Below are 72,089 nucleotides of genomic sequence, written 5' to 3' on the forward strand. Positions count from 1 at the left end.
TTTCCAGAAGGCACAGATTACAGAATAAAAGAACCTTGTTTTGGGGGTGCCTGGGTGGCTCAGTGGGTTAAAGCCTCTGCCTTTGGCTCAGGTCATGATCCCAGGGTCCTGGGATCGAGCCCTGCATCGGGCTCTCTGCTCCGCAGGGAGCCTGCTTCCTCCTCTCTCTCTGCCTGCCTCTCTGCCTAGTTTCTCTCTGTCAAATAAATAAAATATTTAAAAAAAATAAAAAAAATAAAAGAACCTTGTTTTTTTATAAAGCTTGTCCATCTAAACTGGTTTTAAATTTATTGTACCTAGTCTGGTTTTTGAGCTCTTCTGGTGGCATTTTCCTGCCAAGATCAATTATAGAAGATACTTAACAAGGAAAGAAAGAACTCATTAAGACCCTAACCTGATAGGGAACAGTATGATGTAGTGACAAAATTTGAATTCTGCTGTACATTCACACTGCCTTGATTATCATGGAAATGATTCAGGAGATGAGAGAATATTTCAGCTAGGAGACAAGTGTCAAAGACACATTTGTTGCCTAGTCACTTCTCTCCTTTAGTTATGTATAGTTCCTCTTTTCTATGCCAAACAATATTACCTATGTTAATATCAATAGCTAAAGCCAGATTTTTAACCTCCTGCCTGAAACCCAGCCAGTAACTAGCATCATTAGTTTCTCTTTTCCAGCTAACATTTGAAGGCTCCATGTTTAGTTTAATTTGTCCAGTGAGTAAGTGGCTAGGTGCCATTTTGAAATATAGCCTTCTTTTTCTGCCAATGCTATGAAATTACCTCAGAGAAACTAAGCACTGCCAGGGTCAAGGACATCTCTATGTCACTTCACTGCCAGAGCACCAGACTCTGAGTTCTTTTTGTCTTTGATTGCAGAAAAGGAATACCTGATCTCATCAACTATGCATCAATGGAATAAAGGGGAGTGGTACAAATTGGTAGGCTTCCTTCTCAAGTAGGAGCCTATCATTATTGAGTTCTGTGATATTCTTGCTGAAACAAGCGTTAAGAGTAGTGTTGTGGTTTTTTTTTTTTCCATGCAATATGTGCCCTCCATAATACCCACCACCAGGCTCACTCAACCTCCCATCCCCTTCCCCTCCAAAACCCTCAGTTTGTTTCTCAGAGTCCACAGTCTCTCATAGTTCTTCTCCCCCTCCAAGGTCTTCTCTTATCAGTGACCAGAGCTTAAGAAATTAGAGTCAACCTGTGATAGACAAAATTAAAGATATTTGGTACCTAGAAGTTAGAGTACATGTAGGGGAAAAGAGACAAAGCTGTCATGAAAGGGAGAGGATAGATTTCAGGTAAGACTGGTCAACAATAAGTCAATAGGAAGTTGCTGAAGTATTTTATGGAAAGAATGACATGCTCAATTTTGCTTTAAAAATCATTTAAAAAAAAACAATGTGGAGGACAGTCTGGACTCTTCCAAGAGAGAATAAAGAAAACAAAGAGAAGTTGATAGATGGCTGCAATAGTCTAGATGAAGTATGATGGTAGTAGTCTAGACTAAGGTGGAAACTGGGAATGGAGAGGTTTATGAAATACTTAAGAGGTAGAATCAAGAAAATTTGGTGACTGATTGAATGTAGAGATAAGAAAGGAAGTAAAGGTCAAAATCTTTCCCAAACTTCAAATTGGGAAACTATATGGAAAGTGAGATTTTTTTTTGATGGCTCAAAAGATGATGAGTTTACTTTTAGACACTTGAACTTTTATAGTAAGAGATGTCTAATAATAATTTGATTTACGAATGTAGAACTCAGTAGGTACGGGATTGGATCTAGATAGGCAAAAGATGCTGACATAGAAAGCTTGGGAGAGTAAATTGAAGCCTTAAGAATAGGATGTATAAGAGTGTCTGAATGGCTCAGTCAGTTAAGCATCCGATTCTTGATTTCAGCCCAGGTCTTGATCTCAGGGTCATGAGTTCAGGTCCCACATTGTGGAGCCTACTTAAAAGAAAAAAAAAAAAAAAAGGTATATGGGGAGTGGGGAAGCTTGTAGGATAGAGTCCCTGCACTTATACGGCAGATTGAACCAAGACCTATGTCCTGATATTAAGTCTATTTAGACAAGTAGAGCCTCATAGAGAAAACCAGAGAACAGCCAGGAAAACAAAGTAGAGTGTGTGAGTTCACAGAGGGGAGCATTTCCTAGAAGAAAATGTAGTAAATAGAGCATATAAATGGGGTTCATTCAGAAAAGGACCAAAAGTGTCTTTTTTTTTTAGAATGGCTATTATTTTTTTAATCATTTTTAAAATTTATTTTCAGCATAACAGTATTCATTGTTTTTGTACCACACCCAGTGCTCCATGCAATCCGTGCCTTCTCTAATACCCACCACCTGGTTCCCCCAACCATCAAAAGTGTCCTTTTGATTAAGAATGTATTAGTATGTTTGGTGATGGTGATGAGAGTAGTTCTAATAGAGTGGTGTTATTAAATCCAAATTGTATTGAGTTGAAGGAGGAGTATGAAATAAGGATATAGAAGCAGCCAGTTTGTGCAATGCCTTTGAGAAGATTAATGTGATGGTGAGAAGCAGCAGAATTATAAGCTGGAAAGAGATGGGTGGTTGAAAGTTTTGAGGTGGCGGGAGCTGTATGGATGTGGGTGTGGGTGGATTTTTCAAATGAGAAAGACCTGAGCAGGTTCAGAGTGTGGTGGAACGTGTCTACAAAGGGTGAAATACTGATATTAACAAGGGAGAGGATGTCAAATCAGCACAGTGAGGACCCTGAGAAGGCAGGAGGAATTACCCTTGTGAAGAATAAGGTACGCATCACCATTTTAACAGGAAGCAAGAAGAAAAGTTTCAGAGCATGGGTTTGTATATTCAGTGAGAAATACTAGAAAAACTTCTAGTAGCTTCAAGAGTTTCAAATCTCTTTTTGTTGTAGACAAAATAACATCTGTTAAGTGTTGTGAGGTAAGATGACAAAATTCCAAAACTTGAGAAGAATCAGTGAAGTTTGAAACTGCTATTATGAAGAGAGGGCTGAACATGGGAATCTAGAAGTGTTAGGCAGAGCTGCATTTTCTGACTGTGGTGTTGAACCCTTTCTGCTAAAACATTGTATCTCCCCAGGTTGTTTCTTGCAGAGACATGATGGAAGCTGCACCCTCCAAATTAAGAGTGAGTAGTATGTTTGTTAGTAAAGCAGAATGTTCTGGTTCTCTTTCTGAACAACTGCACAACTATTTTTCCAGCCTTAATCTCTTTCTCTGATTACTCCCTCACTCTTTATTTGAATTAGCCTGTGACTTTCTTTTCTGGCAGGTATGTTAATCATAACAGGAACACATTCATAGGAGTGAGCAAGTTCTGCTATAACAAAATGTCCCAAGATCAGCACACACCATCATCATAAGTTTCCTGGATTGGCTGCTGGTAGATCTGAACCTCCCTATACTCATCACTTCTTCCCCATTATAGCCTTCTTAACAGGCTCACACATGCTTTTGGCTGCTGGACAGTGATGCTGATGAACTGAGAAGGCACAGTCTTAGTAGCTTCATCTGATCTTGGCCATTTATTTTGCAGTTGAATACATGATAAGGCAGCACTTTAATAACCCCACATGTGATGCTATGAAGTCACAAGTCACCTGACACTGGTGGAATTTGGAAAGAGGCTAGAAGATCACCTGTGGGAAAATAAAGAGAATATTTCTGAGTTAGATGGAAATAAACTGAACTAGTTACTTCTCAAGTCTTTTACTAGAGTCGATGGTTATGGTCTCAGGGAAGTGAAGCTACTTAAAATAAATACACATGAGGGAACTGAGGTATTCATAAATGTTAATGTTCTCAGAAGCAATAAGGTGAAGAGACAAGAGTATGGATAAAGAATGGGTAGGTTCATATCTCAGCTCATTCATTTGCTAGCTGAATTACCCTAAACAACTTATCTCACATTTCTGACACTGTTTTCTATTTTGTAAAAGGAAGAGGACATTTGTTTTGATTTTCACTCTGAGGCTGTGTTGGCCAATATAGTCACCACTAACCATGTACAGTTATTGAAATTTAAGTTATTTGAAATTAAATAACATTAAAAATCAATTCTTTAGTTGTGTGAGCCACATTTGAAGTGCTCGCTAGTCACGAACATGCTGGGAGCTATCCTATTGGACTATACAGATGTAGAACACTTCCATCAACACAAAAAGTTTTATTTGAGAGCACTCTTTAAGAGATTAGAGACAATCTCCTAAAACAGATCCAAAAAATCCTCATCGTATATTAGGCATTCATATATGATAAATAACATTTGGTAATTATAAGTAATCTTTAAGACTATTTTCAAAATGTGCACAAAGTGTGTTACAAATATTATTTACATAATTTTTACTCCCACTGGGAATGAGAATGAGAATATTCATTCCATAGATGAGGAAATGAGACTTAAAAAGGTTAAAACATTTCCCAAGGTTACAAATTTTATAAAGCTAATATGTTTAGGAATGTCTTCAAAATCACAGAGGAAAATATTCAAAAAAGGGTTTCAAATACTTATTTGCTTGAGCACTAACCTGCATGTTCTATGCCTAGCAGTGTGCTTTTATCTGCACTGAGGACAGTGGAAATTCCCAGGTGTGGTGAAAGGGAAGACAAACAATCTTGAGGATTTCATGCTGGGAAGAGAAGAACAAAGTAGGGAAAGCCCTTGTGTGTAAAGAAAGCAAGAGCTAGAGTAGATAGCTTGTAAGTCCTATCACCTTGGACTCTTGGATTCTGAAAGGCCTCATAATACATGATCTATTCATCATAGACAATTGGGAATTATTATTATTTGTTGCAAGAATTAAAACGATTTTCTTTTGTTGTCTTTGCCAATCATTACCTGACTCTTTGAGGAAACCCATGTTCTGATGGACACATAGAGAGGAGCAATTTGCTCTTGGAAAATAAATCCGTTGGGAAATGGGTCCAAGTAGTGAAGGGTAGGAGTTTATCAATAGGGCAAATTGTGCTTTTAAGAAGTGTTGTCTTTGTCTGCCCAAATCCTATGCATCAGACCTTTATACATTGTTTTCTAAAAGAAATATTAAGAAATGTAAAAAAAAAAAAAAAGAAAAGAAAAGAAATATTAAGAAATGTAAGTAATAAGCACAACAGCTTCATGTTAAATACTTCCCTGATTTAAAACAACAACAACAGAGAGAGGAGTCAAGATGGTGGAGAAGTAGCAGGCTGAGACTACTTCAGGTAGCGGGAGATCAGTTAAATAGCTTATCTAAAGATTGCAAACACCTACAAATCCAATGGGAGATCGAAGAGAAGAAGAACAACAACTCTAGAAACAGAAAATCAACCACTTTCTGAAAGGTAGGACTGGTGGAGAAGTGAATCCAAAGCAACGGGAAGATAGACTGCGGGGGGAGGGGCCGGCTCCCAGCAAGCGGCGGAGCAGCAGAGCACAAAATCAGGACTTTTAAAAGTCTGTTCCTCTGAGGGACATTGCTCCAGAGGCTTAACTGGGTGAAGCCCAGGAGGGGTCAGCATGGCCTCAGGTCTCGCAGGGTCACAGAAGGATCGGGGGTGTCTGAGTGTCGCAGAGCTTACAGATATTAGAAAGGGGAAGCCGGCTACAGAGACAGAGCCGAGGAGTGAGCTCTAAGCTTGGGGTTACCTTGAACCGGTTGCAGGCTCGGTCAGCTCTGAGCGTGGCCGGAGGCCAGGGTGACGGGAGTCATTGGGCGCAGTTCTCTGAGGGCGCACTGAGGAGTGGGGCCCCGGGCTCTCGGCTCCTCTGGGCCAGAGACCAGGAGGCTGCCATCTTCATTCCCACCCTCTGGAACTCTACGGAAAACGCTCAGGGAACAAAAGCTCCCGAAAGCAAACCCAGCAAACCCAAGCAGAGGGACAAACAGCTACTGGACCACGAGGGGAGAAATCAAGAGATAAGTGACACCATAAGATGAAACAACATTAGAATAATTGGGATTCCAGAAGAAGAGGAAACAGAGAGGGGAGCAGAAGGTATATTGGAGAGAATTATTGGAGAGAATTTCCCCAATATGGCAAAGGGAACAAGCATCAAAATCCAGGAGGTTCAGAAAACCCCCCTCAAAATCAATAAGAATAGGTCCACACCCCGTCACCTAATAGTAAAATTTACAAGTCTTAGTGACAAAGAAAAGATCCTGAAAGCAGCCCGGGAAAAGAAGTCTGTAACATACAATGATAAAAATATTAGATGGGCAGCAGACTTATCCACAGAGACCTGGCAGGCCAGAAAGAGCTGGCATGATATATTCAGAGTACTAAACGAGAAAAACATGCAGCCAAGAATACTAAATCAAGCTAGGCTATCATTGAAAATAGGAGGGGGGATTAAAAGCTTCCAGGACAAACAAAAACTGAAAGAATTTGCAAATACCAAATCAGCTCTACAGGAAATATTGAAAGGGGTCCTCTAAGCAAAGAGAGACCCTAAAAGTAGTAGATCAGAAAGAAACAGAGACAATATACAATAACAGTCACCTTACAGGCAATACAATGGCACTAAATTCATATCTGTCAATACTTACCCTGAATGTTAATGGGCTAAATGCCCCAATCAAAAGACACAGGGTATCAGAATGATTAAAAAAACAAAACCCATCTATATGTTGCCTACAAGAAACTCATCTTAAACCCGAAGACAACTCCAGCTTTAAAGTGAAGGGGTGGAAAAGAAGTTACCATGCTAATGGACATCAGAAGAAAGCAGGAGTGGCAATCCTTATATCAGATCAATTAGATTTTAAGCCAAAGACTATAATAAGAGATGAGGAAGGACACTATATCATACTCAAAGGAACTGTCCAACAAGAAGATCTAACAATTTTAAATATCTCTGCCCCTAATGTGGGAGCAGCCAACTATATAAACCAATTAATAACAAAATCAAAGAAACACATCGACAATAATACAATAATCGTAGGGGACTTTAACACTCCCCTCACTGAAATGGACAGATCATCCAAGCAAAAGATCAACAAGGAAATAAAGGCCTTAAATGACACCCTGGACCGGATGGACATCACAGATCTATTCAGAACATTTCATCCCAAAGCAGCAGAATACACATTCTTCTCTAGTGCACATGGAACATTCTCCAGAATAGATCACATTCTTGGTCCTAAATCAGGTCTCAACCATTATTAAAAGATTGGAATCATTCCCTGCATATTTTCAGACCACAATGCTCTGAAGATAGAACTCAATCACAAGAGGAAATTTGGAAAGAACCCAAATACATGGAGGCTAAACAGCATCCTTCTAAAGAATGAATGGGTCAACCAGGAAATTAAAGAAGAGTTGAAAAAATTCATGGAAACAAATGATAATGAAAACACAACGGTTCAAAAGCTGTGGGACACAACAAAGGCAGTCCTGAGAGGAAAATATATAACGGTACAAGCCTTTCTCAAGAAACAAGAAAGGTCTCAGGTACACAACCTAACCCTACACCTAAAAGAGCTGGAGAAAGAACAAGAAAGAAAGCCTAAACCCAGCAGGAGAAGAGAAATCATAAAGATCAGAGCAGAAATCAATGAAATAGAAACCAAAAAAACAATAGAACAAATCAACGAAACTAGGAGCTGGTTCTTTGAAAGAATTAATAAGATTGATAAACCCCTGGCCAGACTTATCAAAAAGAAAAGAGAAAGGACCCAAATAAATAAAATCATGAATGAAAGAGGAGAGATCACAACGAACACCAAAGAAATACAGACAATTATAAGAACATACTATGAGCAACTCTACGCCAACAAATTTGACAATCTGGAAGAAATGGATGCATTCCTAGAGACATATAAACTACCACAACTGAACCAGGAAGAAATAGAAAGCCTGAACAGACCCATAACCAGTAAGGAGATTGAAACAGTCATCGAAAATCTCCAAACAAACAAAAGCCCAGGGCCAGATGGCTTCCCGGGGGAATTCTACCAAACATTTAAAGAAGAACTAATTCCTATTCTCCTGAAACTGTTCCAAAAAATAGAAATGGAAGGAAAACTTCCAAACTCATTTTATGAGGCCAGCATCACCTTGATCCCAAAACCAGACAAGGATCCCATCAAAAAAGAGAACTACAGACCAATATCCTTGATGAACACAGATGCAAAAATTCTCGCCAAAATACTAGCCAATAGGATTCAACAGTACATTAAAAGGATTATTCACCACGACCAAGTGGGATTTATTCCAGGGCTGCAAGTTTGGTTCAACATCCGCAAATCAATCAATGTGATACAACACATTAATAAAAGAAAGAACAAGAACCATATGATACTCTCCATAGATGCTGAAAAAGCATTTGACAAAGTACAGCATCCCTTCCTGATCAAAACTCTTCAAAGTGTAGGGATAGAGGGCACATACCTCAATATTATCAAAGCCATCTATGAAAAACCCACTGCAAATATCATTCTCAATGGAGAAAAACTGAAAGCTTTTCCGCTAAGGTCAGGAACACGGCAGGGATGTCCGTTATCACCACTGCTATTCAACATAGTACTAGAAGTCCTAGCCTCAGCAATCAGACAACAAAAGGAAATTAAAGGCATCCAAATTGGCAAAGAAGAAGTCAAACTATCACTCTTTGCAGATGATATGATACTATATGTGGAAAACCCAAAAGACTCCACTCCAAAACTGCTAGAACTTGTACAGGAATTCAGTAAAGTGTCAGGATATAAAATCAATGCACAGAAATCAGTTGCATTTCTCTACACCAACAACAAGACAGAAGAAAGAGAAATTAAGGAGTCCATCCCATTTACAATTGCACCCAAAACTATAAGATACCTAGGAATAAATCTAACCAAAGAGACTAAGAATCTATACACAGAAAACTATAAAGTACTCATGAAAGAAATTGAGGAAGACACAAAGAAATGGAAAAATGTTCCATGCTCCTGGATTGGAAGAATAAATATTGTGAAAATGTCTATGCTACCTAAAGCAATCTACACATTTAATGCGATTCCTATCAAAGTACCACCCATTTTTTTCAAAGAAATGGAACAAATAATCCTAAAATTTATATGGAACCAGAAAAGACCTCGAATAGCCAAAGCAATATTGAAAAAGAAAGCCAAAGTTGGTGGCATCACAATTCCGGACTTCAAGCTCTATTACAAAGCTGTCATCATCAAGACAGCATGGTACTGGCACAAAAACAGACACATAGATCAGTGGAACAGAATAGAGAGCCCAGAAATAGACCCTCAACTCTATGGTCAACTCATCTTCGACAAAGCAGGAAAGAATGTCCAATGGAAAAAAGACAGCCTCTTCAATAAATGGTGTTGCGGAAATTGGACAGCCACATGCAGAAAAATGAAATTGGATCATTTCCTTACACCACACATGAAAATAGACTCAAAATGGATGAAGGACCTCAATGTGAGAAAGGAATCCATCTAAATCCTTGAGGAGAACACAGGCAGCAACCTCTTCGACCTCAGCCACAGCAACATCTTCCTAGGAACATCACCAAAGGCAAGGGAAGCAAGGGCAAAAATGAACTATTGGGATTTCATCAAGATCAAAAGCTTTTGCACAGCAAAGGAAACAGTTAACAAAACCAAAAGACAACTGACAGAATGGGAGAAGATATTTGCAAATGACATATCGGATAAAGGGCTAGTGTCCAAAATCTATAAAGAACTTAGCAAACTCAACACCCAAAGAACAAATAATCCAATCAAGAAATGGGCAGAGGACATGAACAGACATTTCTGCAAAGGAGACACCCAGATGGCCAACAGACACATGAAAAAGTGCTCCATATCACTCGGCATCAGGGAAATACAAATCAAAACCACAATGAGATAGCACCTCACACCAGTCAGAATGGCTAAAATTAACAAGTCAGGAAATGACAGATGCTGGTGAGGATGCGGAGAAAGGGGAACCCTCCTATACTGTTGGTGGGAATGCAAGCTGGTGCAACCACTCTGGAAAACAGCATGGAGGTTCCTCAAGATGTTGAAAATAGAACTACCCTATGGCCCAGCAATTGCACTGCTGGGTATTTACCCTAAAGATACAAACGTAGTGATCCGAAGGGGCACGTGCACCCGAATGTTTATAGCAGCAATGTCTACAATAGCCAAACCATGGAAAGAACGTAGATGTCCATCAACAGACGAATGGATAAAGAAGATGTGGTATATATACACAATGGAATACTATGCAGCCATCAAAAGAAATGAAATCTTGCCATTTGTGACGACATGGATGGAACTAGAGGGTATCATGCTTAGCGAAATCAGTCACTCGGAGAAAGACAACTATCATATGATCTCCCTGATATGAGGGAGAGGAGATGCAACATGGTGGGTTAAGGGGGTAGGAGAAGAGTAAATGAAGCAAGATGGGATTGGGAGGGAGACAAACCATAAGTGACTCTTAATCTCACAAAACAAACTGAGGGTTGATGGGGGGAAGGGGGTTGGGAGAGGGGGGATGGGGTTATGGACATTGGGGATGGTATGTGCTATGGTGAGTGCTGTGAAGTGTGTAAACCTGGTGATTCACAGACCTGTACTCCTGGGGATAAAAATATATTATATGTTTAAAAAAAATAAAATTAAAAAAATTAAAAAAATTAAAAATTAAAAATAAAACAACAACAACAACAAACAGCAATATGGGGCACCTGGGTGGCTCAGTCACTTAAATGTCTGACTCTTGATTTCAGCTCAGGTTATGATCTCAGGGTCTTGAGATGGAGCCCCCCACCCCAGGCTCTGTGCTAAGGAGTGAGTCTGCTTCCCTTCTCCCTTTCTTTCTGCACCTCTCCTTCCTTGTTCTCTCTTTCTCTCTCAAATAAATAAATCTTTGAAAAAAAAAAACAGAATTGACAACTGTAAAGCAAATAATAATAATGCTAGAATTATAATAATTGTTAGATAAAAATACTATCAGTAAATTAATACAGCATCTTAGCAGTGGTTATATTAAGACAAGTTAGATTTTGTGACAATAACAAATACACTAGTAAATCTCATAATTTAAGCCAAAAAGAAGTTGTTTCTCATTCACATCATAGTGCAACTGAGTAAGTGTATCTATTCTTGGAGGCTCTTCTTGGAGTTCCTGATGATGATTCAGGAACCCAACATCTGGAACTTGGTGTTCTCCAAGGGCTGAAGAGTCATGCAGCGTAGTTCCCAAGGTTGGAAGTAATTTACATTACTTCTGTCCACTTTCCATTTCCAGAAACTTAGTCACATGGTCCACAACTCAACTATAAGTGATACTGGCATATGTAGCTTTGTTATGGACCCAAGTGTGAAGAACACATAACCCTGTCTCTGAATCAGAGGTCATTAAGTAAGTTCAGCTTAAATGCATCAGCAAGCTATGTGTTTCTTTTAAAAAAACAAACAGGTTCTTTGGTTTTAAATAGTAACTCATTTTTTCTTTTTTCCCAAACTCTCTTTCTACTTAAATGCTGCCTGCCCTGCCCTCATCGGATAGACTTGATTCCTATGTCATTGAGAATATTAGCCCCACCAGACAATTTTGCATTCTCCTTTTCAGCTTTTCTTTATCCTTTCAGAGGGCAGCTGTCCTCTTAAATGGAGCCAAATCTTCTATAGGAAGCACTGAGTTCCTTTGTTTCTTTCAGACTTCAATCTGTTAATTATTGCCTCTGTTTCCTGAGTTTTTATTCCCATGTATTTTTGTTTCTTTAGTTTATAAACTCATTCAGATCTTTTTCATCCTAAAACCCTTACTTGACAATCAGATTGCACCCTGTATATAAGTACAGTTCAGTCTCTGCATTTATCCTTCATTACAGTCTTAGAAGAAAAATACATACTCACTTCCAACTTATTTCTAAATATTAGTCTTTTATAATGCTTAACGATATTTGATGATATATTGTTATGTGGGAACATTTATTTTCCATATCTCGCATTCAATTTCAAATTCTACAAGGACTTGATTACATATTTTTTATGCACCTTGATTCTCATTACTAAGCCCAGAGCTGATACATGGTACCCGATTCATAAATATTTGGTGATTGAAAACAAATAAGTAAATATCTGATGACTCACTGTAACTGATGCAGATCAAAAGGATCAATTACATTATCATTAAGGAATGTAATGGATACCACATCTTTATCCATTCATCTCTCAACAGACATCTGGGTTTTTTCCATATTTTGGCTATTGTGGACATTGCTGGTATAACCGTTGGGCCTCAGGTACCCCTTCAGATCATTGTTTATATCTTTTGGATAAATGCCTAGTGGTGAAATTGCTGGGTCATAGGGTATCTCTGTTTTTAACTTTTTGAGAAACCTCCATATGGTTTTACAGAAGACATGGTGTATATATACAATGGAATATTACTCAGCCACCAAAAAAAAAAAAAATGAGATCTTACTAGTTGCAATGATGTGGCTAGAACTAGAGGGCACATTGCTAAGCAAAATAAGTCCGTCAGAGAAAGACAATAATCATATGATTTCACTCATATGCGGAATTTAAGAAATAAGAGAGAGGATCATAAGGGAGGAAAAAGAAAATAAGACAAAATCAGAGAGGGAGATAAACCATAAGAGACTCTTAACTATAGGAAACAAACTGAGGGTGGCTGGAGGGGAGGTGGGTGGGGGGATGGGGTACTAGGTGATGGGCATTAAGGAGGGCAATTGATGTAATTAGCACTGGGTGTTATATGCAACTCATGAATCATTAAATTCTACCTCTCAAACTAAAATAATAAATAAATAAATAAGTGTGATGGGTACATTTCTGACTTTACTTTCATGGCTTATTCTATTGCATTTCATACCAATGGATGACTCATGTTCTTTAGATAATCTAATCCCCTGATGTCATTGATCTATTAAATTCTTAGTGGTTTTCCTACTTTTGTGATGGGTCCCTTTCAGTTTATGTAATTGTCTCCTTCATATTACACTTTGCACCCCCCAAGTGGAGGTGCTTTCTGAAGTTTTGTCCTTGGGCTACCAATCCTCTCAGTATTCATATTCCTAGAAGAGTAACTTATCCACTTTAGAAACTTCTACTCCCACCCATCATCTGCTGGTACCTTCCAAAATATATAGTAATCCTAGACTTCTTCCTTGAGTTACAAAATTTGGGGTCAGCTCAGTATCATTGTCAAAGTGTCTACTGGCATCTCAAACTTGACTGGTCCTAATCTATTTCATTATTCCTCAAGACACTCTGTATGTCAGGGTCATTGTCCATACAATGATCCAACTAAAAATGAAGGAGCCTTATTCCTTTCCCTTTATTGCTCTCTCTTTCATCAACCACTAAATAAGTCCTACCTTTATACATCTAAATATTTCTTGCACCTGTCCTCTCCTATCCAACATTACTAGTTTTATTACTTGTTTCTCCATCCTGGATTATGAAAATCTATGAACCTCCTTGCCAGTTAAATCCGCTCACCACAATACTGACAAACTGACTTTTTTAGAAGCAATCATATGACCATTTCATACTTTCATTTAAACTCCTTTGAAGACTCCCCCTAGTACACAAGGTAAGGTCAAACACTATGAGATGTCTTGGATTTTCCAAAATTTGACTCCTTCTCCCTCTGTGTCTCTAATTTCATTTTGCTCTGCACACACCCTATTCTTTCTTGCTTCATTTCTCATACTTCATTGAAGGAAAGTTAAGCAAACCATAGCTAACCCTTCCTCATCCTTGCACTACATCAGGCTTCGCCTCCTCCAGACAGTATCTATATCTCTGTTCAATTTGAGTTAAGCTCCTCCATGCCTATCTAGTGCTCATGCCCATCTAGATATTTGTGATTTTGAATGGTATAAAGCAAAATCCCTTGGAAAAACATGTTTAACATGTCAGGTGAGTAAGAAGTAACCTTTTTTAATTTCTTAAGGAAACTCCACACTGTTTTCCAATCTGACTGCACCAATTTGCATTCCCACCAACAGTGTAAAAAGGCTCCCCTTTCTCCACATCCTCTCCAGCGCTTGTTTCTTGTCTTGTTAATTTTTGGCTATTCTAACTGGTGTAAGGTGGAATCTCAATGTGGTTTTGATTTGAATCTCCCTGGTGGCTAATGATGATGAACATTTTTTCATGTTTCTTCTTTGGAGAAGTGTCTGTTCATGTCTTCTGCCCATTTTTTGATGTGATTATCTGTTTTTTGACTGCTGAGTTTGAGGAGTTCTTTATACATCTTGGATATCAGCCCTTTGTCTGTAGTGTCATTTGTGAATATCTTCTTCTGTTCCATGTGTTGCCTCTTTGTTTTGTTGACTGTTTCCTTTGCTGTGAAGAAGGTTTTGATCTTGATTAAGTCCCAAAAGTTCATTTTTGCTTTACCCCAAAGATACAGATGTAGTGAAAAGAAGGGCCATATGAACCTAGTGTTCATAGTAGCAATGTTCACAATTGCCAAACTGTGTAAAGAGCCAAGATATGCCCTTCAACAGATGAATGGATAAAGAAGATATAGCCCATATATGCAATGGAATATTACACCTCCATCAGAAAGGATGAATACCCAACTTTTGTATCAACATGGATGGGACTGGAGGAGATTATGCTGAGTAAAATAAGTCAAGCAGAAAAAGTCAATTATCATATGGTTTCACTTATTCATGGAGCATAAGGAATAACATGGGGGACATTAGGAGAAGGAAAGGAAAAGTGAATTGGGGGAAATTGGAGGGGGAGATGAACCATGAGAGACTGGACTCTGAGAAATAAACTGAGGAGAGGGATGGGGAGATGGGTAAGCCTGGTGGTGGATATTAAGGAGGGCACATATTGCATGGAGCACTGGGTGTGGTGCATAAACAATGAATCTTGGAACACTGAAAATTATATATATATATATAATTTACATATATATATATATATTCAAATATATATATATTTGAAGTAACCTTTTGCAGTGTTGAGTGACTTAGATTCAGGGGTTAATTGTTATCCCCAGCATAACCTAGCTAATTCTGAAAAAACCTGTGTTTAACATATTCCAAATGAAGAATGAGGCACGGAAAAGTTAGGTCCACACTCTGTTCATAAAGACAAAGCACAGATCTGCCATCATCTCTAGCCCTAACATTCACTGGAGCTATTTTACTAGGAAATGTTCAAAGAGAGCCAATTTGACTTTAGAAAGAAATGAAGAAAATTATGGAAAACTGCTTTCTCTAAGTACAGCAAACATTTGTAGAATAAATGAGTTTGCAGTTTATAATCTATTTTCCACTCTAGCAAAGCCGGTACTGTTCCATCTGAGCTGAGAAACTACTGGAGCTTGAATTATCCATGAAGGCGCTGCCTATTTGTCATGCAGCCTGGCCCACTGAGGGCGAGTTTACACATTGAAATGCAATGAGGTCAAATTGGAGACCCAGCAAACATTGCTGCACATTGGCAACTGGAAATTCATGTGCCTTTCCAAGTTCAGAAGCTATCTCAATATGCCTTGGGAGATAGGATCAAGGAAATGGGCCTTGCAGGGCTTACTAGATATTCACAGAATCACTGTACCCAATATCTCACCCAGTCTGCCCAGACATAGCCAAGGGAAGGAAAGGGAGGACAGTGACTCTCAGTTTGTGGAATGTTACTTTCAGATGAAAAGACTATCAAGTGCCTCTTGGAAAGGGATAAATATACCACATCACATCAACAGTCCTTTGACACATGAGAGGGATCTACTACTGGCTCCATTCCATTGTGAACATTTTTGATCATTGCCATATTTTATCTCCTAATTAGTGCATATGATTTGTTTTGGAGCCTTCTGGAATCTAAACTCTTTTCTTATACTTAGTGAGTTTCCCACCATATGTGCCTGGTGAAAAGCAGAAACTGCCTCCCACCTTAGAAGCCAAAAGTCCAGATCATACTTTTCTACCTTCTCTTGCATCTCAGGACTTGGCACATATCTCAACTAATCAGATGCATACAACACTCATTCTGAACTGGGAAAAAGGAATACAGAGAAGCAGGATCCTCAGTGATTGCATTCTGGGAGCAGTGGTGGTAGAAATGTCTCTATGCAAGCAGTACCGAAGATGACCACAGAAGGGACTAAACAGGGATGTGGAGCATTTGTGGACAATGGCCACAGTGCCAGGCCAAACTCATAGTGAGCATGCATTTGGCTGGGGTTCTAGTGGCTTAGCCTTCCTTGTTTTGGGCTACCTTCTGCCCTGGTTTTCCAGCCAAAATTGACAATTTTATAAAATTCTAACAGCTTCTTAATAAAGTCCTCTTTTTCTTACATCAGTCCAAAAATGTTTCTGTTATTGTTATTAGAATTCTTTCCTGATTAAGTCCCTCACCGACATGGCAAGATAAGGGACATTCCTAAAGCAATCATTATAAATATTGTTGTCAGTGAAATCTATTCATAAGACAGGCAAAGAGAAATGGTCTCAGCATCAGTGTAACTTATAATGTGCTTGGTTTGATTTGTCACCTTAGATCAGTGATTCTCAACCAGGGGCCATGGTGTCCTCCTGGGGCCATCTGAATAAGTTTCTTATTGTAATCTAGTGAACAGAAGTCAGAAATGCTGCTAAACATCCTATAATGCATAAGGCAACCTCAATAACAATGAATTATCTGGCCCAGAATGTCATTAATGTGCAGGTTCAAAAACCCTGTCTTAGATTATTTGAGTTTCAATGGACTAGAAGGCCAACAAAGTCCATGGCTGAGCAGTTTTATTTTCTGGGACTGTGAACTCCAGAAGAAGCATCTCTGTCCTCTTATTAGGACAATCAGCTTGTTGCTTGTTTACTCCTTTATTTTTTGTGATATGCTTTATTATACTGTTTTTATGTATCCAGAAATGTCATTGCTTTAATTTTCAGAATTTCTTATTCTCGTTGTGGTGGCATAAACAGAAACTTCTGTAACCTCATCAGTAACTCATTTTGGGTGTCCTTGAAATAGTAAACTTTGATCCTCAAACCAAAACCAAAAACCTCTTGGAGATTTTCAAAGTTCTTAGAGGAGATACCCCAACTAATTTTCCTGTTTTAGAAAGTTTTACATTGTTTTGTTTTGTTGTTGTTGTTGTTTTAATTTTTTTGTTTTTGAGAGGCAGAAAGAGAGAGAGAGAGCATGCATGCAAGCGAGAGTGGGGGCAGAGGGAGAGGGTAAGAGAGAATCTTAAGCCGACTCCACACCCAGCACAAAGCCTAATTTGGGGCTTGATCCCATGACTCTGAGATCATCACCTGAACCAAAACTGAGTGATGCTTAACCAACTGAGCTACCCTGGCACCTTAAGACTTTCACATTTAAGTCTTTCTCCATCCAACAAATAATTATTGCCATTTCCATTCCAGGTACCATACTAGATACACACGTTCAAAAACAAACACACAAAAATACCCCCAAAAACTGGTGCTAGCTTTCAAGATTTTTCATGCAAATGTAGCAGACAACAAATAAGTAATTAATGGAAAAATCCATAGATTTAAACTATTAGAGAGACAATAAAGGACAAAAAGCTGGGTTAAATATTAGAATTTAAGGGGAAAGTCAGCTTGGAGAACATGATCATTGAGGCTTCTTGGAAGAGGTGGAATTTTTTTAAATTTTTTATTTATTTTTAATTCAAGTATAATTAATATATAATGTTATATTAGCTTCAGGTATAAGATATAATGATTCACCAACTCTCTGCATTTCTCAGTGCTCATTGCAACTGCTCCTCTTAATCCCCATCATCTATTTCACCCTTCCACCCACCCACCGCCCCTCTGGCAACCACCAGTATGTTCTCTGTATTTTAGAGTCTGTTTTTTTGTTTGTTTGTTTCTTTTTTTTCTTCGCTCATTTGTTTCGTTTCTTAAATTCCACATAGGAGTGAAATCATATGATATTGGTTTTTCTCTAACTGATTCATTTCACTTAACATTATACCCTCTAGATCCATCCATGTTGCTGTAAATTATAAGATTTCATTCTCTTTTTGACTAATATTTCATTGTGTGCTTATATATATATCACATATACCATATATATGTTATATCACATATATGTGATATATATCATGTATACATATATTATATACATATATACACATACCTGTGTATATGTACACATACATACAGGTATGTGTATATATGTATATATATTATCATATCTTCTTTGTCCATTCATCTGTCATTGGACACTTGGCTGATTCCATAATTTGTAAATAATGCCACAATAAACATAGGGGTGCACATATCTTTTTCATATTCTTTAGGTAAATACCCAGTAATGGGATTGCTGGATCATATAGTAGTTCTATTTTCAATTTTTTGAAGAACCCCCATACTGTTTTCCATAGTGGCTGCACCAGTTTGCATTCCACCAACAGTGTACAAGGGTTCTTTTTCTCCACATTGAGGAGGTAGCATTTAAACCAAAGCTAGAGGAAGAGCATATTAAGCAGAGAAAACAGTGTGAATGAAGTCTTAGGACAGGAAAGAACTTAATGACTAAAAAGTTGAAAGGAAGCAAGGGTGAATATAGGGCCCTGGGTGAGGGATAGCAGCAACAGATAATGTGGGAGGTACAGAAAGACACCTATTGGGTCTGTCCCAGGCTATTGATGGTGATGCTCCTGCTTGGGATGCCTAAGGCATTCAACTGGACCCATATTCCACATATCCAGACCCCAAAGATATTCCCCCACCAGGGTCAAAATTAGGACAGGACCACCCCTTGTGGTTCTTAGTATGACTGCAAGACACACTTCAGCAAAGACCCTCTGGGAACTCTGAGAAACAAGACTTATTCATAGGTCCTGGAGAGCATGTAGCAAAGTCACAGGTGGAGAAAGAACTTATATAAGGCTCTGCCTTTATTTGTGTCTGAGGGTGAGGTGTCTATGGTTTTGTGGGCTCATTTTTATTGACAAATTTAAAGCATAGAGCAGGAATTAGGGTGTGGGAAGGGAATAAAAAAGATTAGTTATCTAGGCCACACAGACCTTTCTAGAAGGGGAACTTCAAGGTGAGGGCTGCCTGGTTCCTTATCTGGTTGTTTTGTGAGTGGTTGTGTCATATTTCTGGCAATATATTTATTCAGGATGGATGTCTTGAAATGGGTGCCTCAGCAATCAAAAGCTTAATGTCAGGCACTGACACTACAATCAAAAAGCTAATGTCAGGCACTTGGACTACAAGGTCATATCCTGTAGAGCTCTGTAAGTTGGGAGGAAGAGTTGGTAAATCTGCAAAAGGATTCTTCTGTTCACATACCATAAAGATTCTTGGATTATATTAACATATAATTGCTTTGCACTTGCCCAGAATGATTAAAAAAGGAAGAAGAAGGAAAAATCAATTCAATCATAGGGATTATTTCACTAAGACCAGAAGCCCAGATTGGCAATTTCATTTATGCCTGACTAATAAAAATACATCAATTAATGACATGTTAGTATCATTTACTTAATAAACAAAAATCTTGAAATTCACATGATCTCTGAGTGAAAAGTTCAAAATCCTCCAAACAAGTCCAGCTACATCATTTGCTGCAAGATGAAACAAACACACAGAGTAAATATGACTTCTCCAAAGTCACACAATTTGGAGAACCAAGTTTAAGATCTAGATGTTTGCATACCTACCCCAATACTCTTTCTACCAAACCACTCTGCTTCAACAAAATGCACCTGGAGTCCATGTAGATGTTAGACTAATTAAAAGAGAGAAACTGTTTTCTTTCTTTGATGAATCTCCCTTGAATTCTGAACTCACTCGAACGTATGACATTTTCCCCATTGCCCAGATAGATAGAAATTTACTTCAAAAATTACCCTTTTCTTGTGCCTCATGAATAATCATTGCCATCAGATTAGAGGCCAGATTAACATTTTCTATATATTTGATCCAAATGACTGCCTGGAGGTTTTTGGGTAAATGAACTGTGGAGTAGGTAATCATTAATTTCCATTCTATCACCCATGCATGGAAGCCTGTGCCAGTGTTCAAACTGCTTTTCCTTTAGCTGACAAATAAATTGTTCCCACCTTGATGCCTCTGAACTACATTTATAATGGCTTTAATTAATATCATGTATTTTTCTATACTTGATGAGCACAAGATAAATAAAAGTCCCAAGGAGACCAATATGGGCAGGGAGTATCAGTGGGAGACATCTAAATACCCAGGATCTACTGGTGACAAGCAGGCTGTTGCAAGGGTACCACCTGTGTTGCTCTGGTTGAATTCTAGAAAAAAAGCTGTTTGCCTAGTGTTGGAGAGAAGAGTTTCTGATTGATCTGAGATTTAATTCTAACATTTCTAGTTACTACTCACAAGACAGTAAAACATTTCTTAAATGCTTTAAATTTCCATTTCCTCATTCATAAGGGAAAGATGATAATACTCATAGCTAACATTTTTCAACATTTTCAATAATAATTACTATTATACCAATGACACTTCTCTGTGCAGTTAACAGGAATCAATACAAGTATTATCATCTTGATTATAAAGGTAAAGAAAAATAAAATCCTTGAATAACCTGTAACTGGAAAATAACAAAACAATCCTATTCCAAAACTTTGTTCTCTTACCCGCATAAATCTATGAAGTCCAGCTATTGTGTTCTGTTTTTCTGAAAAATGAGTAAACACTGGCTTCCAGAGAGATAAAGATGGCAAGGTTGTTCCATGACCTCGCTGGGCACATAGCCTCTGCTTCATTCTTCACCCCACTGTCTTTTCATGAGACTCATGCTGCCTCATGAGGAAAGTTTTCTGTTATTTTATTTTTTTTAAGTATTCAAGATTAATGGAGCTTCATATGAATTTACCCAGATATGATATATTCTACAAAGCTTTGAGTAGGCACTGAATTCTGCAGCACTCCTTTAGCCCCTGAATTCTGCAGCGGGCACAGCCCCTGTCACAGCCAATAACGTAGCTATCTCCACTACTCCAGTCCTGCCCTCCCCCTAAACTTCTATTGTGCTTTGCGAGCAATGCTCTTGCAACATTATGCACAATGCTGGCTATTGTGAGTATGCATTCTGAAAAATAAAGACTATGTGATCTGTGAGCAAGGCTTTAGTGTAGAGCCTTATTGCATTCATTGCTTTCTGTTGGCACAAAACAAACCCAAATCAACACAAGGAAGGTAGAACCACCCTCTGAACAGGCAAGACAGGACAGGCAAGGCTCAGAATGTTCTGTCCTAGCCACTGAAAGTATAAAAGATAAGGAATCCTATCAAGCAGCATAAAATAGCCCATTGGCATGCTGGGGATAGTAATTGGCCAGATTGGAGACCTACTGTCATTCATCCAGTTCTCAGATCTCAGTGGTCTCACAGACAAAACCAAGGCTAGCCAATGGGATGCCCTAGAATTAGTGCTTAGCATTTGTTTACTTATGTGCTAAATTTATTCCCAGGTTTGAAACTTCAGAGGCGTTCTTACAGTTCAATGGAAACAGAAAGAAGATTTATACTAGTTCCTCAAATTTTGGCACTATGTTCATAGTTCCGTATTAAATCCCAATCCCCATTTTATTTTTGTGGCTTTTTGTCCTCTTCTTTCTTACACTTTGCATACTTTGTATGTCTTGATCTTATGTCCTGAATAAGCATCTTTGAGATTTAATCTTGCCAACTGGGCATCTCTACTTGAATGTTGCTGTCTGCTCACCCATAACTGAATTTATCAATCCCCACACCAAATCTCCTTCTGGTTTTCTCATCACAAGTAATATGCTTTCTGCATTTTTCAATTACTAAAAACTGAAATGAGGCATTGCCTTCTGCCTTGCCCCTTTCCTCTTACATCCAATTACCAAGTCATGCTGAAACTACCTTTCAACCAAGTCTGAAGTCCACCCATTTCTCTCCTTGTTGCTGCCACCATTTTTTCCCATCACCCAGTTTCCCCATCCCTACCACCCTCCCCTCTGATAACCATCAGTTTGTTTTCTACAGCTAAGAGTCTGTTTCTTGATTTGTCTCTCTCTTTGCCCTTTGCTCCTTTGTTTGGTTTCAAAAGTTCCACGTATGAGTGAAATCTTATCGTATTCGTCTTTCTCTGACTGACTTATTTCACTTTGCATGATACTCTCTAGCTCCATCCATGTCCTTGAACATGTTCAGCCCCTGTTTTGGCCCCTGTTGTGTTATCTTTCACCTACAATTACTAACTAGCTTTCATGTCTTCTTTCTCCCTTTCAACCTTTCTTTACACTGTAGTCAGCATGTCATTTCCAAAGTTTGCACATGATAATGTTTGCTCCTGAGTAAGGCCATCCAGGGGTTTCTAATTGCTCTTAGATCAAGTTGAAACAGCTTATACAGAGTTCTAAACTGTGTGTAAACTAGGCAGTCCTTGTTTCTCCAGCTTTGGTTCTTCCCTCCCCTCGACAGTCCCTCCCTTACTGTCTGCCTTCACCCAGACCCAGAAACATAACAGGATTTTACTATCAGTGAGAGAGAATCTATAAAAATATGCAAATTTTGGTTACTTTCTTTACTTGTTTGAATATATGAAAAGTAACTGCTCTTGAAGGATGTGTTCATTCCTACTCCCCTCCCAGATAGACCAGTACACAGATCATTCTCTCTTCCTAAACATGACTCCTCAGCCACCACATGCAATGCATATCAACTCTTCTTTCGCTCTCAATTCTGTATATTGGCCAAGACTCTTAGATTTATTGTCATAGAAATCCATCTCAAAGCATGATAAAATTAATAGCATCATATCAAAGTTACTGTCTACTCCTTCTCTTGAGGATTTGATTACCACTCATCCCTCTATCACAGTAGTGGACTTATGGAGCTAGATTTCCTATGTATGATGCCACCCACCTTCCTGGGCCATAGTAGGTTGATCCAAGGTGGACATCTAACCCAATGAACCAAGAACTTTCTCTTTATCAAGAAACGAATTAGAACCAAAATGCCTTTACACTTGGCTGAGCCCAAACATAAAATCTCTGGTGTGGTGGGATGGCATCTTCTTTTTTTTTTTTTTTAAGATTTTATTTTATTTATTTTACAGAGAGAGAGAGAGAGATCACAAGTAGGCAGAGAGGCAGGCAGAGAGAGAGAGGGGAAAGCAAGCTCCTCGCCGAGCAAAGAGCCCAATGCGGGGCTCGATCCCAGGACCCTGAGATCATGAACTGAGCCAAAGGCAGTGGCTTAACCCACTGAGCCACCCAGGTGCCCCGGGATGGCATCTTCTGTCTTGTATACCAGGAGCAGAGGAAGACAATCTAGAGAAATGAAAATATAAGGAATTTGACACACTGAAAAAAAATAATAACAGTAACAAGAAACAGAAAGGATTCTCATATCCTTATAGTTCCTTCTTCATCTTTCCTAATAGCTAAAAATATTTTTGTACTTGTGTTCCATTAGATATCCATATGCCTTCTTCATTTTTGTTTCCTAAGTTTACTCAATTTTATTTTGATTACATTATAGTAAGAGTCTATAATAAAATATTGTTTGCTTTTTATGAAACACATATTATGAATATATATTATAAATTTACACAGATAATATATACTTGGATATATAGGTCTGTGTATATACATATATGAGTGTGTGTGTGTGTACACACACAGTTGCAAGTATCACCATACTCTAAAGTATTTGTGTTATCATTTCCATTTTATGAATGAGAAATATGAGACTCATATAAGTGATATAACACATCTAAGATCCCACAGACAAAAAGTAGGGAACCAAGTATGAAATTGAAATATTTTTGATTCTCAAGAGCATGTTTTTACTATTTACTATGTTTCCCACCCTCATTCATTTGAATTCCAATATCAGTCAATTGTTCATTCATTCATTCACTCATTCTTTCATTCATTCATTCAAGAAATACATATTAGTTTTCTTCTCCATGGCAGATGCTATGCAGGCAATTCTCTTGTAATTTTTGTGATGATTTGATGATACCGCTGGAAGACAGTTCTCCATGACATCTTATGTATCTTCATGTCTTGTGTCACCCATTGTTCTAGATTAGAATTTCAAAGGTGTCTGTACAACAAACATTCTTGGAAGATAGAGATAGTGTCTCCTTCCTGTGCAAAGGGAGGATTTCTTTCTGGCCAAGATCATAATGACAATCTCTCCCTCTGAGGAGATTACCGGGTACATTTATTAGCAATCCTTTTTAAAAGAATTGGATTTTCTAAGTTTGGAGTTCCTCAGCTGTGTTGCAGACTCTTTGAGTATATAGCATCTATCTGGGCCACTCCACATCACCCCTATGGGACCTGAGGACAAACAAAACCACTGCGAACTTGAAGCTCAGGTTGCTTCCTATTCCATGAGCAATAAAGTCCATTACCTGTGACCAAGAAGTCTCGTATCTCCCACCAGCATCTACATGTCACCAATTTACTTATTAGTTTGCAAATGGAAAAATCTTAGATCCTTCACAACTCTTGACAAATATAACTGTTAAAATAGTTATAGGATGACAGATATGGGCAATACAACTTGATACACCAGTGTTCATGCAGACCTATAAGTCATAGAGTCAATATTTGGACAAAGATCTACCTGACTTCCAGACCATCAAAGAAGGTAGAAAGGAGCTAAAGGAGAGGAATAGAATTAATAAAACAGACAGACAACCTCAACTTGTCAGTTGTATGCTGTCATGTAATAGGTGTGTGATAAGCACTTTTGGAATGATTAGTATTGTAAAATGTATCAGATACTGGTACAGGGACTCGTAAGTAGCAAGTAGAGAAGACAAATGGTCTTAGAGGTTAAGAGACTTTGAAATCAAACAGCTCTAGGTTCAAAGCTGACACTCTGCATGACATGGAACAATTTATTTAACCTGTTGGAAGAGTAATTTCTTTATCTCTAAGTCAAGAATAATAGATTCTATCTCACAAGAGTGTCATAGCATTAAACAAGGTGACGTATGGAGCATTTAGCGTGAAGCTGCACACAAAGAGTACTCACTAAATGATAGTTCTTAGTGTTACTAATAAGTCCTCACTAAAGTTTGCATGAGTGATTGATCAATATTTCTACATCAATTTTCCAGCACCTTAACTATCAGATCATTTACTACTAGTATTGCCCTAGTAGTTAGCAATGTAATCAGATTTACAAATACAGATCATTACCTGAACCTCTGCGGCTTTAAGGGCTAAATGGAACCCTGATTTTAAGTGGGGTGGATACTAATAGTTCTTTTCTTGTAACAAAAATATCTTCAGGCTGCAATTTTGAGATAGCATTAAGGCTGAGTACTCACTTTGTACATTTCCACAATGGTATGAGAAATTACAAGGCTGGCGTTTTCCTGGTTAACCATTTGTCTCTTTCCCATCTTGCAAGTGGATCTTGCAAGTGGAATGAGTACTGCTGTTGCCAAGCAACAGTGCAGAGGTGGGAGTGATGGAACATGTGTAATGTGGCACTCTGGGAGTGAGGGGTTTAGTTCTAGAACTGGTCCAAGGGCACTGAAAAGGAACACTGAAGAGTGTACGTTTTCTCAACAGCTGGACGGTCATGTCATTAATGCAAATCCTCCAGTAATTAAAAGAGCTGCTTCCAGTGAGCAATCCCATCACCAGCTTTCTGTGAACTGTAGAAAATCCCAAGAACCACAGGGCATACTAGCTCTTGAGAGTCACCATTTGTCATCTTAATATCCTGGCCAAACACAGAGCATAAATACCTCAATCTCCCTCGGTGAATAATCAGAACTTTAGCTAGACTCTGAAAGAAGGGTTGGAAATCTCAATCCCAAACATGCATCCATTCTACGGAATTAACAGGAAGATGGTTCTTTCACTGAAGTAATAAAGGAAAGATCTTGAGAAAGGGAGTGGGGAGTACAAAGGGAGAATGAGAGACAACATGCAATTTGGTAATTGGCAATAATCTGTTTAACGTCATTAAAGACGGGGGAAAAAAGAAGTTTGAGGAATGTCTCTGTTACATTAGCTGAGGCCTCTCTAATTAATTGTACTCAAATATCAATAACATTGGATAATTGTGCTCAAGCTTACACAGTGTACTAAGCAGCATTGTAAAGCAGTAAAGCAGAGGCTCAGGAACCAGGCTGTCTTGGTTTGGATCCCAGCTCTCCCACTTACTGATAGAGTGATTTTGCAAGGTCACTTGACCACTCTGTGCTCCCCCCCTTATATATAAAATGTGAATAATTATAGTATTTATTTCATAGGACTGTTGTCCAGATTAAATGAGTTAATACATATAAACAATCTCGACTCAAGTGGGTATATAGTATTAAATACATGCTAGCCGTTATTCATAGCAGTTTCACACATTTTTATTAAGAAAGCAGCCTCATCAATTTGAGAGGCAAGCCGGGGGTTGTGAGGGGAAGGGAGGGAAAATTGAAATAAGATGGGACCGAGAAGGGAGACAAACCATAAGAGACTCTTAATCTCAAGAAAGAAACTGAGGGCTGCTGGGGGTGGGGGAGGTAGAGAGAAGGTGGCTGGGTGATGGACATGGGGGAGGGTATGTGCTATGGTGAGTACTGTGAATTGTGTAAGACTGATGATTCACAGACCTGTACCCCTGAAACAAATAACACATTATATGTTAATTTAAAAAAAAAGAAGAAAGCAACCTCATTTTATTCTTCTTTTTTTACTTTCATTATCTAAAAACTATATCCAGCCTGTAGCTGGTACTTGGCAAATGTTTGTTGAATCAGCTCTAAAAATTAAATCTCCTCTCTTTACTTCAATACATTTTTAAAGCTGGCTAATGAAAATAAAATTTCAAGTCAGAATAGGAATAATATCAGGAGTTTACAGAATAATTTCACCTGAATTTTCCTTGCTTCACCCCTCCAAATATATTTTTAAGAATGTTCAACTCAAAATTAGAAGTTAATATTGACCTCTATGCTATATTTTCTTCTTCACAGATGAACATCTCTTCCTTCTAGAGGCAACAGCAGTGTCCTGGAGTTTGGTTTGGATTTGTAAAATAATGTGTCCTTGTCTTGTATTGAGTTTTAATAGAAAAATTATCTAACCTCAATGGGAAGTGAGAAAAAACTTTGATAAACTGTGGCCACCCTGTGCCCTAGAAAAAGCCCAGTGCCCCATTTGAGTTCTATCCTGGTGTCTTACCTAGACAAAATATTTTTAATTCTTGATGTACTGGTTTCTTCATCTTTAAAATGTGAGTCATAATCTGACCTGTTCATATTTATCAAATGAGACCATTTAAAACAGAATGTAATATTATGTGAGAGCTTCTTGAGAAAACTTTAATCCTAGAAAATGTCTCATTTTGAAATACACCTTTTAAATGAAGAAAGTTATAGGTTTCCAGATTAGTTAGTGACATAAATACTTTTCCCTTTTTCTTCTGGCATCTCTGAGATTTTCATTTGCCATGTAAGGAGCGATGTTCTTTGAGCAACAAGCACAGCAGAAATAGCTGTTGTTCAGCAATCAAGAAAGCAAACATAGTAAAATAAGATGTATGTTCACAGACCAAGGGAAAATCAGCTCTTAATTATTGGACATTTTAACCATTTTATAACAAGTGAAAGTTGGGGATCCCAAATACATATGTAATTATATCAAGGAAGTCAAAGTGATCCTATAAATATTTTCCATTTTGGGCCAAATGGTATCGAGGTTCTAAGATAAGGCAAATATATACATAATTCTTAGAACCACATCTTCCATATCATGGTAGATTGCAAAAATTTCCTCAATTCTTAACCCACTGCTAAGCTCACTTTCTTTTCCAAGTGGATCTCGTGTCCTCTAACTGACTCAACTAAATTCAGGAATAAGAGATAATAAATGGGGATGCCTGGGTGGCTCAGTGGGTTAAAGCCTCTGCCTTTAGCTCGGGTCATGATCTCAGGGTCCTGGCATTGAGCCCCACATCGGGCTCTCTGCTCAGCAGGGAGCCTGTTTTCCCCTTTCTCTCTGCCTGCCTCTCTGCCTGCTTGTGATTTCTGTATGTCAAATAAATAAAATTTAAAAAAAAGAGATAATAAATGTATATGAGTATCTGGTTTCTTGCAAATAATATATCTATAATACATTCATATACTATTACTATAGGGTGGTATTCGTTTCCTGTAATTGCATAATAAATTACCACAGATTTAATGACTTGAGACAATACCCACTTATGAGCACATAGTTCTGTAGCAGTTTCCCCTGGTATGGCTGGGTTCTCTGCTCAAGGTATTACAAGGATAAAATCAGTGTCTGTCATCCTGAGTTCTCATCTGAAGGCTCTTGAAAACAATCAGCTTTCAAGCTCATTCTTGGCAGAATTAAGTTCTTTCCAGTTGGACTAAGATCCCCATATCCTGGCTGGCTATCCTGTTTTGTAGGCTATCCCCCACGGGGCCTTTTCTATCTCAGCAATGGAGAATATGGGGTGCCTGAATGAATGGCTCAGTGGTTAAGCTCTGCCTTCTGCTCAGGTCATGATCCCAGTGTCCTGGGATTGAGACCCACCCACATCAGGCTCCCAGCTCAGTGGGAAGCCTGATTCTCCCTCTCCCTCTTCCCCTGCTTGTATTCCCTCTCTCACTGTCTCTCCCTCTCTGTCAAATAAGTAAATAAAATCTTTAAAAAATAATGGAGAATGACATTCTTATTAAACCCTTCTCAAGGTTTGAATCTCTCTGACTTCCTCTTCTGTGAACAACCCTACTTTTAAAGGCTCATATGATTAGGGCAGGCCCACCTAGGTAATCTCCACATATTGAGGACAACTGTGCCATAAAATATAACCTAATACCAGGAGTAAAACCTATCCTAATCACAGACCTGGGGATTATGCAGAGCACATTAATACCAGGATCAGGATTCCTGAACAATATCTCAGAATTCTGCCTACCAGAAATGCCTAGTTGAGGTTGTAAGATTGATTCTACAGAAAAATCTTAAGAGAAATAAAATGGAAGAGAAGGAAACCCAAGGAAAGCTTAAAGTTAATTTAACAATACATAATATTAAGTCACTGAATTCTACTCCTGAAACCAATATCGCACTGTATGTTAACTAACTAGAATTAAAAAAAAAAAATACATGACATGAACAGGCATCCCAGGGCAAATTTATTCCTTTTTACTTTTTCTAGAAGGCTAAAGATTTCTAAGAATTTAGTGAAAATGACACAAATTATTTTTTTTTCTGGAGAGCTGGCAATGTCTTAGATTTTAACCCAGAAATACCTGGTTGCATGTATGTATTTGTCAAAATGCATGGAATCATATGGTTAAGATCTGTGTACTTTACTGTGTGACAATTATAATTCAATAAGAGAAAGACACCTAGGGAGAACACACTGGAAGCACACCTTGGAAGGTGTGTAGTAAGTGACAGAATAGCTCTAAATTATAGTAGATAGAGGATGCAAGTCAAAACTGGAACCCAGAGGAAACAAAAAAGAAGATACTCTGCCCCTGTTAGTCACTTGCATGTGTACACACTTCCAAGATCCACTTTCAGGAATCTATAATTTTGACTTCTGATTGAATAGAAGCCATGTGTGTTTTTTTATGGCATTTCCAGTGACTTATTCAATCTCTCTCTCTCTCTCTCTCTTAAATATTTTATTTATTTATTTGAAAGAGAGTGAAAAGGATTACAGAGGCAGAGGGAGAAGTAGACTCACCACTGAGTGAAGAGCCCAATGCGGGCCTTGATCCCAGGACCCTAAGATCATGATCTGAGCTGAAGGCAGGTGCTTAACTGACTGAGCCACCCAGCCACCCCTCAATGTCTCTTGAGATAACTCTTCAAATAGAGTGCCTCTCACATATTGTCTATTGTATATTTCAGATAGTTTCAGAATAGTTCTGGACTTGTGCAGAGGAGACAAGTTGCCTCCTTTGTGATTCCATACATTAGATACCTAATGATAGCACTAAACCTACAGTGACAAGGATGTTAACTGACACCAGCAACATTTCAGTGAGAAATTACTCTGACAAAATTTTACAGTTATACTGCTATTTAATATTGCTCCTGAAATTTTCCTGCCCATAGACATAGCTCAAATGTGGAAATATGGTCATGGTGAGGGGTTAGCACTCACGTGATTATTCTTCCTCCAAGATAGATTTTTAAATGGGTTGAAAATAATAAATATTTCCAGGAGGTAAAGCCTCTGTGACCCCTTGATCAGGTGAGAGAAATTTCCCAATCTTCTCAGGTATTTATAAAAGAAGACCAGTCTCACACAGAGAATCTTGAAACTAGTGAAAATTTAGTAGGAGTAAAGGAAACATAGGGAAAACTTCTGATTACTCTCCTAGTTCCTTAGTAATATGAACCTTCTTTCCCCCTTACTTATTTTGAAAGAAAGCACAGTGTATAGTTCTGGACAAGTGGCAACAAAATAGAGCTTAGGAGAGGGTGGAGAAGGCTTGGAGAAAGTGGGTAACTTTTAGAACAGCTACTGTGGATAAAGGGAAAGAGTCTCCAATTAAAAGGAGTAAGTGGGAGGAAAATCCTTCCAGTTTAAAATGGAAACGATTAATGGAATCCTCCTTTCCCCAGGCTTCACCTGCTTCCAGGTCCCAAAGAGTGTTGATATGACAAATGTAATGGATCCAAGCATTAATATGACAGAAGCCCAGCCTTCCCCATCTTCTGTGCCATTTACGCAGACCCCAAGAGTCTCACATCTTCCCCTGGAATAAGCCCTTTCTGGGCTCCTTCTTACCTTGCATCATGGTCCCATCACTTCTGATTCCCCTACAGTTGGGTCCCTAGTCATTCTGTTAATATTATTTCCTTCAGTTGTTTAATATTACTCTAGAACAACAACAACAATAAAGGCACACATGGTTAGTGACAGTATATGATCAGAGATTTGAAAATGTGTCTGATGGTACAAAACACTGTCAGGCAAAAATCAAAAAAAGTAAAACAAGCAAGCAGAAAATCCCACAAGGGGCTTGTCTTAAGTCCAAGATTAATTCTGTCCCTCTGGTGGGCCATTTATCTTCAAATCAGCTTTGAAGTCTGAAACTGTCAAAAGGCTTAATTTTATCTTTCTCTATTTCTTTTTCCTATTTTTTTTTTCATTTTCCATCATCTTGCCCCTTAAGAAGTTAAGAGGAATAGGGGCGCCTGGGTGGCTCAGTGGGTTAAGCCGCTGCCTTCGGCTCAGGTCATGATCTCAGAGTCCTGGGATCGAGCCCCGCATCGGGCTCTCTGCTCAGCAGGGAGCCTGCTTCCTCCTCTCTCTCTGCCTGCCTCTCTGCCTACTTGTGATCTCTCTGTCAAATAAATAAATAAAATCTTTAAAAAAAAAAAAAAAAAAAAAAAAAAGAAGTTAAGAGGAATAGTGAAAAGACAAGAAGCAGTGATCTATAGGATATCAATCTTTTCTTCAATGCAAGCACCAGAATGGTGAAAAATAAGATGCTCGCTAATGAACTGGATGAAATTAAGATTCTTAAATCAACTATTGAACCAAGAATTTAATTTAGGTCTTTTGACTACCTTAAACCCGGAAATGCAAGAATGCACCACTTTATAGCTGAAAGCAGATGGCATGTGTGTTTTGATGGAGATGGACGGAAATCCTGGCCGCAACTCTACCTGTGGGTATTAAACTGGATAAATCAGTTAAGCTCTCTGAGCTTCAGTTTTCTCATCTCTAAATTAAGAATAATAGCACTTATTTCACAAGGACTTGGGAGCCTTAAATACATATAAAGCTTTTGGGATAGCTGAGTCTTTCCACTATAGGAAGTTGAAATCCCATGAGCTTTAGGGAAAAGACACGGGTATGTTAGTTTAAAGTTTCCCCCAAATGTCTCTAAACATGTAACTGTTGTGGAAAATTGCATTCAGTTATCCCACCAGATCCTCTGAGACATGTGAAGCACATCTCAAAACTACCTCACCAGAGAATGGGAGGACTAGAACATTTATCCATTGGTTCCCACCCACCCATTAGTTGACATTTGCTTCCTGGCATATTCACAGGGTTACACACTCCTGGGTTGTGCCCTCTTGTTCACAGAAGAAAACCATCATCAGAAAAGAGGAAAAAAGGTGGGGGGGGCACTTGAGGTGGTTGCTGAGAGCACGCTGCACACTGTCTTTTTCTTAACTGGAGTATAATTATGATGCAATGTTATTATGTTAATTTCAAGTCTACAACACAGTGATTCAACAGTTTTATGCATTACTCATTGATCACCATAATAAGGGTAGTCACCATCTCTCACCATATAACGATATTACAAAATCATTAACTATATTCCCTGTGCTGCACTGTTTTGTTCATTGTTCTGTCCTTAACTGCTAGAACATTATCTGGAATTTAGAAGGTGCTTGATTACTATCTATTGAGTTAAGTTAATCATACTTAGTTACATATAGAGTTGCAATTTGTCCCCAGGTTTTCTGATTTCCAGCCTAGCATAATACCACCTTGCCAATATAGTAAATGCTATTGATATGCTGCCCCATATGCTCTTAACCCACCTGAGTTTATGCATCAACACAGTTGACATATAAAAGATGATAAAGTCTTCAGTAACAGGGGGTTAGGATTAGGAGAGAGTGAGACCCTGGAATGAGACTAAAGACTTCTAAATATATCCAACAACTGTTCTAGGCCAGAACATTAGCAGAATCCACCAGGTTCTAATGGAACTCAGCAAACTTATGATAGACCAAGCCAAATACCAGAGGCCTCCCATCACTAACATAGAGTCAGCTCCTTGGACATCTCCAAGTCCTTCCTTACATATCTACCTGCTTCAAATCTGAAGAGAGAGGGGGAGGAAACTGCAAGAATAAGACCATCATCTTACCCTTTGTCTAGCCTTTAAATCCATAATCTAACAGTCCATGATGGGGAAGAAAGCTTTAAACTAAACATGACAATAAGTTTTGTTAGATTGGGCTGACTTTTAATACCATTACTAAAAAATGGTCATAAAATTATACAAAATCAAAAATGATCTCAAGATATGTAGAGAATAATTTAATATAACACAGTGAAGTCAGTAGCTGGAAATATATCGTGCCATTTCACATTTACATATAACTATTTGGGACTGACTTATGTCCTTCCAAAATTAGTAGGTTGATTTGGCAATGGGACCTTTAGGAGACAAGCAGATTTCAATGAGGTCATGAGGGTGGGGCCTTCATGAAGGTATCAGTGCTCTCACAAGAAGAGACCCAAAGAGTCTGTTCTCTCTTGATTGCTCTCTCTCCTTGCTATGTGAGGACTCAGATAGAAGGTGGCTGACTCCAAGCCAGGAAGAGAGCTCTCACAGAAATGAGCCATTCTGGCACCTTGATCTTGGACTTCTAACCTCCAGAAATGATAGAAAGCAAATATCTGTTAAGTCACCCAGCCTATGGTATTTTGTAGTGATGGCCCAAGCTAACACAATATCTAAATATAAATTTCAATGCCCTTTATACACACAGCAAGAATCCTGACTAGTAATTTCAAATTCTAGTAGTAGCTCTAACACAAGAACCTTCTTTCAATATGCCTCTTTCCTTCTTAAAAGTGATCTTTAAATACCATCTTCCCTTGGGGCACCTGGGTGGCTCAGTGGGTTAAATCCTCTGCCTTCGGCTCAGGTCATGATCCCAGGGTCCTGGGATGGAGCCCTGCATCAGGCTCTCGGCTCAATGGGGAGACTGATCTCTGACCCCACCCCTTTCTTTCTGCTTGCCTCTCTGCCTACTTGTGATCTCTCTCTCAAATAAATAAATAAAATCTTTAAGTCTCAACCTCATAAATTTATTATTTTGCCTTTACCTTATTATTTTTTAGGTGTCCCTTGGCTTACTCTGTCCTTTTTTTTTTTTTTTCATGGCTTTTTGAATGTAAATTTTGATGTATTTATTTTCATTACTTGGGTTTTTTTGGCATAAGTATTTCAGGATACTCTCCCTGATCTTCTATATCCTTGTTTTTTGTTGTTCACATGAACCATCTTACAGTGATAGTGTGTTAAATTCTACTGTTGGCGGGCTGCAATCTATGTCTCCTTGCATATCCTGTAGTTACTTCTTTATTTTTTTAAAATCAAAGTGTGGTTGACAAACAGAGGCAACCCACGGATTGGGAGAAGATATTTGCAAATGACAGTACAGACAAAAGGTTGATATCCAGGATCTATAAAGAACTCCTCAAACTCAACACACACAAAACAGACAATCATATCCAAAAATGGGCAGAAGATATGAACAGACACTTCTCCAATGAAGACATACAAATGGCTATCAGACACATGAAAAAAATGTTCATCATCACTAGCCATCAGGGAGATTCAAATTAAAACCACATTGAGATACCACCTTACACCAGTTAGAATGGCCAAAATTATCAAGACAGGAAACAACATGTGTTGGAGGGGATGTGGAGAAAGGGGAACCCTCTTCCACTGTTGGTGGGAATGCAAGTTGGTGCAGCCACTTTGGAGAACAGTGTGGAGATTCTTCAAGAAATTAAAAATAGAGCTTCCCTGTGACCCTGCAATTGCACTACTGGGTATTTACCCCAAAGATACAGATGTAGTGAAAAGAAGGGCCATCTGTACCCCAATGTTCATAGAAGCAATAGCCACAGTTGCCAAACTGTGGAAAGAACCAAGATGCCCTTCAACGGACGAATGGATAAGGAAGATGTGGTCCATATACACTGTGGAGTATTATGCCTCCATCAGAAAGGATGAATACCCAACTTTTGTAGCAACATGGACGGGACTGGTAGAGATTATGCTGAGTGAAATAAGTCAAGCAGAGAGAGTCAATTATCATATGGTTTCACTTATTTATGGAGCATAACAAATAACATGGAGGAGAAGGGGAGTTAGAGAGGAGAAGGGAGTTGGGGGAAATTGGAAGGGGAGGTGAACCATGAGAGACTATGGACTCTGAAAAACAATCTAAGGGGTTTGAAGTGGCGGAGGATGGGAGGTTGGGGGAACCAGGTGGTGGGTATTAGAGAGGGCACAGATTGCATGGAGCACTGGGTGTGGTGTAAAAACAAGGAATACTGTTATGCTAAAAATTTAAAAAAAATAAAATAAAAATAAAGAAATACCATCTTCCCACTGAACTAAATTTTTACTCTTCCTCTATGGTATTCTCAGTAGGACCCCAACCCATCTCTACAGGTTTATTCATATTCTCCTCTGCAAATTCTCCAAGCTCCACTTGCCTCCTCCCAATCTGAGCTTCCCAATCTCCGTGTATATGTCTTTGCTAGAGCTGACATTAAAAACTAACACAAACTGGATAGCCAAAACAACAAAAATGTATTATCTCAGATCTGGAAGCCAGAAGTTCATAGTGAAGATGTCAGCAGAATTATTTCCTTCTGATAGCTGTGAGGGAGTCATCTGTCACAGGTCTCTCTACCTGGCCTGCAGATGGCCAACTTCTTCTTGTGTTTCCTCACATCATCTTCCCTACATGTCTCTATGTGCAACTTTCACCTTTTTAATGAGTTCAGTAGTCTTGTTGGGTTAGGGCCCATACTGATGACTTCATTTTAATTTGATTACCTCTGAAAAGACTCCATCTCCACATAAGGTCACATTCTAAGGTACTGGGGTTAGTACCACAAATACAACATATGTATTTGTGGAGGAGGAGGGGGACACAGTTTAAGCCAAAACACTATTTTTACTTGCTTACTCTTCGCTGCTCCCCAATCTTCTTTTCTGTTTTCCTTTCATGACTTTGAAATCATATCAGTTGTTCAGTACAATCTTCCTCATAAAATCTGTTTTCTCCTGATCTCTCCTGCTTCCCAACAAAAATACTCTATTTACCTTCAAATATCCATTATACTTAGCTTTCATTTTTCTCATGACATTTACCTCCTACTTCATATCACATACCATGTGTACTTTTTTTCCTTCTCTTAATAGACAGCAGAGGGTCTATGGATGGTTTAACTCTAACCCGATGCAGTGCCAAATGCAGATCTTACTATTTGGGAATTGATAGGGGAATATTTGTGTACATGGCTATTCATTTGGGCAAAAAACCGTAACAACCAGTCTGGACGGCAATGGTTGTAATTCATTTGTATATGCATCTTTCGTCCTGGGCACAATGCTGGGCACAGAAGCATGCTTTATTAAAGGGAGTGAATGATTTTTTTAAAAAATAGAGTGTGCCATGGAGATGGGAAGGAAACATCTAATGGAAAAGGTCAACAGAGCTAAACCCTTGCTACATAAGGCTTGCCAGCATCTCATTGCCACGTCCCTCCGGACTGTAGATATGGACTGCCAGTCTTGGATTCAATGAGCTTCTTTCAGAAAAGGCATCCACAGGGATCACTTTGACTGACAGAACGTCACAGAAAGTGAGGAGTGTGCTTCTATAACGGGTTCTTTTAAGTTTCACGTTGGCCCATATAGAGTGAATGAATAAAATGACCAGGAAAAATGATTTCATAGCAGGATATCTTGACCTGTCTATAAGAAGCCTGTTGGGAATAACGGCATCAATGAAAAGAACGGTGAAGAGAAATAGACTCCATTAATCATAGTGGTTCTGACAAGACAGAATTCCTGTTTGCTGGGTCAAGTGTAGGTCTTTGCATCAGCATATCACTTTGCACTCCCTTTGTGGCTTCAGATGGGGCTGCAGCTGTTGAGGTGGCGTGGGAGCTGAGATGCAGAGGGGATGAGCAGTGTTGTCATATAGGCTTTATTATTATTATTTTGGTGTGATAGGCCAGCAGACTGGGAGACAGCTGCTATTGAAAAAAGCTTTTATACTGACAGATCCCAAGAGGAGAGGGCATGCCTGGGGAATCACTGAATTTAGTCAGGAGGCAGCAGAGAGTGGGAAACCACATCAGGAGACTTGACTATGGTTTCTGGGGGAAGGAACAGGAAAGGCAGGCTCAACAGGTTTAGGACTGGCCAGTTTGAATCATTTAAGTGGGCTCTGGGGCAGAGGTATTGTTCCTGGTTGTCTGGTATCTGGCCCTGGAGTGATTTGACAGGTGATAGTGAGACCCTGGTAAAGGAGGTGGCTGTAGTTTAGACTAGATTTGTTGGCTTGCATTTGCAAATTGTGCTCAGTGGGTGAGCATTTACTCTCCCTAGGAATTGGCAAGCCCAGAGAAGGGCAGTCCTTCTAGAGTCAGCAAGGTCCTAGATATCAAAGCCTCAGAACACAGAAAATAAAAGAAATGGTTCATAGAAGCAGTCAGACATTGAGCCACCTCCAATCTATCAAATAAAGCATCTAAAATATGAATTCCATTGACCTGCATTGTTTCCTTAATTCCCATAATGACCTTTCTGGACAGGTTTTTATTTTTCCATCTGACAAATGAGAAATACAATGCTAACAGAGCTTTTTCCAAGTTCATACAGTCAAAATAGTAGACAAAGTCTTTTACTTCAAGTGTAAAGATAATTTTGTTTTCTACCTTACATTATTATGGTCACTCGGTTTGCTAACAGTTCTGAGGGGCTTTTCATATCAAACCTGTGTGAAAACATGTGTAACAGAGTCTTGGGAACTGTGACTTAGCCAACAGTTAAATGGCTACCTTAATATCTCTATGCTATTAGGACTGAGGCTTCTAGAACCTGAGTCAGTAGTCCTACATCTGTTTTTGTTTGTTTGTTTGTTTGTTTGTTTGTTTTTAATTCCAGCCTCAAAGACTTTAAACAGGCACCTGGTAATGATCTTAGACATAACTGATACTCCTTTCTTTCCCACCACCCTTTGGCCACTGAATCAACCATTACATTCAGATACCCAGCAGCTTCCATGCTTCACTCCCCTTTGGTTTTACTTCCATCATTAGTCATTACAAAGATTGCTGAGTCCCAGCAATCTGGCAGATGAAGCTGGCTTTCTCCCCACCCTCACCTCTTACAAGGATCAAATATTGACAAGGTGAGGCAAAGGAAACACTTGATGGTCTCTGAATGGCCCTGGATAATCCATAATGGAGTTACACAGATCTGAGTGTATACATTTTCTCTTTATCCACCATTTCCAGAGGGGACACAGAGACTTTCAAACAAACTCTAAGAAATTTTACAATGAATTTCTGTGTTTAGCAGCCCAAGCCATTACCTTTCTAAAATTTTTCAGTATCATTATTTGTAAAATCTAAAAGGTGTCACAGACACAGAAAAGAGGCAAGGTAGGATGACAAATGGAAGGACTTTCGGGTACCACCAGATATAACACTTCACACTGTTATGAAGTTTTAATTTCTTTAAGGGAAGACCACCGTTTCTCAGTTTTGTGCAAGTGTTATACAACCACAGGACACTCAGTTTATTTTTAATATTATTATGTTAAGAGACACCAAAGCCAGGGAGACTACAGTTAGTATTGGTAAATAGCAAAGACTTTAGGGTCAGAGAGTTCGAGGCTCCAGTCCAAACTCTTAATTTTCTAGCCATGTGACCTCAGGCAAGTTTTATCAGTGAGGCGCAGTTGACTCAACTGTCAAATGGGAATCATACTTTCCAGGGCTGATTTGAGAATTAAATGAATGTATGGATGCAAGGAGCTTAATTCAGTGTCTGGAATAAGTCTGGAATAAATCAAGCACTCAATAAAACGTTAGTTCTTGAGGTATATAGGGCTTTCTATTGGAGTCAATAAGAATGATTTTTGTTTCTTGATTTTTTTTAATGTTTTGTTTCATTTTTAAAGAGTCCCAGTGTTATTCAGGATTATCATGAATTTTAAGCCGAAGAATCTTCTTTGGTTCAACCTCATCATGCAATACAAGTATGAACTAGGGTTCATGATCCGAAGTTCCTTTGGTTTCCATTGAGACACTACAGTTAAAACAAAGATGCAGATGTTGGTTTGGTAGAGACAAACTTTTTGATAGGGCAAAAGTCGAAAAGTTGATCAGTCTTTAATTTAATACTTTATAGAGCACAGAAGTACAAATATTTGAAAGGAACAAAACTCTGAAGAGTGTTATAGCTATCTACCACACACTTTACTTGCAGAAATGCTCTTCTATTAAATAAGATGATATTATGATTTGAACATGCTATTTCAGTATGTGGGACATATATTGTAACAACACCATATTTGCCATTTTTTAGAGAAAAATGCTTCATTCATTCACACTGTATGTTGGGTTGGGACTGTTGGGTCTACAAAGATAAAATGTTTTCAGGGAGAAGGATTCTTTGTATTGTCTCTGTAATTGGCAAGACACTGGGAAAAATACCTTCATGGTTGGTCAGTGAAGCTTTTCCATACTAATGTTTTTGAAGTTTGAAACTATGAAAAGTTTTTCTTTGGGCCAATACCTGCATTGGTCTCTTTCTATATTCTCTAGTCAAACTATACAATAAATAAAACTCCAGATTTTCTGCAGTCTATGAAAGTATTTAATGGTGTTGTGTAGGAAGGACATTAAACCCATGTTTCAGTGTGGACTCCTAAGAAGATATTTCTCAGGACACCTGGGTGGCTCAGTCATTAGGTGTCTGCCTTCTTTAGATTGAGTAACTGGGAAAAGGTATGCATGCTTGCTTCCCACTTCCTAATTCTCCTGAGAAAATATTCCTTGGAGCCCAACCTAACTGGAGCATGCAGCAGAAGGAGAATTCTGGGGAAGGTGGTACAGCCCAACCAAGCGGATGAGTCACAAAGCTATATCATAGCTCTTGGTACTTTGCTTCCACTGCACTTATCACAGAATCAAATTCCTCATGCATTTGTTCTAGCCTTCCCCGAGAAAACTCTGTGTTCTCTGAGGGCAAGTACCGCATCTGTATCATGTACCATGCAATCCCCATCACTGGCACAAGGCCTGCACAAAACATCAGTCAACAAATATCGAGGAATGAATGAATGAACAATTAAATTAATGAATATATATCATTATGTGAGTATAGCCAGCAGCCACTTTGTCAAACCAACATGAATCTAACAACCACAGGGGCCTTGGAGGTCATCCATGCGGTGAGGGAAATAATCTCCAGTGTGATGAGTGGAAACACAAATATAAAACTCTATCCATCTTAGTTCTTTTTTTTTTTTTCACCTGCTCTTCCATCCCAGCAAGGTTTTTTCCAGTGTGCAAACCACAAGACTTTTAGAAGCAGAAATGGTTTCAACAGCTTTAATTCTTTCAACCAATATTTACAGAACATCCAGTTCACGTCAGAACTGTGTTAGGGATCTGAGAAACAAAGATGACATAGAACAGAGGCCCTGGCCTTAGGTGGCTCACAGCACAGTGAAGTACCGCAGGCAGGTCAGAAGGTACATAACAGGGCTACAGGAACATGCTGGGCGTCTATTAAGGGCATAGTGAAAGGAAGATGAAGTTATGAATTTTTTTCTGCTGAGGAGTCAGAAAACATGGCTCACAAGTGACATCACAAAAACTGCATCACTCTAATTTAATGGAAAGCCTGGCTGAGGTGCTGCAGGCAGAGAGAATAGACTGTTAAGGGATTTGGGGAGGGATTTCACTATGTCTGGATGCAGAGTGTGTGAAAGCAGGTGGGTGGGGGCTGGTCAAATTAGAGGCAAAGTCAAGTCACAGAAGCTTCTCAGGAGCCCTCCCTATCACGATGACCAGAAGAATCTGATCCTAACGGTCCTTTTATCATGCCTACCTACAGCACTCCCAATCTTTCATGGAATCTCCTTGGACTCCAGGCTAAGTCTTCATTTTTTCCCTATGAATCACCCAAAGATGTCAAGCTCAACCTTCCTCTTAATCTCAGGGGCCCATAAGTCACTATTTACATGCTGCAGGAGCAGTATCCTGAGCACACAGGGCAGGGTCAGAAGGATGTGTTCAATATTAATTAAATAAGTATGGAATCAATAAATAAATATCATCAACTATGCTTTGAAGTCATCACAGTAGCTCCTTCTGCTAAAATGTCTCCTGTCATCCTAAACAGACACCTTAGCTAACCCAAGGGTTTTCAACATCAATTTTAACATTATGGATCAAATGATTCTTTGTTAGGAAGGCTGCCTTTAATATTGTAGGATGTGTATCAGCCACATGCGTAAGATGTGGCTTCTCACTGTGTCACAAGCACCCTACTCCCCGAATTGTGAAAACCAAAAATGTCTCCTGACATTGCTAAATATTCCCTCTGGGACATTGTTGAGAACCACTGACCTAATTCTATATTTTGGCTATCTATTTTATGTATACTGATGGTCTCTTCTTGCAAATGTGATAGGTTTTTATAGAGCCTCTAATATATTTCCACAGTTAAGGATGATATTGATTAAATGTTGTTTTCTAGGCACACTACGAAGGCATTTCTGCTATGAACACCATTTTACAGGGAAGAAACGTAGGGTCATGGAGTTTAAACATTTTCCCTATGGAGTGGTTCAGGAATTTGAATCCAATCCATCTGACTTCAAAGTCAGTCTTTTAGCCACTCGGAAACATTATCTTTCAGGCAAGGAAAAACTTAGCCTCCTAGAAGATAGTTGTGTAAGGGAATAGTAGGTAAGTCAAACAGCACGTTAAGCCTGTTAAAACCTAGTCTTACCAAACTCACTTTCCGAAACAGAATTCCCACGATAGTCAACAATTTGCCTGCTCAGATACCAAATGTTGAGATAAAAGGAGTAGAGGTCAACCCAGAGACTCATATGAGGACATAACTTCTTTGACAGCTAATCCAAGCCAGCTATGCTATTTCCATTCTTTTTAGAGGGTTCTGCATGTCCTTCATCATAACACTTCACACGTTATATTGCCAATGTGTCCTGCCTTAAGTGCCCATTCTATTAGACTGGGAACTTCTTCAGAGAAAAAACAGTTTCATTCATCTCTTTTACAAAGAGTGTTTTCCCATTCATATAGTAAGAACTCAATAAAGATGGATGGATGGATGGATGGATGGACTGACGAATCTGAGATATAGAAAGAATGGTAAACATGCAGGATAGGAGTTATAAGTGACTCCTGGCAGCCTAGGTACAAACGAAGTCCTGTCAAGTTAACCACTTACAGAAAGTGTTTTCTATTATCCAGACAGGAAGCTGCTGGGAGAAAAGTACATGGATTTAATGCAGCAAATAAAGTAAGAAAAAATTGGCCCTGAATCAATAAAAATTGTCCGTCCTCTCTTTTTTAGATTTATAATCCAGGCCGTGGCTGACCCAAACCACCCAACTCAATTCCACCCCCATTTAGGACTATTACCTGCCTTGTTAAATATTCAGGGGCACTGCCCCTCCGGAAAGGAGGCAAGCACTTTAGCACCGCAAATTGATCCACAGCGCCTCTGTGTGAGCAGCCTGTTAAAAGAGATTACAAAACACAGCTCTGAGTTTGACAAGTTTCCCAGACTTGGGGTTTGGCAGCTGGAGACAGTCAGGCAGGCTTCTCTGTCCCCACCACCCACAATGCTGGATGCGGAGCATTGCTTCTCTATTCCCAGGTTGAATTACTGACTTGGAAGATTTCCTGATGCAACCTTCTTTTTGCAACTTTGATTTTGTCTCCGAAGATGATCTTTAGAATCCTATTTTGTCAGAGACTCTGGGGCCCAGAGTTACATTCAGACTCGATGAAGCAGCTAAAAGCTCAACAAGGAGAAATGACTTGCCCAAGATCCCTGGGGAAGGTAGCTGCCAAGCTAGGATTAGCTTGGGAAATGTTGATGGACTGAGTGTACTGGGTGGGCTAAGGAAATAATGGTTTGGAACCCCCAAGGACTCAAAGGAAGCCCCCTAGAGATACTGATCAAGTAGGCTGGAACCAGGTTGGGGAATCTTTTCATTGACCAGGGTAGATATTCAAGATGACTGAAATTATATTCCTCAATTTTTTCATGCATACCTTCAGTGTCCAAGGAATTGAACAAGTTTCTGCTGATAAAGGATGGGAGCAGGCAGACAAGAAGAGAGCAAATGGGCTAGCAGAAAATAGATATAATGTAATATAGTATTATATAGTCAGTAGATCATTTATAATTTTTATGTAATATTATATGATATCTATTGTCTTAGTTGGCTTGGCTTGCCATAACAAAATACCATGGACTGGGTGGCTTAAGCAGCAGAAATTTATTTAGATTAGGGTACCAGTGTGGTTGGAGTCTAATGAGAGCTCTCTTCCCGGCTTGTGGATAGCTACCTTCTCACATTGTCCTCACAGTGGAGAGAGATCTCTGTCATTTCTTATAAGGCCGTTAATCCCATCATGGGGAAACCACTTCATGACCTTATATGCATCTAAGTACCTCCCAAAGGCCCCATCTCCATATGCTATCACACTGGAAGGAAGGGCTTCAATATATGAAGGGAGGCACAATTCAGTCCATACATATAACGAAATATGATTTATGATATGGTATGATACAATATAAAACTACCGGCTAAGAACTGAAAGAGGAAGGAGAAAGCCAGAGAAATGTTCTTGCAGGTAGTAACATCTGAAGTTTTTCAAAGGAAAAACACAGAGCCAGAGACCACAGACTGAGGCAAAAGGCCCCAAGTGAATCAAGGAGTAGCTCGTCAGACAGGGAGAAAGGCAGGAGAGTCCAGCTGCTGAGCTCAGGCTATAGATGCAGACAGACTTCAGGCACATTCAGCTGTGACCATGAACACTTCACTCATACCTTCTAAATCTTGATTTCCAGAATTATAAACTGTGGAGAACAAAAGTAGCTAACTTTCCAAGTACTTGTGCAAGTTGACATGAGGTAATCTTAAAGTGCTTAGCCCTGAATCTGACATGCTTTGATTAATAAATGAGCATTGTAATTATTGAAATACTGAAAATACTCCACAGCACAACCTGTGGGCTTGGCCTTCAGGATGCATCTTGCATCCAAACACCTGGCCATCTCCAACAACCGGCCTTGGCCTATTGTTTAAAAACTACCTATGCTTCCATTTTCTCACATGTAAAATGACTGCATTACCAGTGTCAGCCTCCCAGAGTTGTTGGAAGTACTTAAGAATTAACACATACGTAAAGGACTTCAAAAGATGCCTAGATTCCAGCCCATGGTGAGTGCTAAGTAAGTGTCCTTACTATCATCATCTTTCATCTGGATTGCTGGAATAGCAGGCTCCTCTCTGCTCTCTCTGCTTCCACCCCTTCTCTTTGCATCTCTTCATACAGCAGCCAGAGTAAGGTATTCAATAAATAAATCATGGCAGCCTCCAATGGATTACCATCTCATTTGGCAAAAGCAAAGGATTCACATTGGCCGGACGCCCTTGTCTCTCAGACCTTATTTTCCACCGCCCTGCTCACTCACGCTGCCTCTCCCTCCCTGGCTGGATGTCGCTGTTCCTCTGATATAGCACGATGGTGTGTTTTATTTGTGGTTCTCTCTGCCCAAATGTTCTTACCCAGGTATGTTCACAAACTGTCCATTCAACCCCATGAAGGCCTCTGTTTAAATATCTCATTAACAGGAAGACCTTCCGTAAGGTCTTCCCAATTGACCCAAGTAGCAAATGCCACCCAGTACTTCCTATTCCCCTGAGCCTTCTTTATTTTCTCTATTACCTGACATATTATGAATTTATACTGGTAATTGCTTATTGTCAACTGTCCCAAACAGAATGTCAGCTCCATAAGGGCAGGGATTTGGCGTGTTCACTGGAAGCAAGAAATGTGTTAGACATACGGAAGGAGCTCAGTAAATGCTTTCAGTGGTAAAAGAGTATAAAGTTATGGCCAGGTGTCCTTTCAGATTGAACACTGGCCATAGGGGCAAGGGTGGCCCCTCTGGCTGCGAGGCACACAGACTGCAGTCCTGACTGAAAGACTCAGGGGCCTTGAGTCTCTGATTGCCTGTCTAGTGTCTTTTCCAGGAGCAGCCTGGAAAAATCTGCCTGGATAGTTCTCGGTAGCAGACGGCAAGCAATCTTCATTATTTAGCAATTCTAAGTGTTACCTTAATGACCTGGTAAATCATCCTGAAAATCTGAAGGTCTCTAAAATATGGTGATTCTGAGAAACTGCTGACTCAAGCAGTCTCCACGGGGATGTTGTTAGTGATCAGTTTGGATGGGCTTTTTGCAGGTACTTTGATGTTCTACTTAAGTAAGGGTGCAAGGGAATGAGGTATAGTTCTCCTTCTTTTTTTTTTTCCCCCAGTCTCCTTTTTTTCCCTTCCTTCCTTCCTTCCTTCCTTCCTTTCTTTTTCTTTCTCTTTCTTTTTCTGCCTTCTGTGCAGCAGAGTAACAGTATAATCTGTTCACAGTCAAGGCAGTGCTATAAATCAGTGTGTGGGGGGGGGAAGGGGGGGCTTCTGTGGCATTATTTTAACCAGAAACCTCAGTTAAGTGGGGTCATAAAGCTATTTTGATATTCATGTCAAATATCACTGGGGCCTTTTCTCAAAACAAGTTGGCTTCCCATAGTTTTTCTTCCTTCCTTCCTTCCTTCCTTCCTTCCTTCCTTCCTGGCTACACTTAAGATGAAATTGAAGATGAGCACGTATTTCATAATAAGTGCAGCCATCATCCAAGCTGACCCTGTATGGCACCACTCTTAGATCTAGGCAACAAGACCTCCATTCTGGGCCCAAGGCTTTAGAGGGGCTTTATATTACAAATACATTAGAAAATGCATTTATTGAAGAATAACCCCTGCTTGTTGGCATCCAGTTGTCAGCTCTGGTGCAGCATGATCTCTAATCCTGAACCTCCACCTCTGGGAGTGTTTAAGCCCCCAGAAAATGTGTCTCCATATCCCTTGCCAGAGGTGCTCAAAACAAAAGGTAAAGTGCTTTCAAATACTGTGGAGGTAGGCGGCTGGGTAGTTCAGTCAGTTACACAACTACATCTGGCTCAAGTCATGATCCCAGCCTCCTGGGATCAAGTAACTGCATTGGGATCTCTGCTTATCAGGGAATCTGCTTCTCTCTCTCCCTCTGTTCCTCACCCCTGCTCATGCTCTCCCTCTCAAATAAATAAAATCTTTAAAAATAATACCATGGAGGTTTGCAAGTAGACTGATGTCAACATCAGAGATAGAGGCTGTCAGCTTTGAGCAGCAGGAACAACTTAGGCAACAGAGCAGAGAAATTGATAACTAGTGCAATTTTTCCTTGCAAGTAGTACAAATGCAATAGGTTTGCATGTGGCAAAGTAGTGTGAAGCATCCATTTTCTTGCTTTGGGTTCATATTCCATCTCACAGTTCCAGAGGTAGACATGAGCTGGCGAGTTATTCACATCAGTTCCCCAGGAAAGCTAAGGAACATTTTGCAATATTCAATAATTCTTCTTGCTCTGGAAGTTTCATATGTTTGTATAATGGACATAATGGGCATGCAGCATGTGGCATGATGCTGATTCTTTACATGGGTAACTAGATGGACATTACATACTAGAATCATAAATAGTATTACTGCTAATAAATGAATAAGATTTCTTAGAATTTGCAAACAATCAAATGAAATGTTTTAGATTTATTTAAGTAATCTAAATGCAAGTTTTGATATTTCAATATAATTATAATTTGAGTTTTTTTTAATTTTAAGTTATTTGTTATATTCTAGAAGAAAATGAAAAATAAACAAAAATAATTTTCATCTTTTGATTGCTACATTTATTTTAATTTACATTTTTGATGAACATTTATTAAAATTTTGTAGGCTTTGAATCCAGTTATATTTTACTTTCCAATCCTTTAAATCATTTAAAATGAGTGCAAATTCAGATGGCAACAGAATTCAGAAGGATGAAAATTTAGCTCAGAGAAGAAAAAAGCTAAAAAGAAAAGAAAAAGAAAAATTTTCAAAAAGGGAGCATGCTTAGAACTAGAAATAATAAAAGTGAATACATTTCATGTGATAGGAATCACATAGAATTAGTGACTATGGCATTACAAATTCTTGATGTCAAGATTTAATCATTCATCAAAATTATTAAATTACTTAAAAATTAGTCAAAATTATTAAACAATGAAAAATGAGGAAGGAAATTACTGTCATCAAATCTATAACCTGGACAAGTCAGATAAAATCAATGCAATGTTGTGATCTTTACTACATTAAGACATAATTACTGAAAAAAAGAGAAAGTGTGGGCCTCCATTTTACCACTGCTAGGTTAACCTTCCCCAAATTTCACAACAGGATGGGATGCTGCGGCTTCAGCTTACCTGCTTTCCTGTCTCTAAATACAAGTCCATCAAAACCTTCCATTATCATTATAGGGGAAGGGTAGCACACTGTTAAAGTGACAAATCTGGGGGAGCCACAGATGATTAGGCCAAGTCCCAGATTTTGATGGTCAATTCTCATACTAAGGAGACAGAACTCACTTTGAGCTTCTTCCCTTCCATTTTACTCATTTATTTTTTAGTCACATGTGTGGTGAGCACATGTTATATACAAGGTCTTTGCCAAGTGCTTTTGATGCTTTATTTTATGTCATGTTCAAACAACATTATGGAAGAGTTAATGTTACTTTCTTCATTCACAAATGAGGAAGCAGGGAAGTCCGAACCAGACCCAAAGTAATCCATAAAGCTAAAGTGATGCTGGAATTTGAGCCCAGGTAGTCTGGTTCGAGACCCCACAAATAATCTATGGTGTTCTCCTCTTAAATTAAACTACCTTTAGGGTGAGGGTGGAAAACTGTATCAATCCTCTAACCTTCTGGATTATTCGTCAGCAAAAGGCCATGTTGACTTCTCCCCAAAGATCTTTCACTGTAAAAAACATCAGTGTCTATTCTCTTCTCATACTATGTGAACAACTTGAAGCATGGGCTACATCTTAGTCATCTTTGTATCTGCTGTGTCTACGACAGATGTTTTAAGCTTCTGGTGAATGAAAGAAAACAGTGCAATGAGTGACCTTTATCTTAAGTGAATAGTTGCATTTAAGTATTTCCAGAGCATACAATGTGTCCTTGGGAGACTCACAATCTCCCTCTCACTGTGTTCCTGCCAAGCCACAAGTACAGGCATGAGCCCTCTTGCAAGTATCAAGAGAAGCATCCTGCCTTCTCTTTACCTTTCACTTTGTTTTCTCTCTTGGATCAGGAGGGATTTGTCTTACTGCCAAGATTGGGACAGAAGACCAAAAATGCCTGGCATACCCCCTTTAGGGCTCTCTTTTCACTTAGTATGCAAAATTCTACAGAATAGAGGCCTTATTTTCTCCACCCCTTCATCCATATGAGAAACATGTCTGATTAAAGGACCAAGGATCTGCCTTCTAAAGGCAGATTAGGAGGCTCACTTCTGTGCCCACTTTCAGCTTCGAGGCATGAAGCTAAACAGATCATGACCTCCATGTGGCATGCTGGGCACCTTTCTGGTCTAAAAACCTCACTCTTCCCACATGTGGCCTCTGAGATTTAGGAGGAAGGTGCCCAAGGCCAGAATTGGACAGCAGGTCCAAGACACATTCTCCAATCCATCTTAACCAATAGTAAAGCTGATATTCTCATCCCTATTTAACTCCTATGTATGTGTCTGAATTGAATCTGAAATTCTAAGAGGAAAGGTATTGAGCAAAATCCCTATCTTTAGAATTCTCTTCTAAGCATGAAGATTACTTTTGGTAAACTCTTACAGTTTTAGCTATAAAAGCTGAGGGTTTGAGAGGGGAGAGGGATGGGGGGATGGGTGAGCCTGGTGATGGATATTAAGGAGGGCATGTATTGCATGGAGCACTGGGTGTGGTGCACAAACAATGAATCTTGGAACACTGAAGGAATAAAATTAAATTTAAATAAAATCTGAGTGCAGTAGATCCCCACTCTTACTTATTGAGCCCACTTTTTGGAGAAGCCCTCCTTTATTTCTATAATAAGGTGGCCTCCCACTTTACTCCCATGACCTTTGCCCTTACTACCCTAGACAATACTCACCACAGTGAGTGTCATGCTGGAAATATTACTTGTTTTTGTAGACTTCACAAAACTCACACTCAAAACTCCTCAGAAGTAGGGAATGAAGGGCCTGATTATTTTATTTTTCACTGTATTCCCTGTAGCTAGCTCAATGCCCAGCATTTAGAGAGCACTTAACAAATAAATATAAATAAATATTAATAAGTGAGGGAATTATAAGTTAATTTAATATGTAACTCTGGTGACCCAGGACTTGAACTATCTTGTTAATGTTTAGAAAAATGATTTCAAAACACTTCAAGAATTTAATCTGACATTTTAAAATGTCGCTGTAGTGCACAGGCTGGTGAGAGGCTAGGGGCCAGACAGAGAAGTGGCTCAGTCTTGGGAGTGTGAGGGCTCAGATGCTGGTGCCAACTCTGCCTCCAGCTTGCAGTGAACTCAAAAACACAAGCTCTCTAAATGGCATTTTGCATTTTAATGGCATTCTTGGATTTTCATAAAATTATATGATGCTTGATTAGGGAGAGAAAACACAGAGAACATACTTTGCCTTTCGTTCTATTGAATGAAGAATCCGAAACTTGAAAAGATGAGCTATGCTTTTCAACCACATAAAAACAGCACCAGACCCAGAAAATGGTAGTCCCTGCCTACCAGGTCGGTATGTCTACTTATGTTTTGTTTTGTTTTGTTTTGTTTCTTAAGAAGCAATCCTTTTTTCATTAAACACACATATGCCATGATTCAGTAGGTACTGAAGATTAAATAGAACTCTGGAAGTCTACTGTCTGGTGGAGAAAGGAGATATTTAATCAAATACTATAGACAAAATTGAAAACTGTTATGGTGTGGTATGCTGAAGACCCAGGATTAGGAGGCCATGCACAAAAATCTTCTAAATTCACCAAGGGACAAAGGATGTCAGGTTATTCATTCTGGGGTGATTCATGACCTGTGTTTCTATGTTTGAGTCAGGATGCTGCATGAATATGGAGGCACAGGAGAGCATTTAGGAGGGGTCAGTGTGGAGAAAGGGAGATAATGTGGAAAGAAGCCCTTCTGCCCATTTCCCACCTCACTTTCTTCTAGTTCCTTCACCCGAACACATGCTTTTCCCTCCCCTAAAAGATGTTCCTACCTCCTCTCACTTGATGGTTTCCTTATTCTTCACACTTGACCTTAAATGTAATTTCCACAGGAAACTTGCTCAGCCTGCTCCCAGTCTAAGTAGCACCCCCTTTTATTTCTCTCATATGACAATACATTTTTATCCATGTTCTAAACACAATTTGTAATGTTAGTTTCAATATGGGTTATTTTTAATATCCATCTCTATCATTGCACTATGAGCTCCTTAGGGCTAGGATCATGTCTGTTTGTTCTCTACTGTACACACTGTGCTTTATACAGTATTTGGCACATAATCAATCCTCACTAAGATATTTTGAATGAATGAATATATTATTAAATGAATCGTTTTTATCAATACCATTCCTTAACATGTAATTTGAGTGAATGAATTAATTGTCAGTTGACATTCACTGAATGTCTACTATGTGCTAGACAATGTTCTAAGGATTTTACAAATCGTTACCTCAATTATTTTTCTTAGCTTCATGAGGAGATAGATACTAAGGCAACTCTCATTTTATAGATAAAGAAATTAAAGCATAGGAGAGGTAAGTAACTTGCTCAAGTTTGCTTAGTAGTAGGTAGAAGAGCTGGGATTTAATCAGGTGGTCTAACTGGAGAGTCAGTGCTCTTGGCCTAGATGTCAAGTCTCATTACTAAGTAAGTGAATCTATTAATAAATAAATTATATATAGCAAACTGTGTTCAAGAAGCTGCAGGAGCTTAGTATGACTGAAGTACAGGATAGGTGCTAGGACAGGATGTATGTAATGGAGCAGGGGACTGGAGGCAATGAGACTCAAAGTATGGAGGGCCATGGGTACTAAGGTATGGATTCCCCCTTTTGTTGGCAGATGCACTGAAGAATCTGCAGCAAGATTTCATATTTTAGAGAGATTACTGGTTTTTCTTTTAAAATGACAACTCAACCTCAGATCTGAATCAAGAATGTTAACTTCAACCTTTAAACACTGTACATCCATCCCATTCCCTTATACCAGCTACCTTCTCCAAGCTGAGCCTGTCAGATTATCCATATCAGTTGACTACCTACCTATCTGAGAACAGCCTTCCCACATGCTAATGTTTCTCCATTCTTCTTTGGCTCTTTGGTTTACAACCGATTGAGTGGCACTGCAGTTAAACCACTTCCATAGCTCATGGACCCATACTCTCCTGAAACATCCTAAGTTCTTGGTATTATCTGCCATGAAATTGGCACTTACTTAGTGGACTGTGAAGGCAGGAAGCAAAGTTGATCTACAGATAACAGTACACACAGTGTTAAGGTGGAAGAAGGATGAAGAATGAAGAGACTAGTACTAGCTGTGAGACTACTGCAATCCTCAAAGTTGAGTTTAAAATGCTCTTTACTCTATTGGCATTTATGGGAAAGGAGGGAAAAGATGCAAGATCAGATGCAACAGGAGTTAGGGAATAATTAGAGAAAAGAAAGTTAAAAAAATCAGAAGTCTTTAAAGTTTTGAGTCTGAAAGTCTGAAAAATTGTCATTTAAAGAAAAAGAAAAGGAAAGGGATTAGAAAGGCTGATGAGATTCCTCTGAACATGTTGAGCTGGAGGCACTGAATGATCACCCAGGTGGATGTGTCCAGCTGGAAGCTAGCAGAGAAGCGTATGGAAAAGGAAAGAGCATAGGAATTAACACAGCTGTGAGAGCCACTCTTGTTGATATGGCATTGAAAAATACAGCTTGAGAGGGTGTAGAAACAGGATGAATCCAAGGAAAAGTGACATAAAATAGCCACCACTGTATGAAGTACTTAATCTCATATTAAGTACTACGCAGTCTGTTGGCACAGAGAGTGGAGCCACTGAGATAAATTGTGGCTGGTTTGGATCACGACTGCAACACTTTTTGGCTAGGTGACTTGGGCAAGTTACTTTATTTCTCCCATCTCAGCTTTCTCTTTAAGTAAAATCAAGGTAGTAAGCTCCTTTTCTTCCTGGGGTCGCTGTGAGAAGTTAATGACCAAGCATGAGAAGAACCCAACACAGTGGATAGCCCATTGTGGGTCCCAGAAAAGATGAGCACCCTTCCTCCACCTAAGACACTAGGACTAGTGCTTAAAAAGCACTGCACTTACCTGATGCATTTATTTCCTCTTAAAATCCTTACTACAATAGCATATATAGGATTCATGTGAGTGCCTCCATCATTTGAAGAAATTTAGGTTCACAGGTAAGCAACTTATCTAAACTAATAACAAGCAACCCCCAAATCTCAGCCTCTTGACACAACAAAATTTTATTATTTGTACAAGTAACATCCACCATTGGTTGGCTGGACTACTGAGTAACTGTTTCCTAAGGAAAGACTCAGGGATTCAGGCTCCTTCCAGCATATGATATCCCTATTTTTAAACTTGTCTTATATGGTCATTTTTGTAGGAAGAAGAGAGCAAGGAGGACCATCAATCCAGGAACAGAGCACTAGAACTAAAAAGAGCCCACACACAGTCTATTGGCAGAATCTAATCATATGCCCATCCCTAAACCAGTTTCAGTGAAATATTGGACATGTAGTCAGTCATCTTTGCCCAGGGAAAGAAATGAGCAAGGTTTTGCCTTGTCTCATAACTGGTGAAGGTGAGATGTGAAAGAAGTCCTAAATATGGAGGTTGGAAGAGAAAGAAAGCAAAGGGGAAAATCTGACAAGTGAAAAATGACCTAATATAGTTTTCATGTTCTGAAAGCCAAGGGAAGAGAGAGTCTCTCCTATTATTCAATCCCTACCATGTGCCAGACACTGTGCTGGTTCAATGTTAAGTCATGAAGATGCAGTATCTGGATGAGAACATGAAAGAGTCTACTGGGTTTAGCAATGGTCCCAATAAGGGATTTGTTTCAGGAGATATGTGTAAGGAGTAGGGAAGAAGGAGACAGACTTTTTTGTCAAGTTTTATCATTGCCAGAGGCATGCTGCATAGCCTCTTGGGATTATTGCTGGAAATTTGACTCTGTCTTTGAGGGAGATCTCTGTGAGACACTGAACATTTCTCAAAGACTAGCAATGATTTACCCCCTGGGTAAGAAAACATGACCAAACTCAAAGTAGGCTTTGGGTGGGAGGAGAAGAGAAATTATGAAATGCATACTTCATCCCTTTAAACATTTATGTTTCTTCTCCCATTTGGTGAGCAGCCTTTGAAGGAAAAGAACAAACAACAACAACAAAAACAACAACAACAAAGGAAAACCAAACAAAATGAAAACTCAAGAAACAAAACATAAGCCTGAGAACTAGGGTTGGTGGAATCTTTGATTGGAACTGCTTTGATACAGAATTGAGAGAAGCAACAAAGCCATCATATCTTGCCAGAGCCTCAAAGATCCCTCCCTTGCCCCACACAGGACTCAGGATCTCTAGAACAAACAACAACTGGAAAACCCTCTATCCTGTGGATTTCTCAGGACTTTTACCATGGTCAGTTTCAAGCTTTCAGCCTCTGGTAGCACTGTCAGTTTCTACCTCATTGCCTTTTAACTTCACTCTCCCTTTTAAATTCATGTGAGTTAATGATTCCTTCAGATTGTTTCCCTGACTTCTGACTCAACATGCCTATAGGTTGCTACACACTGATATGCTACACCCACATCAAACTTGGACTCCAAGATACTTTATTTTATATGCAACCTAGTACCCTTCCCCTAATCTATCTCACACAATGGGGAAACTAAGGCAGATGGGGCTCAAGAGACACAAGAAGAGAAGGTTTTAGATGAGTATTCCTGGCTCTGTCCTGGGCTTCAGGGAAGAAATGAAGAGGTCTTAGAGCTTCCAGGTTGTCCAGTCTAGCTTTCTTAAAGGGAAATAAATTAAGTGATTCATTCAAAGAGCACACATAGGTACCAGAAACTTTGCAGACAATGCAACACTGAAGAGCCCAGATCCTGCCTGCAAGAAGCTCACAGTATAATGGGGAGATGGGTGCCTGTGCAAGTAAGTACAGCACCTTTACAAGGCAGGAGGCTACAGTGGGTGATGAGGCAGCCCAGACTCCCACTCCAGCTCAGGGGAGAAAAGTCTTGAGTACAAAAACACCAATGAAAAATGGAATCACCTCTGACATAATCTGAAATCTGTGGGGGAAAATGGCAAGCAAACAAAACCATAACACCCAAACAAAGAGTGGCAAGTATCTGGGTAGCAATGCAGGAAGAGGAAATCCTAACAGCTAAAACTGTAAGAAAGGAAAGGTGTGCTGACTTCACACAGGAAATAGAACCTGTGGAAGGTCTTTTTGAAGGAAAAATGAAATTAAACATATATGTAAAGGCAATAACTCAATAAATAGAGAGATGCTAAAGCTGCCACAGAGTATGGGGTCAGGAACAAGGGCTCCAATCTGCCAACTGGATCATCAGACAATCTCTTTCAGGGGGAGCAATTGTCAGGAAGTGAGAGAAGTGGCAGCATAGAGAGTAATCACAAAGGTCAGAAGACAATGAATGTTCATAACCTTTACCACTCTGGTGAAATGAAAGAGGCATTATATTCAGAGTCAGTAGATCTGATTCTGCCCCAAGTGGAGTCCAGGAATTTTGACAATTTTCTGAGTTTCTTTATCTTCTTTTGGAAAATGAGAGAATTGGAAGGAAGAATTCTATGGTTCATCTTTAGGGGTCAATATGCATAGCCCTTTCCCCTCTTTGAATGTTCCTGTAGGATGCAGTTCTTCAATGAAAGCTCACATCTAGAAACAAGTGATTTTTGATAATCTATGAGACTCTAAATAACACACATGCATTTTAATCAAAGTGGCATGCCTAATCCAAAATCATCACATCAGGCATGTCATTCATCCACTTAGATTGATCAAAGAAATTCTCAATCTCAAAATCCTATAGTCTATTAGAGAAACAAATTGTTTTTTGTTTATTCTATTGTAGTGATCATTTTCATCTTGCTTTTTAAAAATTTCAACACAGAGTTCTATAAAACTCATCTTGGTGCTCAAGGAACTGAATGAAATTGGCATTTTGTTCTTTTGGTTGTTGAAAATGAAGTCTGTTGACTGGGAAAATGTTGACTTCTGTTGCTCTGAGTAAAGGTGTGTGTGCTCCCAGTTCGGTAGGTAATAAAAAGATTAAATATGAAAATGGCTCCATTCTACAAGATATGGCATTTCACATTGAGTTGTATTTTACAACATTTTCAGGTAGACTTTGATTACTGTGAACAAATGACTATTGATTCATGATTCTCAGAACTCACCAGGGCATGGGGAGAAGTCTCAGTCAATTGAAAATATTTGGAAAGTGTTCTCAGGCAGCATGGCTTACAATCAAAAGTACTCAGAATTTAAGCAAAATCTTAAAAATTCTGCTGTAACTCCTATTGAGGAAATACTTTACTTCTCCATGTTGAGCTTCCCTGGGTCAAGTATAACTCATTCCCCTACATTAAATGGCACAACCATATAAAATCTGTTCAGTGTGACCCCAGCATCTTCAATAATAAAGTCCAGTCTGAAAAAATATATATATATGTATAAGATATTATCTTACATTCAAATTAAAATCACTTGAATCCAATCTTAGTCTTTTCTACTCCCCATCATTCTGAAGATCATCAAAAATTAATGTTTAGAAAATGTAGACAAAGCACAAGAGATACATTGATGTCTGATAGACCTGAGTTCAAATTCTAAATCAAAGGACTTAGAAAGTCTTTTAAGCAGTATGAATGTCATAATTAAAGTAAGCATAATCTTACAGGTTTATTGTGAGATTTAAATGAGATTACCTATGTGAACATGCAAAATCATTATTGATCATTCTCTGCGTATTGGCTCACTATGTTCTTACTATGAGCATTTACCAAGTACTTCATGAGTATTCACTTACGTAATGCTTAACAATAACCTTATGAGTTTGGGGCACATGAGTGGCTCAGTCAGTTAAGCATCTGACTCTTGGTTATGGCTCAGGTCATGATCTCATGGTCATGAGACTGAGCCCTGTGTCGGGCTCCATGCTGAGTGGGGATCTGCTTGAGATTCTCTTTCTCCTTCTGGCCCTCCCCCCTGCTCTCTCACTATCCCTAAAACAAATAAATAAATATTTTTAAAAAATAACCGTATGAGTTAGATATTATTATGATTCTCATTGATAATAAACAACTACTATCTATAAAATAACTGAATCCAAGAGACATTAGGGAATTTACCAAAATAACTGATAATTCCAAGCTTTGAATAAGCCAGAGCCTATGTCCCATAATATCACATTACATACTGACATTTTATTATAATCCTGTGAACGTGATCCCAGAATATATTTATGATGTAAACCTTTCCCTGGTTGCTGTGCTAGATTAGGTGCATGTCCTTTCTATTTACTCCAATTATATTTAGATATTTACTTAGCTAATTTTAATAATATAACTAACTTAGGACAACCCAAAATGGAAAACCAAACTGGAATCTTTGACAATATCTTACACCTCAGTGCAAATTTTTCCCTTCAGTTCAGATCTCTTCTTCTACTAACAAGATATAAATATCAATGGGAACCCTGTATTTATAAATCTCTTACTCTCTTTTTTTTATATACTGCCATCTACTTGGATTCCTAAATGTTATATGCAAAACACACATGCACATTTAAAAAATTAAGTAGCAAGTAATTTTTGAAACGTTAGTTTTATTCTTTAATATTAGGGCGCTAAATGTCCATCCAATTGCTGTGGCATTAACCCTGTGTAATATTACTGGGTGACTATTCCACAGATTATTCATCTACTCCCATGATGACAGACTTAAGGCAGCTTCCAGGCTTTCATTATAGCATTCATCATAGTATTTATTATAACAATGCTATAAACATTATCATAGATGTATTCTGCTATGCATGAGTAAGACTTTTGTTTTCAGTATTATCCCAGGAATAGATTTTCTGGATCAAAAGGTTTAACAATTTTAGGAAATAATATCAAGCCATTTTCCAAAGTGATTTTACCATTTTTTGTACCCACCAAAAATATATAAGTTTGCTCTCCAACACTTTGCATTGTGATTTTATTTTAATTTTGCTAACCCAATAGGTGTAAAATGATGTGCCATTGTAATATTGGTTTATTAATAAGGGTGTCCATCTCCCTTCCATTTTTCATATATTTACTAGTATGTGTTTCCTCACTTATGAAATACATCTTTGTGTCTCTTGCATGTTTTTTCTTTGGGCTATTAGCATTCTTGTTATATAATCTTGATACAAATCTTTGCTGTGGTTAAAAGTATTTCTACTGTCTCTCAGTGCATAACTGGGATTTTCACATTCTTCCAGGAATCTTGATAAAAACTTTATTTTTCTGACTTTTAATAATGTTCAACTCACTGGGTGTTTTGCCTGCTCCTGATGGGACCCAAATGGATATATATGCACTTTAATGCTAAGAAAGACATAATGCCATAAATAATTAAATAAAATCCAATTTGATTCACACATACAAAAAATTCAAACAAAAACATTATAGTAGGAAGAGAGGACTGGAAGAGAAGCCATAATATCAATACTGTAAAGATCTAATTAAGAGAGTGTTTAGTACTGATGCAGGTGGAGGATGGAAATTTGATCAATGAAATAGGAAGGGTGTCCAGAAAAAGATTTTTTTTATACATGGAAACTTAGTATATGACCGACAATATGCCACGTTAGTGGTGAAAAATAAGACTGTTCATTACCTGGAGTTGGAAAAAAGGTATACCCATTTAAAAAAGCCCTGACTTATACCATATGCTAAAACCTCATTCATTCATGCACATGCCACTTGCCTAGAATTTCTTGCCTGTGGTCTTCCATCCTTCTTCCATCCAGTCTCCTGTATCACTAGTCAAGTCATATGTCAATATTAGGAATCAATATAGATATACAACATAATAATAATAACCCTCACTCTATGGGACAGAGAACCAACATGAAGACTGTTGGCTGTTAAATGTACTGCTCCTACTTATATACTCAGAAACCAGGAATATAACCAGAACTAGGTCTTCAGATTCATTAGATGCAATAAGAAATGGGTTCCATTTTTCTCTGCCTCTAAAAGCTCCCACTCTAACCAAAAGACCACGAGGACACTTCCAGGTTGGGTGAGCACAAATAACATACAAACTTTGTATCCAATAGTCCTAAAAATCTGAATATTTTAAGTTCAATTTTCCTGGAAGTTAAAAGGGATTTTGTGGGGTACATGAATGGATCAAGTATCAAGCACCATACTCTTGATTTTGGCTCAGGTCGTGATCTCAGTGTCTTGAGATCAAGCCTGCATTGTGGGTTCCACACTCAGTAGGGAGTCTGTTTCTCTCCCTTTCCTTCTACTCTTCCCCTGACTTGTGTTGTTTCTCTAAAATAAATAAATATTTTAAAAAGCTTTTGTAAAATTATGATATAAATATTTATTATATAATTGTGATGGCATTACAGGGTCTTTTCCTAAGGAGCTCTGGTTTTCCTTCAGTTAGGTGGCTTGGGGGGGTCTGTGAAAAACTTTAATCTGGAAACTAGAAGGGAAACTATAACTTTTCATTGCCTTAGTTGATGTTAGCCTTTGTCACTATCAACTTCCACTGGTCAAAGTTATACCCATAAAGTTTGAATTGTTCTGTACTTTCAAGTTGGGTGGACATTGAGTCATCTCTCACATCTCAATAGGAACAGGGAAACCTCAGGTCAGGTGGTGAAAAGTGTACAGCATCAGCATGAGGTGGTATGCTTGTAGGTTGTGCCTATATAATCATTTGTTATAGGGTCTAGAATAAAGTTAGGATCCTGGAAATAGGTTTGACCAACAGACTATGAGAAGATCCATAAGAAGCAAATAATACAAGTGGCAATAAACTCAATGATGAATGGAAATCCTCCTCATAGACAAAATTATGAGCAACACATCTGTTTTCCCTCCACTTTTTCATTTAAGAAAGATGATGTGATAATGAGTCTACACCACCTGATGGCAGTGACCAATTGGTTGGCTTTCTATTTTTAGGTAATGTAAAACACCAAAACTTCAAGATTAATGGCAAAAAGATCTGAGAAAGAACTGTGTGCTTAGATTTTTTTGATTGGGTATATATGGTATATATTCTTTACTACTTAAATGCCCTCAGGAAGTCATTTGCTGTGGAAACGTTTTTAGTAAGATAAGATCATCTATACTGTGGATCTCAGCTCCCTTTTCCAAGATATACTGATGTTTTTCTGTGGCTCATTATACAGTCTTGGAAGGAGGAAGCCCATGCATGGGCACAAAAACATGAAATAAGCCCCACGAAAGCTGTTCCAGGTACTGAAATGACTGAATGCCTATCTTGACAACAGTAGATGCCAATACTAATACCAAATATAACACCATTTCCTGAGGTAACTAATGACCAATGCTTAGTTAACTACTATCATGAGATAGTAGTAATTTGTATTCTTGGGAACAGGTATTTGGGGATCCTATTTGGTTAAGGATGATAAGGATCCCATGCTCTGTCAGCACAAACATTTGTGGACTTACAGAATGCCATAATCATCACCTCAGTGTCCTGTATAGCAACTCTTCTAAGAAACTATATAGCAAGTTAAATAAAGCAAAATTTTTGCATATGTAATTTGTTTGTCCTACCATGTCATCCTTCAGCCATAAACATGTAGTTCAATAGCATTGTAGAGTTCACACACAGCTTCCTTCCCTGCAGCCAAGGCAACTACTTAAAGCTTACTTATAGCATTAGCTAGAAAAAAATACCCTCAAGAATTAGTGTTTTCCTACATAAAGTAATACCTGATTTAAACTAATAATTATCCCATGCTGTCATTTTCCCCAAAGCCAGAATACATGGGTCTGGGGAAAAAGAAGTAAAAGTAGAAGAGGCCAATTTCATTGCTATATCCCATAACTCACTTAGAGAATTTCTGAATTCCAGTGATTATATGTCTTAAGAAGATAATGTTTCCCTCAGGGAAAATCCCTCAGCATTTCTAATAACTTAGAAAACAAGAAAATATCCTGATCATTTGGGTCCTTCTGCTACCAAACTGACAAACAGAAAAGTGATTACTATAAGTGGCTTGATTTCATTTTCTAAGGAGAAATTAAGTTGCTTCTACCCAATGGAGAAAAGGGGGAATCTAACTGGCAACCAATGAAGTCATTAGGGTAACTTTAGTGCTCTCTTGACAATAGTCCTGGTCAATGGAAAACTATGACAATTCAATGAAGATAGAATATTTAGGAATAAATCTTTAGGTCACCCTATGAGAAAGAAACTATCCAAGGGGTTGGCAGAAAATAGAGGAAAGAAGGGCCATCTGTACCCCAATGTTTATAGCAGCAATGGCCACGGTTGCCAAACTGTGGAAAGAACCAAGATGCCCTTCAACGGACGAATGGATAAGGAAGATGTGGTCCATATACACTATGGAGTATTATGCCTCCATCAGAAAGGATGAATACCCAACTTTTGTAGCAACATGGACGGGACTGGAAGAGATTATGCTGAGTGAAATAAGTCAAGCAGAGAGAGTCAATTGTCATATGGTTTCACTTATTTGTGGAGCATAACAAATAGCATGGAGGACATGGGGTGTTAGGAGAAGGCAGTTGGGGGAAATTGGAAGGGGAAGTGAACAATGAGAGACTATGGACTCTGAAAAACAATCTGAAGGGTTTGAAGAGGTGGGGGGGTGGGAGGTTGGGGGAACCAGGTGGTGGGATTAGAGAGGGCACGGACTGCGTGGAGCACTGGGTGTGGTACAAAAACAATGAATACTGTCATGCTGAAAACAAATTTAAAAAAATGATTAAAATAAAAAAAAAGAAAATAGAGGAAACATGGATTGTGTTTTGAAAAGAAAATTGTAATATAATTAGTTGTACATAATTTATGACATTATTTCTTATCCCCCACCCATTATGATACCTTTTTTTAAACTACTGCTTATAATTTATGTACATTTATATTCCAGGTATCAGTGTAACAAAATTGACATCACTGACATCAGCACTAGCATAGGGCTAAACAAAAGAGTTTCTAAGATACAAAATCAAAAAGTTACTCACTCTCAGGGTTGTACATGTATAAGGTGCCATCTGTATTGAAGTATAGTAAGGGCTGTGTCTTTTCTGATGCATGTCCTGTGCTTTTATAATAGATTGATAATATTCTCTATCTTCTCATATTTATTTGAGCTCCTATAGATAAAGGACCTCTATCTTGTTCAACACTATTTTCAGAGAGTTTATCACAGTGCCTGACACACTGTAGATGTAAATTAAAAGTTTGTTTAAAGAAAGCATATAGTCTCATGAGGTTAGTTTTTTTTTTTAATTTTTGTGTTTTTACACAGATTTTATTACACAAAGGTTCACAAACCAAGACCAGTAGTATTCTTGCATTCTTGGCAGAGGATAGGGGACATTGTTGATGATAAACTAATAAAAAAAATATTTTAAGCTAAAATGTGAACAAAATACCACAGAAGGACAATATAAAAAAAGAAGGCATAGAGTGGGAAACATTGATGGTAAGATTTAGATTTCAGAACCAAATCTCTTACTTACTAGCTCTGAGAGTGGGAACAAGTCAATTGATCTCACTGAGTGTCTTTGTAAAATGGAGTAAGATATCTAAGATATAGATCTTACATAGCCATTAAAGATATGAAATTAGTTTCAAGAATAGACAAAAATAGTCTGTAAATTTTAACATGATACAATTATATATTGTAAAGGATTCATATTTAGCAACCGCAGTGCTTTTCTAACTAATCTAAATGAGTGCTTTTCTAGCACTAATAACAGATTATCCAGTATAATAGATAATTTTACACATGTCAATCTTATCTTTATAAAAAGGTTTCTTGCTGTCAGTGGAGATTGAATCTTATTTATCTTATCTATTATTTCCTCCATCCCTCATTAGTTCCCTCCCTCCCTGTTCTATTTCCTTCCTTCCTTCTTTTTTTAAATTTTTTAAAGATTTTTTTTTATTTATTTGACAAACAGAGATCACAAGTAGGCAGAGAGGCAGACAGAGAGAGAGGGGGAAGCAGGCTTCCCCCGGAGCAGAGAGCCCAATGTGGGGCTTGATCCCAGGGTTCTGTGATCATGACCTGAGCTGAAAGCAGAGGCTTTAACCCACTGAGCCACCCAGGTGCCCTCCTTCCTTCCTTCTTCTCTTTCTGTTTTTCTATCTTTCTTTCAGTCTTCATTCATTCCTTCCTTCTGTCCCTCCCTTCTCTCTCTCCCTTTCTTTCTTCCTCTTCCTCCTCTCCTTCCTCTCCCTTTCTCCTACCTTCTCCTCCTCCCCTCCTCCTCCTCCTCCTCCTCCCTCTCCTCCTCCTCCTCCTCCTTCTTCTTCTTTTCTCTTCTTCTTTTCTCTTCTGCCCCCCCCACCCATGCTTCCTTTAGTATCTTCCCTTAGAACTTACCACAAGTTAAGGACTCAATAATGTCAAATATTGAATTAAATAATATTTCTCATTGCACAGTCTTTTAGTGTTTTCTGCCAAGATTTGAAAATTTATTTTTTAATCATTTTTTAATTTATTTTCAGCATAACAGTATTCATTGTTCTTGTACCACACCCAGTGCTCCATGCAATCCGTGCCCTCTCTAATACCCACCACCTGGTTCCCCCAACCTCCCACCCCCCTACCTCTGAAAAACAATCTAAAGGGTTTGAAAATTTATTTTTATCTAACAAGTTACAATCCAGCAAACTTTTTGAAATTATAAAACATAAACAATAAAACCAGACATGCGATTAAGTTGATAAGACATGGATTTAAACTATATTTTTTTGTGATCTCAGTGAGGTAAGCTCAAGGGATTACACACTTAGCTTTTGTGTTGAGAGAAGAAATCGGATCAAGCAAAGAAGAATAAGATGAATGAGGTGAATTTGTTCAACACAACTAAATGTTAAGGCAGTGATGTGGGCTGTGATGCTGTCCATGGTGCTGGCCACGTGTTCAACTTGGGAAACAAGTTAACTCCTGTCCAGTTTCTGCCAAAATTTCCTAGCCAGATAGAGAAGAAATCATAAATGGGAGAAAACAGTGATCAACCATAGAGAAAATGGGTAGAGGCTATCAGTGATGCAAGATATTGATTCCCTAGTTTATAAATTAAGGGAAATTAAATAAAATAAAAAGAAGGATCATTAATTTTTCATTGCTTTAGGAATCCAAAGTTACTGAGAAAGGAACCACAAAATACAGTATTGTAATATAATAACAACTATAGAATGAGAAAAATGTGAGCCAAGGAAATAGCATTTGTACTTAAGTTAACATGAATCAACTTATATGGATACCATGACTGAAGTTACATCATCAATGATAATGGTTTTTCTTTGTTTTTATTTTCTATATTGATATTTTAAGTTACATTTTCTATCTTATTGCAGAATGAATTAAATCATGACTTATATTTTATAGTATCTGTCACTGATTTTGCATTAGTTTGATGGTTTTGTCATATTCTTGATTTCTATAATTCCTTATAAATCTCTAATGTTTATATTTGGCTGGAGCATATTAGAGACCCTTTTCTTCCTCTACCTGCCTGATGCTCTGTGGAAGTTGTTATCAATAAATTGTCCTTTCTCTTCATGTGTTTCTAGCATCTATTATTATTAACCATGATCAAGAAAGCTAAAGGTCATCCTCAACTTCTTCTGTTCAATTTGTTTCTTGCAACCATTTCAGGTACTTCAAACTACCTCTCCTATTGAATAAAGGCTACATTATTTATAACTAAAAGAACATCCAACTTAATTTGACATAGATCTATATTTCACTTTTATTATTCACAACTCTGATCAAACAACTCTAGACTATTCAGTGTTCCAAAAACATGCCATCTTTCAAACCTTCAGGTCTTTGCTGATGTTGTTTTCTATGATCTCCTTCTACCTGGTTTCCTCCAATCAAAAATCTGTTCCTTCCCCAAGGCCCAGTCAAAATATCATCTGAAAATGTACCAATCAGAAGCACTCTTTCTTTGATGATTCCACTACATTGTGATAGCTTTTGGGTAGCCTGAAGAATTATAGTATGTAATATGGACTGTTGTACACTAAGAGAAAGTATGGATCATAGCATTAAAAAAATTAAGTTTCAAGTCAATATTCATTTATTTGGCAAATAATTAGGGAAGTCCTACTAGGTCTCAGCACCTCCCTAAGTACTGGGAAATGGAAAGGATAGAAACTCTTGGCTTATATAGAAATAAATCTCTAGTCAGAAGTGGTAGACAATAATTGGGTAGATGAAAAAAATACCTTTAATATTATGAATATGAAATATTCATAATATTATGACTATAATAAGCAAGAATTATAGCCTAGAGAAAGGTAATTAGGGAGGGCTTCTTTGAGAAGAATCTCTCTTTCTCTCTCTCTCTCATTCTCTCTCCTTACCTCCCTCCTTTCATCTCTTTGGGAACCTGAATATTATGAAGGAGCCAATGATGCAAAAAGTACAGATGATGACCAGAAAGACAAGGAAGAGAAGGAGGATAGCAATTATGATAATTAGCATTGATTGAACCCTTATGTCTTCTAACCACTTATTTAAAATAATACAGTTATATGAACTGGGTACTAGTACTATCACCATTTTGCAAATGAGAGAGAAAATAGGTTTACAATTATTGAAAATTCAACATCAGTTAAAAAGCACAATAGGGCTGTTTAAAAGCTATTTGGTCTCAGGATGCCCATAGGGCCAGAAAAAGGAATTAACATCCTAGTTCTCCTGTATTTCTCATTTATATACAAGATCTTTATAAACAATCATTGACAGGTGATCTTAGCAGAAAGGGTAAAATGGGGGGGATAAATACAAAGATATCAATAGGCATTCAAGGTATAAAAATTATTATAAATTATTTAAGGGTAGATGTACATATACATATCCTTTTTAAAGTATGCCTCTGTGCATTTTATATGCAAAAAGGGCTTAAGTGCACATACAGAAAAATAGAATTAAATAAGAATACAAAAGTAATTAAATAGAAGTTAGACTGAGGAAGTTTATAATAATTGATCCAATGTAGGAAGACATTTAACTAATAAATAGAAATTTAAAACAAGGGATAGAGAAGACACTTAGTTAATAAATAAAAATTTAAAACAAGGGATATAGCATAGCAAAATAAAAAGCCAAGTCAGGAAAGATGTGTGTGTGTGTGTGTGTGTGTGTGTGTGTGTGTGTGTGTAACAGCTATTTTACATGTGGTTGTGCATTTCAAGGGATTTTCTATCTGAAATTAACTGCAAATAAATGGTGCTGAACACATAACATTAGCAGAGAGGATTTTGTTGTTGTTGTTTTGTTTTGTTTTTTAAGTTTTCTACAGTCTTCATTATTACTGTCTTAGATCTAAGGAAATTATTTTCAAATCCTAAAAGTTTATCAAGGTTTCTTTTTAAAGAATTGTTTCTCTTGTGAGTCATTACCCTACAATTCCATTTCTCATAAGGGCTCTCAGTCCAGTTTTTCAATCCTTCGTGGTTATAATTTTTGTTCACCTTTAAGTGGTTGATGCACAGATATATATATATAGAGAGAGATTTTCTTGCATAGGCTTAGAAGTTGTTGAAGACAAGTTTGTTTTCTCTCTGTCTCTTAGATGCGTGTGATAAGAATGCAGTGTTATCTTTTGTGTTTGTTGATTTTAAGTTGAACTGCTTGGAGATGTTTTTTGTTTTTGTAACTTTTCTCCTCAAATTTGAACTATTGGTGTAAAACCATCATTTGTAGTCTACTTTCTAATCAAAATATGAATATAAGTTCAGTGCATTGTGCTTATTATGCTTCCCAGGATGGAAAAATCTAGACTAAATGAAATTACTCAACAATATTTGAAAGTCAGAATTATATAGTAATTCTGCTGAATGATGTAGTCTTTGGCCCATAAAATTCCACCAGAGTTAAAAATCTTAAATTGATCATGTGTTAACTGATACCTTTGGTTAGCATGCTTTCCACATATAGTAGGAATACAGACTTAATTCCCAGTTTATTCCCATCCAGAAACCAAAATTAAATATTCACAAATAATGTCTTCAGATTTATTACTGCACTTCTGACTCTATTATGTCAGAGATAGCTATAAAGATGATTTTAGGAAAAAGAAAGAGGGGATACACTTTTGCTGCAACAATTGATATTTTGAGTTCAGGAAGCCCTCAAAATAATGCACAGAAAGGCTGATATTATAGAAAACTGTAGGAAAGAATACCAGCATTTGTACTGTGTGTCCCATGACTTTGCCTAGCTCAGCCATATGTTGGAAGAACAAATGATCCCCACAACTCAATCTTTAAAGTAACAACATATAGGTTCCTGGATGGCTAAGTCCTTTGGATCAGGTCATGGTCTCAAGGTCCTGGAATCAAGCCCCGACTCAGGTTCTCTGCTCAGCAGGGAGCCTGCTTCTCCCTCTTGCATTCTCCCTGCTTGTGTTTTCTCTCTCTCTGTGTGTCAAATAAATAAATAAATAAATAAATAAAATCTTTAAAAAATAAAATAACATTTATTTCTTAGGTACGCTAAATACTCTGCAGATCAATGGGGGTGGGGAATGTGGGTGTGACCTTTTCTCATTGAAATCACTCAAAATCCTGGGCCAATAAGCACCCACCAACTCAAACATTACTAAACAAACTGGACAGAAAGAAAGAACTGGAGTGTCTGGCACTAATAATTTAATGATTGTCCCTCATCACCTCTGCTCATGATCCATTGGCCAAAGATATTTAGTCTTACCTCACTTTAAAGGCATCAGAAGTTCTATTCTTTCATGTACTCAAAAAAAAAAAAAAAAAAAAAAAGAGTGCCAAAAATATCCAGAAAGTAGAACCAGACCCGCAGCCTCCATGCTTTGCTTTTGTGATCACTCCATTTTTACTTATAAATAAACCTCTCTTTTGATTTGTATTCAAGCTTTTGTGTGGCAAACACTGAGTCCCCAAATGAAAGGAAGTGGTTTTTCTTTGTTAACATTTATATTTAGCAATGAAATATAAGACATCTCTGCTAGCACACTTGTCTTTATTTTCTGTTCTATCCAGAGCCTGATCCAATTATTAATAATATTAGCAGAGCCAAAAAGAAAAAGACCAAAGCTTTTGTAATCATATAAAGCTAATCCCTGGATTTTCACTACTGCCTGCCAATTTCACTATTGCCTGCACAATGACGTACATTTAGGAAAAAAAGGGGAATTTAGTCTTTGTCCTAAAAGCTGACACAGCAATATTCCCTGATTCCCAGGAATAACCTCTTCTTCTGCTGTATGCCCTTATCCAGGGCTGGCTGTGTTGGGTGTTGGGGTGGGAGTGAAAAGGATCTGAATTTCATTCCTGACGGTATCACTTAGCTATGAAATCTTGAGCAAAATGGTTTACTTCTTTGTGATCTTCTCTTTCTCTCTGCAAAATCAGAACAAACAAAATGCCCCATCCATGAAGACTTACAATAAAATTTTATATTGTGTATTTTATATTTTACCGTCATCTCTTCCTTCCTTTCTTCCTTAACTTGCTTCCAACTACCATAACGCTTTACAACATTTTTTCATTGTATTTTTAACTCTATGATGGTAATTTATGGGTATGTCACATGAAATTATATTGGACCAGAAGTAAGGTCTGCTACTTATGGAAGCACATAGGAATCCGATATTAGATACTGTACCAAATGGGAATCCACTTTCCAAATGAGGAAACTGAGAAACTTCAAAGTAGGCAGAAAACACCTATTCTATCTCACAAGGTGACTGGCATGATGGAATTTGATAATATAAGCTATATTTTGGGCCATATTTTTTTAAAGTTTTTATTTATTTATTTGACAGATACCTCACAAGTAGGCAGAGAGGCAGGCAGGGAGAGAGGGGGAAGCAGGCTCCCCACTGAGCAGAGACCTCGATGTGGGACTTGATCCCAGGACCCTGAGATCATGACCTGAGCCGAAGGCAGATGCTTAACCCACTGACCACCTAGGCGTTGGGCCATATTTTTAAATATATTTTTGGTCATATGACTTGTATATGGTAAATAAAGTGTTATCTCCCACATTATAAAGCCCTTGTAGGCAGGATCTGTCTGTTTTCTCTTTCCCTTCACAGTGGAAAGTCCAATGCCTGACAATGGTAGGAGCTCAAGGAAATGATTGTTACACCCAAATTCTAAGAGCTCTCTCCCATGTTCAAGAAGACCTATGAGATGCGGGTCCATATAGCAATGTTTTAACTATCTCCACACTCATAAGGATTATAGTGAGCCAGTGTAACTAGAGGAAATAGAAATCTGTAGTCACCTATACACTCATGGTCAAATTTTAGCTCTGCCCAAATAATCCAAAAGTCCTTGAGGAACTTGATCTGATTTCAGGTTTAAAAGAGTAAATAAAAACATATGTATAAAATTCTTTGCATATTCCCTTGTGCATAGTAGGACATCAGTAATGGTAGAACTCATCCTTTACACCGTTGTTTTAAAATTGCTTAATATATGTGAAAATGATTAATATAAGGCATTTAAACATGGCATTCATAAATGAAGACACAGCCACAATTCTACAACGTATTAGAATTCATGATTATATCCTGTTTTCCTGACCCAGAATATCTATATTCTTGCATTTGCTAGGTAAGTATTGATAGTTTTTACATATTTAGGTCAGACAGTTGAGGAAGAAGATTTAAACAATTGTCATAACTGAAATGTATTCCTAGAGATTTAAAAAACTAGTTACAGAGCCACATGACTTCCATCAACCAAGGGAACCTCAGATGGGATAGAGAAAAAGCCTCATTTTGGGGGTGTCCAATTAGTAGATTAATGACCTGTGGAAATCCATTCTAGAGGGAGCAACCTGCATTAACTCATTTCAGGTCTGTCTACAAATCTGTATTACCTATATTTGTCCTTGAGTTTTTCCCACTTCTGTGAGTCCTCTCCATTCTCAAAGAAAGACAGTACCCACACAGCTGGGGTAGGAGTGCTAAAGGTATTTCAGGTCATCCTCCTGCCTGGAGGCAGCCATTGCACTTAAATCCTTTATCCAAACTCCAAATCATACTTTTCTATACAAAACTTTATTTCCAGTTGATTTTGTTAGTCAACGGAAAGCATTAAGCATTGAGGTATGCAGACAGAAGCGTGAGGTCAGAACTGAGGAGTGGGTGAAACTGCATGTCTTCAGTGTGGGGACTGCAGCACTCAGTGCAAATTTCTCTGGAGCAGCCCTTCCATTTGTGTCCAGATAAGAGGAGGTTTTGATAAAGACCCAAGATTCAGGTGTGACAAGCACAGAGATTCTGGAGTCATTGGGCCCAGCTTCAATTCCAGTTTTGCCCATCACCCCATTAATGGCTTTGGGAAATTGACCTAACTTCTGTAAGTCATCAGGCTATAGCCTCATTAAGGGAAATGATTTTGACTTGTTTATTACTGACTCTCCCTAAATTTTGGACCTTTCCTGGACTAGAACAATGTCTATTAGCCACTTTTTTACAAAGATCATGAATGATTAAACCTCATTTTTCCTCTCTGCAGTAGAAAGCCATATGTACCCCTTCTGGACATGGAACAAGAGAGGTAAAATGTGCTGTGTTAGGCACACTGAATGACAGAGAAGGAAGAAGGACACGGCTATGTGCTATATGAGGAGAGTGGGACTTAAAGCAGGAGAGCTCATGCAGTTTACCTAGGTGACAGGAACACTCTGCATGACAGTTGTTTGGTAAATGGTACTCCAGGCAGAAATATGGACTAGGAACAAATGAACAAAATATTAATTTTTTTAAAGATTTTATTTATTTGTGAGAGAGAGAGAGAGCACAAGCAAGGGAAGCAGTAGTCAGAGGGAGAAACAGGCTCCCCGCTGAGCAGTGACCCCAATGCAGAGCTCAATCCCAGGACCCCGGGATCATGACCTGAGCTGAAGGCAGATGTTTAAATAACTGAGCCATCCAGGTGTCCCAAAAATATTAAATATTTTTTAAGACAGTGTTCTTTAAGGGCAGGATATGAAAGACAGTTGGAAAGTGAATATTATCCTAATACCGTATGTTTATAACAGAAATTATGCACTACCTCCCAAATGAAGAAACCCACTTGATCCATTTTTTGTTCATTTTAGGAATTAGGCCCTGATTACATTTGTATTGAATATTTTTTAAAAGAAGATTAAATGAACTTATCTTCATAATTGTTAGTTTCATCTGTCATGCATTATCCCAGTCAAACTCGCTTCTAATCTTTTCTCCAAAATATGTGTCCCACTTTTGTGAATTCACTTTTTTTTTAAACATTTTTTTAAAGATTTTATTCATTTATTTGACAGAGATCACAAGTAGGCAGAGAGGCAGGCAGAGAGAGAGAGGAGGAAGCAGGCTCCCTGCCAAGCAGAGAGCCCAATACGGGACTCGATCCCAGAACCCTGAGATCATGACCTGAGCCTAAGGCAGAGGCTTAACCCACTGAGCCACACAGGCACCCCACAAATTCACTTTAAATGATCTTATCTCAGTACGAAATTATCCTGAGCTAATGAGGCCTTCCCCACCTGCTGCCCTGGGGCTGACCTCTAACCGCTCCTGCATGTCTCTACTCCTACTGCAGCTCTGGTTCAGGCATTACATGTTTAGGGCTTCCTTGCATCTTTCCATGCAGTCACACAGCCTATTAGTGACCCCAGACCTTGACTATTGATGCTCCTTTCAGCATCTGAAACTGGGCACCAGGATCTAGATCTCCTTTAAAAAAAATATATAAAAGATATCATTATTTTTATAAATACGAGTAAGAAGTAATTGCAGAAGCATACAGTGAAATATACATACACATACAGGTATGCCCATATATGTACATATGTCTGCATCTGTATGTGTACACATGTATATACATACAAGAATCATTGCTATTCTTAGCCATTTAAAAATTTATTATAGAAGTGCATTCCTATGGGTATGTGAAAATATTATGGATTATGCATTTAATGAATATAATCAAAGTGGTTTTACTTCCCCCAAATCCTGGGCTCTACATAACAAGACTAAATGACTATAGTAATTGTGGGAATGTGGGAGTTACCAGAGTTGGCTAAAAAAATATTCTGCCAGCAGGATCTTGCCTGCATGACAAACAACCAGAACATCCATCAAATTAAAATCATGTTTGAAGCGAAATCCTATTTGCATGACAAACAGCAGAGCATCAGTCAGAACAAACACCAGTGTTTAGGACTTGGTACAAATTTTGCAGGAAGAAAAAGCAGTAAAGGGACATGGGTACTGAATTAGGGACAAAAAGTGAAAGCCAGAGGTGCAGGACTTTTGCATGAAATGAGCCCGGAGTTCAAGTTGCAGCAAAAGCATTCAAATGAGGCTTTCTTTTTTTCTATTATTATAATTATTTGCAAAATGAGAACAAAGTCCAACCAAAAAGAGGGAAGGGAAGGAGAGGAGGGAGAGAGAAAGAGAGGAGGTGGGAGGGAGAGAGAAAGTGAAAAAGAAACGATGGGAATTGAGAGAGAGGGAGGGAGGGAACGAGGGAGGGAGGGGGAGAGAGAGAAGTGTTCTTTTTTTCCATGAATGCAGGCATGGGGTCTGAAAGGAGATAATCATGCGCCCAGCAGCCAGCAGCTAAAGAGGTTGGCAGGCTGCAGGAGCAGGTGTGCTTGGCTGTTGAACAGCACTGCCTGCCAGGCCCTGGCATCATTCCAGACTCCTGTGTCCCACACAGGCATATGGGGCTGCTGATAAATAGCGACAGGGCAGGGGATGCAAGGCTGGAATCAGGGTGGGATGCAGAACCCAACCATCGCTCTCATGCTCAGGCTCTCTTGGACACTCTCTTCCTCTGGGTGCATTCCATCCATACCTCAGCCTGATTTTAGAGAGTCTGTCATCTGTCCCTGTGAGAATGCAAGCTCTACATTCAGGCAGAAGTGACCTGGTTATTTACCAGCTCTGTGACATTGGTTGTACTAAATCTGGGTGTTTTCATCTAACAGTGGAGCCCAGGGTATATTTCTGAGAGAATTAAAAGAAAGAACATGTGTGAGCATGCTCAGTCCGCCCTAGGTGCTGAGTAAATGG

This window comes from Enhydra lutris, unplaced genomic scaffold (genome assembly GCF_002288905.1).
Source record: "Enhydra lutris kenyoni isolate GAN:26980312 unplaced genomic scaffold, ASM228890v2 scaffoldscaffold21, whole genome shotgun sequence".
NCBI lineage: Eukaryota > Metazoa > Chordata > Mammalia > Carnivora > Mustelidae > Enhydra > Enhydra lutris.